This window comes from Diplotaxodon limnothrissa, linkage group LG10 (assembly GCF_057381915.1).
Source record: "Diplotaxodon limnothrissa isolate DT_005_m linkage group LG10, D_limnothrissa_male_GT1.1, whole genome shotgun sequence".
In the NCBI taxonomy this organism is placed as follows: Eukaryota; Metazoa; Chordata; class Actinopteri; order Cichliformes; family Cichlidae; genus Diplotaxodon; species Diplotaxodon limnothrissa.
This window is the reverse complement of record NC_140605.1, coordinates 14,851,014-14,911,753: the sequence shown is the minus strand read 5'-3', so window position 1 is coordinate 14,911,753 and position 60,740 is coordinate 14,851,014. Positions and strand designations below refer to the sequence as shown.

The window sequence follows — 60,740 nt, the reverse complement described above, 5'->3', positions numbered from 1 at the left end:
ACTACAACCTGACATTCTGCCTTCATATTAATTGGTTGGTGTAGTCAGTTACTTACCAAGCATGAATTAACTGCTTATAACAGCAAAGATTCAGCAACGGTTTAACAAACAAACATCTGACGGAGTCCCATAAAAGCAAACGAGCTGCAAGTAACTATTTGTGTTGCACTGATATTGAAAGTAGCTTATTAAAGCTGATTAGTGCTTGGATGGGTATACAGTTCCATAAAAGAGTGGTCAGTTCATAGGAATGCCGCAACAAGTCTGGGTTCAGTTAACAGCACGCGGTCCAGATTTATCAAACCTGCCTCGTCTCTTTAACTGTAAGAGTTTGCATTCCTGAGTGTATGGTGGAGCTCCCAGTTAGTTTCAGTCTGAACTACAATGTGGGATCCAGGTGAAAAAAGGTCATTGCATACATAAGCGAGCCAGTGGAGTTTGCAGACATTGTGCACAGTTTTGAATAAAGGAGTCCTTCCCCTTCCAGCGATAACCGCTCTGAACAGTTTCCATCAGATATTAGGCGATCCAAGTTCAAAGGTCACACAGTGTATTTTCTTATCAGCTCATTTGAATGTGAATGATTCAAACCAGTTTGGCCAAATTGGTCATGTGAAGCAAAAATATTTCTCATACTTGACATACTGTACACAAGCTCTCTCTCTCTCTCTTTCACACACTCACGTATTGAAACTGCCCTGTATATTTAATGCAGAGTGACCCTGGCAAACCAGTCTTGTGGAAACGTCCTTAGCTGGCTGTGATTTGATGTTGCAAATGGCATCCTTTTAAAATAACATTGTGCTACTGGTGAGCTTTGACCAGAACATGAGAAGTATGTGTTATTGATGTCAAAGAGTTACGTTTTGATTCTAAGAGTATTTGTAACGATGGAGTACTTAATGAAGCAGAAAACCAACTTGTTAAGTATTACACATGATTGAAAACAGACTGGTGACAATTTGAGCTTCCTTTTTTAGAAGAAGGCAGGATCTTTGCTGTCTAGTGGGAGCTTGCATTTTTTCATCCAGTGGTCTGTCTCGCAGCCTGTCCACCTACCTTCATTTCTTTTGACGAATGTCTGTTCCTTCCTCTGTAATTCAGAGCTGTTAATACCACTACTATTATTAATTGCTATTATTATCATTATTGCTACTGTTGTTCCTATTACTACTACTGTTACTAATGCAACTTATTGCAAAAAGTATAACTGCTGTCCATTTTCAGGTACGTGTCTGTGATATCGGACCTTTCCACACGATGTCAGTGTGCTGTGGAGCATTTTCATTACAAATTGAAGATAATGTTTGTTGACTTGTGTATCTACATCTAATATTAGGAATAATAAAACATGGTTTAATCAAGAACGTGATTCTGTTGAATCTTTTATGTTAAGAAAAAAAAGACATTCTTTTCTGTTAGCGCCTGTGAGTTGAATGTTTGATTGTTTTGTCACAACACACTCTGACTAAACTCACTTATGCCTTTTTTTTTGTCTTTATTGAACATGTAGGATTATCATTCACAGTTCTGCATGCATGACGTCTTTATTTAGCAACTCACAGATCTTGCTTTAGCAGCAAAAACCTCCACCAGACATGTCGTGCAGCTGCTTTTCCTCATTGTATCAATTGACCATCTCCAACGCTTCTGGCTATAGACTGCTTCATAACAAGCTTTGGGGGATTGCAGTGTCTTATTCAGTGTTATTTCTTTCAGTAGACACATGAACATCAAGTTGTCTGCAGCTGTTACCTTTGAGTTAGAGACTTGAATTTCATTCTTTTATAGGAAATGAGTTTTAATGTGAATAGATGAACACAGAGGCCATCAGAAATATTTTGTATCCTTTTTTCCAACTTTCTGCAAATATAATGCTTCACTGAAGATGCACGGAGTCCTGTGAAAACCTTCTTTTTCAATGACTGCAGGTTGTTTAGACAGATTGTGCTTGTAGGCTGAGTTTAAGGAATAAAAATTGTATATTCATACAGTACTTCATCTGCTACACTTTAAGTATGTTATTCACATTAGAATCATGCGTTAAACTGACTGTGGGACTGTGGGAGGAAGCCAGAGTACCCAGAGGAACTCCACGTAGGCACAGAAAGATCATGCAAATTCCCCGACCAGGGTTTAAATAAGGAACCTTGTTGCTGTGTGGTGATGGTGCTAACCACTCAGCCACCCTAGGTGTGGCTTTGTTTCCTGTAGACAAAATTATTTGATATAGTTCTGGTACTGAGCCATGAGCATGTTAAAGTGATTTCACCAGTATAATTATGGCAAAAGCACAATTGCTATCTGGTCTTTTGTGACCTTTTGCTTCTATGAAATATGAAAACTGACCGTCACTTTTATCACACAGCCTCCCCCCACATAACTGCTTTGAATAAATGTTAATGTTGGAGTGAAAGCAGACTGTACTCTGCTCTTCCAGCAGATCTTAAACCTCGCTGCTACACATGTCACGCCATTCACCTCCAAGGCTAATTCTTATTTCTCAGAGTTTTTGGTCCATGTTGACATATCATCACACAGCTGCTGCAGATTTGTCAGCTGAACATACATGTTGTAAATCTCCTATTCCTCCACATCCCAAAGGCTCTCTTGGATTTACATCTGGTGGGTGTGGAAGCCTTGTGAGTACAGTTTGAGATGACTTGAGCTTCATGACGTGGTGTTTTATCCTGCTGCAAGCAGCCGATAGAAGACTAGTACACATAAAGGGATGGACATGGTCAGCAACAATACTCAAATAGGTTGTGGTGTTTAGATGATGCTCAGTTTGCAGTTGACACAATCATGTTTCATGTTGTTTAGGCCAAGTTCTGACCCTATCATCTAAATGAAAACAGAAATCAAGACTCATACGACATTGACAAGTTTGTGCAAATTGTTAACCTCAGTTTCCTGTTCTTAGAAAAAAAACCTGTGTGATTTTCTGCTGCTGCAGCCAATCTGCTTCAAGATTTGACACTCGGAGATGCTCTTCTGCATAGCTAGTTTGCAGTGAGTGGTTAATTGAGTTGCTGTTGCTATCCTGTCAGTCTGGCTAGTCACCTCTGACCACTCACCAGGATCTACAAGGCATTTTTGCCTAGAGAACTGCCACTCATTGAATATTTTCTCCTTTTTGGACCACTCCCAGTAAACCTAGTTGCCTGCCAAATTCAGCATCACCTAAATCACTTTTCTTGCCCATTCTGATGTTCAGATTGAACTTCTGCTGGCTGTCTTGACCATTTCTAAATGCCTTAATGCATTGAGTTGCTGCCATGTGACTAGCTGTTTAGATATTTGAATGAAGGTGTACCTAATAAAGTGCCTGATGAGTGTATAAAGAACACTGAACTACATTTTGTGCACTGGAAGCTTTGTAAGTAATTTAAAACATTACTAACATGATTTGCAGCTTGGAATAATAAAACCCCTTGCAATGGCACGGGGCCAGCAGTAGGGGGCAATGTGTTTCACCTTACTCCACCATCTGCCTACAAGTCCTGACAGAGGGCACACATTACCCGGCAGCCACTTTCCCAGTGTATCGAAGCAAGATGGCAGCTGTTGTTGAGAATGTTGTCAAACTGTAAGTGTTGGACTTTTCTACTTACCTTACATGTGTGCAGGTGACACACACAGCCATCACATTGTAAAGCATGTACTATCGTACACCCGCTGTCGTTAGTTAGCTTAGCAGCATTCCAGCTGACTTAGTAAGGTTAGCCAGAGGCGTCGGAGCGTCGTGTCTGTTCACATCCTGGAATGGAAGTGTAAGTTAGCAGACACGCAGCTGACGTTTCTGAAACATGGATCACGAGTCAATGTAGACGAACTTGTGTTCATTTAATCCTTCGTGTATTTTTAGCGGTGTGGCGGCCACTTGTGTTTTTGTGACCAAACGGACGCTGTGGTGCTAACGTCAGTTGAGTATGGCAGCTAGGTGTCACGCTAACAAGCTAAAGATAGTGTAATTGTGCCTAACGTCGTTAGCGAAGGCTGGAGCGGCTGGAGCGACTAGTTTAAAATGAATGAAAATCCCTCGCTGAAGATTTGAACTCGAGAGCCCGGAGCCATAGCCGGTGTTTCCGATTCACATAAAAGAACTGCTTATAAAGTTTAACGTTTCAAAGACCAGAACACTGTATTGTGCTCTAACGTGCTTCCATTTCCGTCGTCTTACATCGTGTAGCCGTACAGCCCGATTCGGGGTTAATGTCACACGCCAGCGTACACACGCGTACGTCGTACCTCTACCTGCGATAACTGTGGCAGCACAAACATATAAAACTTACCCGACACACATCAAAATATTTTAATTTGCTTCCAAACTTAATTTCCTTGTGAAATAATACTGACAAAGAATGAAAGATGATGTAATCTTGAAACCAAGTCTGTGCTGTCAAAAACATATAAATGAACTGTTGTTTACATGCTAGATGTGCTGGTTTGAATGAGCTGGTATCCTTTATGTATGCACTATGCTATAGTTACATTGACAGAAATATATTCACCTGATTTCTTTTTTTTTTTTTTATTTCTGTCCCCTCATCCAACCCAAAGAGCCTCCTCCATCAGAAGTTTATTCCTGGTGAAGGGAGATTTAGTTCCCTTTCCATTGGCTTTCTCTTCATAATATATGAAGCTCTTTACCGTATCATGTGAAGAGCCTTTGAGATAACACTGGTGAAATGGGGCTATATGAATATATATTTTTTTGCAACTCAATCACTGTTTAATTTTTTCCCTTTGCAAGAATAATGCACATCAATCAGCATCACTCTACACATAATAAAACCAGAGCCACTCTGCCGCTCTGAGTATTGCTTCATTTCTGTGGTGTGTCTTTCATAAATCCATTTTCTTCTGCTTATTCTTATCATGGTCACAATTAGGGCTGGACCCTATCCCAGCTACCATAGGGGGAGATGCAGGGCCAACACAGAAAGACAGAAAACCGCACTCACATTCGTACCCATGTAAAATTTTGACTCTCCAATTAACCCAAACCCCCTCGGTACGTGTCTCTGGGCTGTGGGATGAAGCGTTTTTACATAAATAATCAGACAACATATACGCCACTACAAGAATATGTCAGTACTAGCCAACCCATGTGTGTATCTGGTGTGCTCTCACGCATTTGTGACGGCTTCTTTCTAGTTAATTCACCCTGCCTGAAATGATTTCTCTGGAAAGAAAAGCAAGTGTTCATTTTTGGCTGGACCCCACAGAGCACAGACAGCTTTTTGCAATGTTATTATGGCCTTACAGCAAGTTAAATAATGAAGTCTTTAACTGGAGATTGAAATCTATGAAAAGCTTCTTTAAGGTTTAACACAATTACATGGTTTATTATCTCATCAGGACTGAACTGCTGCCCTCTGGGGGTTCCTGACAGCCTCGAGAGGTGCAGTTGTTGCATCACGAGGTTCTTTGTGCCACCCCCCCCCCCCCCCCCCCCCTTTTTTTTCCTTTGACACTTGATAGCTTGAGGGAATTGTAAGATGTCTTCCTGTCTCAGTTTGAGTAGCTTCAGCCCTCAGCTTCTTTAAAAGGGATTAAGCAAGCAGCACTCTAACAGTATATTTATGCTATAAATACTGAACACTTGGCTTTGCCTGTGCTTCTACCAAAGCTCGTTGTTGTTGTTGTTGATGCACCAACAAAAGAGCACCTGCTGTTGCACTAAACATTTAGTCTGAAGCACAAAGACACTGCTTAGTAGGAGGCAGCAGAGCAAAAAAACACAAGCAGTTTTAAAATAAACTGAGACCACACTTGTTTTGGAGCGGCAACAGCTGCTGATTTCTGTCTTGGAACCATAATAGACCTAATGACCAGCATCTGCCTCTGGTTTTGTTTCATCAGGCTGGGAGAGCAGTACTACAGAGATGCCATGGAGCAGTGTCACAACTACAATGCCAGGCTGTGCGCCGAGAGGAGCGTTCGGATGCCGTTCCTCGACTCGCAGACCGGCGTGGCTCAGAGCAACTGTTATATCTGGATGGAGAAAAGACACAGGGGACCAGGTGAGACACCATACGTGAGCGTCGAACTGCTCACCTGCGCTAAAGGCGTTTAAAGTTGTAAGAGCTGGACAAAATGAGCAGCAGAGAAGTGATCCAGAGGAAGCTGCACAGATGCTGTGAAGCATTTGTTATTAAGATGAGTGATTAAGTGATTAAGATGAATCATCATTTCCGCTGTTTATCAGAATTTCTCGAAGGAGCTACAAATAACCTCAATGCCTTCAAAACAAAGGACTAAATACACCATGCATGCATGTTTAAAATCACAAACAGAGCTTGTGTACTTAATGCAACTCCCTGGCAGCCAGGTGGTGCCTGCTCGTGTTTAAATGCGAAAATAACCGATTCTGAAAAGGACAGTCTAAGAAAATTCAAACGGAGCCTGTGGATTTTTTTTTCCCCTGCCAGTGTGTCAGAACTGTTTGATAACTGTGAACGCCTTCCTGTTCTGCCTTCCCTCAGGCATGGCTCCAGGACAGCTGTACACTTACCCAGCCAGGAGGTGGAGAAAGAAACGAAGATCTCATCCTTCAGAAGACCCCCGGCTTATCTTCCCTCCGGTTAAATCAGGTATCACAGTAGCTCTGAGCAGCTTAGCTTATTCTCCTATTTTAGTGTGTCAGCATTTAAGGTGGATATCAAAGACTTTGCGGGGATGAACATGTGGTGCTATCTTGTAACAGATATCCATCAATAATTAAATCCGACTTGAATTGTACCTGTGCTTACAGTTGTATGTATCAGTGTTGGTGTTGTTCCTGCTGACTAAGCAGGAGAAAACATGATATGTCGACTAGTTTAAAAGTCAGAAAAGACTCAAAATTGATGCTAATCACGGGGCAAACAAGTATTTGAATGTCGTTGACATGTGTGGCTCTTTGTGCCACGCATAACATAGCTTACACCTTATATCTGATTGGTTTGCTGAGTGCGGCTGACATTAGCAGTGCTAGCACCAGCAGTTTTCTGTCCTTGTGGTTTAACATCCTCATGCTTGTGCAGAATGTGGTCACACGCTGTTCAGAGGGCTGGTTTTGAGGCAGTTTACTCTGACATTGCGTACACACAACGGCTCATTTTCTAGATCAGTGCAGAAACTTGTTTCATGCTGATAGCTCACCGTATCATCTTGTTTGCCACTACACAGAGCTGCAAAATAGGCTGGTTTTACCTCACTAGAATATCCCTAATTATTTTAACCAACTAAAATGTCTGGCACCAACATTTTCAGGTATATTATATTGTGTTTTGCCTTTCCTGATTTCATAGAGCTAGATTTAGGACTGAAGAAGGATGCTCTGTTGTCATCGGATGGCAGCAGCCTGGAGGCCCTGCTGAAGGGGGACTCCTTGGACAAAAGGACATCCGCAGACCTCCGAGGATCTGAGGAGGATTCCAACATGAGTGATTACACCGGAGGCCTGAACCCTGCCGCCCGGATCAGAAAGGTTCTTGTTTTGAGATTTGAAGTAAAGCTGCTATAGATGGAAAAGTGAAATATAATACACCCCATTGTCATGCCTTCCTCATCCCTGTCAACACAGAGAATCATCGAGCCTGACGACTTCCTGGACGACCTTGACGATGAAGACTATGAAGAAGACACGCCTAAAAGAAGAGGCAAAGGGAAAGGGAAGGTAAATAACGGCTGTCGATCGATGCGGTTTCTCGATCCCAAGCATGCGTTTAAGGGCCCGTCTGAGTCTAATAATGTGCGCAGGGCCGAGGAGTGGGCAGCAGCAGGAAGAAGCTGGACACGGCAGCACTGGAGGACCGAGACAAGCCGTACGCCTGTGACAGTGAGTCCTGTTGGCTGAGAGTAGAGCATGTGAATACAGCTCCGAGTAGAAGGTCACCGCAGGTGTTCATAGCTGTAATGTTTATATTAGCTCGAGTCCTCATTAACTATCACATTTTAATTCACCCTCTTCTTTTTCTTTTCATGTGTTCCATCTTTTCTCTGTTCTTCGTTAGACTTCTTATATCTGATATTTACAAAGCTAGTCGATCTGTATTTTTGCCACTATGATGTCATACTTTAATTTACAGGTATTTCCATGTGCAGGGAGAGAAAAAAAAGTCTTCCTCTTCTTTGGTGTTGTCAGACTGCTTGATGTGTTTTGTTTTTTCCTCTTTTGTGAAGCCTTTTCACTTTGAGCTGCAGTGCTCAGTAGGTCATTGCCGACTGACTTGACTGATCCTCTGTCGGTCTGAGTCTCTGTCTGTGCTTTCTCTTCTCCTTCTCTTCTCTTCTCTCTTTCAGACACTCTCAAACAAAAGCATATTTCAAAACCTTCTGAAAGAGGTATACTTCTCTTCATTCCTTTTCACTCCAGTCTGCCATGTCTTTTGTCTTTGCTGCCTGTTTTTATTTTCTGTCTGTTACCAAGTAGATTTGCTCTTTGTGTAGTTCAGTTCATAAATTAAATGTTCTGTTACACACATCGTCCTGAATTGTAATTAACTACATTTGGAGAGCGTAAATGCCCTGTTATTATATGCTTTACCTAAAGTGTAGTTTGTAATCATGTAATCAGCCACATATACGAGTCATCTCAGCTTACAGAAGATTAGCAGTGGCCTTTAAAAGTTACTTTTTCCACCCAATCTGGCCTTGAACCTCCTACAGATTTTGATAAGCTGGAAGCTAGATCCTGCTGCTGATGTTTTCTTCCCCTTTTGTGAGTGCGTGTGCTGTTTTTTCCCCCCTGTGTTATGTTAATTTTGACTGCATTTCTCCTCTTCACCACCTCTGCACCCTGTAAAATCTCATTCCATGTTCCATGTGTTCGCTTGATTTTTGAGTCACTTTAATGTCTGCTTGACTTTATGGGGAGTATTTTGTTTTCTCCCTCCCCCACCAACCCCACCCACACAAAAAATAGTTTCTGTTTGGTTGTTAGCCTCTTGGTTAGATGCTTCCCGAAAGTCGAAGACCTAGGATTGCTGGACTTTTGAGGAAATGAAAATTAGAGAAAGTGTGGAAGTGAAAGAAGAAGTACTGTGTTTGACTGCTATGACAAACATCACACCCTCCCTGTGACAACGGCTTCACACAGTGGCATCTTTGTTCTCCTTTAAGTCAGTAAATCCTCCTTGCACAATCCCACTGGCTTTCTCAACTGTTAAAAGAATACCAGTTCAAATCAGAAACATGATGTTTTGCAAAATGGTGACATGCGTTTCTTAGTTTTGTTTCAGTGCAGTGAGGTCTCGAGTCAAAACACTGTCAATGCTTCTAAGACCCTTAAACTGAAGAAGCTAAAGCCAAGATCAGAGCAGTTCCAGCATATTAGCTGCAGCAGGAGTGGTCGAGATGCTGTCTTATTATTGTGCTTTACTGTAGATTTCGAGCAAAGAGGAAGCTTGTCTCAAGTAAACAAATAAATACATAAATAAAGCATGTTGTTCATCTTTCCTATTATTTCACCGCCAGTTTATCATGTCATTGTGCCAATTTTGATACTCAACAGAAAGCAGGAGACATCAGGAACCTGGTGGGTTCTTAACTGATTTCTCTTCTCCTTCCCCCATCATCACTTTACCACATGAGAAGTTGTTGACATGTATTGAGAGAAACCACCATACGAGAGTCGTAGCTTTCTGTCTCGCTGTGTCACTAGTCTATGTTGTGTCTAATTTTTTCCTTTATTCACATAGTCAAAGGCATTGTGTCAGTTAAAAAAAAATAGAAATACTAATAGTTGTATCAATAATTGCAAAGTAACTGTTTTTCAGTTACAGCAGTTAAATATGTGCATGATATGAGGCTACATTGTAAGTAGGACACTGCTGCAAGAGTCCTTTGATCATCTTAAGATACTTTTAAAGATGCTAATTATGATAATGTGAACAGTAGGAAGGGTTTCACCATCCTCATCAGCTTTAAGATGTCCCATGATAGCACTGTAAAGAATAGTCCTTTTCTCCATGAGTCACCTTCACCTTCCTCCACTGACGTGGTAGAAACACCTGATTTGACTGGTCTGTTCTTTGTTTTCATATCATACATGTCGTATTTTGTGGTTTTGGTGGCAGTCTGTGGGAAGCGCTACAAGAACCGTCCTGGCCTGAGCTACCACTACACCCACTCCCACCTGGCCGAGGAGGAGGGTGAGGAGAAAGACGACATGGAAATGAACGAGCCCGCCCTGTCGCTGCCCGAGGAGCCAAAAAGTAAGCGACAGCGGCGCAATGTCGATTCGGAGGAGTCGTCAGTTGATTATCTGAGGTCACAGCGTCGGTGTAACTGATCACTGATATTGGCCTGCATGTTTTCATCTTCCCACGCAGCTCCAAAGAAAGGTCCAGATGGGCTCGCGTTGCCTAATAATTACTGTGATTTCTGTCTGGGAGACTCCAAAACTAATCACAAGACCGGCCAATCAGAGGAGCTGGTGTCCTGCTCTGACTGTGGACGTTCAGGTAAATAAGAGTAGCGATATGAGAAAAGCCACGCAGCAAGTATTCTTGGAAAGATGTAACGTGTTTAAACCCTTTTCTCGACGCAGGCCACCCCTCCTGCCTGCAGTTCACTCCTGTAATGATGGCCGCCGTCAAGACGTACCGCTGGCAGTGCATAGAGTGCAAATGCTGCAACATGTGCGGCACATCGGAGAATGATGTGAGTCGTCTTTAGAGATTGTTTGCTTGTCTCTGGGTTAAAGTGAGATCTAGGTTGTTCGTGCAGAGAACTGGAGTGTTTTTGTTTTCCAGGATCAGCTTCTGTTCTGCGATGACTGTGATAGAGGCTATCACATGTACTGTCTCAACCCCCCCATGTCTGAACCTCCAGAGGGTAAGTCCACCCCTTTTTTTTTTTTTTTTTTTTTTTTTTTACTACTTCCTAGAAAAGAATGAATCTGAAGCCCTTTTCACAGATGACCTGCAGCTGCATTTTCTAGACGTCACGCAAAGGTGGTGAATGTGAGATTACAAATGTCTGAGGCATTTATTCTGGACAGGAGCTCGTCTTTAACCTGTCAGCGGCGTTGTGCAAAATGACTCCGTGATGTCGGATTGTGTGAATAGAAGAGTGCATTTACCACACAGGGTATTTCCAGTAATGCGAACGTGGATTATTTCCTGCTGTGTGCTAAATGTAGACGGGACTGCTGTGGAAAATGTCACATCCTGATTCTCTCATTATCACACATGTCCAAAGTTCATGTGTGAATCTTACTGAAATGTAGAAGCCCAGTTCAATAATAGTTGACTGCTTCAGTTTCAGTTTCAGTTAAGTATACAGTTCATGTGATTTGAAAATCATTGCTTTCTATTTTTATTTACAATTTAGAACGTGTGTGTGTGTGTGTGTGTGTGTGTGTGTGTGTGTGTGTGTGTGTGTGTGTGTGTGTACAAGAACGAGCAGCACTCAGAGCATAAACCTCCGCCAAGGCAGCTCACTCTCTGGGCATTGTTTACTTTAGGGTAGCATGACAGATGTTTACTTTGATTACACAAACATTATGTAGGAGTAGGTAATGGATAATTGGTATTGATTTTTAAATAACTGAACATGGCAAAAATCCAACAAAGTTGATTTTTTTTTTTTTAAGGTTGAGCAAAAGGACATAAAATATCTGCAATCGCAGTCACGCACATAGAGAGCCAAGTTTACACAACCTGGACAAAAGCCTTCGGACAAAGCTGTAATAAATCTGCTTTTATATCAAGTTTTTGTCTCAGCAGCTTCTGAAAAGCTAGCTGTTGTGTCTCTGTGAGCTTTTCTTCATTGTTATTAAACAAAGAAAACAGCAAGTCTTTTGTAATTAAGGTACTATTTAATTTAAAAACAATACATTTTATTATTTTATTCAGTGCCAAAACATTTTAGAGAATCAGCGGTGCATGCTCTCTCATTAATCATGTAGAACAGCGGTCCCCAACCCCCGGGCCGGTCCACAGGTCGTTTGGTACCGGGCTGCGAGAGTTGAGGCTCGGGTTTGATATTTATGATTTTCAGGGTTTTTAAGGTTTTTTTTTTTAAAAAAATTTATCATTTTTATCATTAAGTTTCCCTGGGTCTTTTCACGTGTTATCAATAAATCTTCTTCTTTTTTTTCTTTTTTTTGGTATCGGTACTGGTTTTATTTTGTTGCATTTATCTGCGACACCTTAAAGGTCAGTGCGTGAAAATATTGTCTGACATAAACCGGTCCGTGGCACAAAAAAGGTTGGGGACCACTGATCTAGGGGCCTCTACTGTTCTCCTGTTTAAATGCAGTTTAACATCAGATTTTACTGCCTCTCTCTGTTATTTGGGTACTCAGGAAGCTGGAGCTGTCATCTATGTCTGGACCTTTTGAAAGACAAGGCATCTATATACCAAAACCAGAACGCCCCATCGTCGTGATGGCCGCTCTGGCCCGCACTCATCACCCAGCCGTCCTGCAGCAGCGTCGTTTACCCTTCAAGATAAGATGACAGACTTCCCCGACAAGCTGACCTCAGAGAGAGGGTGTGTTCTGGACATGGATAAAGGGAAGGATTGGGAGGTATACCTTTACCAGACTGGCTTCAGTTACCATCAGATACGACTGTTACACAGTTCCAACCTCAGATTCAGTCCCACAGATTTTTATTTTCACCACCTTGCCACATAAGCAATTTCAGCACCAATCATGTTCGCAGATAGAAGCATAAATAGCCAAATAATCCCTTCATGTTCAGCTTTTTTTTTTTTTTTTTTAATTTTGTTGTTTTGTTTTTTTTACACATGCAAAGTTGCTAAAACCTTGTCAGTGTACTGATTTTATGATTAGAGCATAAATAGAGTTCATTGATATCAAATAGCATGCCAATGCTCACTCATAGTGTAAAAAAAAGACATTTTATAATATTTATATATTTCTATAGTATAAATATATATATATATATATTAGTGTTGAGTGTGCACAAATTGGAGCCAGAATGGTTATGATATGTTTTAGAGCCCATTTCATCCAGCACCAGGTGTTGTTTTATTGAACTGTATTTGGCTGGTCATTCGATAGAGTCAAAGGGATTTGCTGAGACTGTAAATAATTTTTCCATGTCATCCGCTGCCTGCAGCCACATAAAGGTACGCAGAGAAACTGCTCGTCGAAGGTGGCTCCAAAGGCTGAAGGACTTTAGTTAGTTAGACTGAAGTCCAATGATGGACTCGTGTTTGTGCTGCACTCAGAGCTGCTGAAAGACCTACTAATGTGCTAGTTTCATTTGGCATTGGGGCCTTTTTGACACAACTTGTCGGCTCTTCTCCAAAGCAAACTTGATATTGAATCTCTCACCGGGCCACACATCTGGCCTGTGTTAGACAGATGTGATAAAGTCGAGTCGAATACAAATCCCGCTAGCATTATCAGCCCCATTAAAGGGATAATCGCTGTGTTCTAGCAGTTTGCTGATGATGCACCATATCCATCGTTCTGTTGTTGTGACACCACTAGATTTCTTCTTTTTTTTTTCCTTTTTCTTCTTTAACCTAAGGACAATGTGACCTCGATTATGGTCACTTGCTGACAATGTAAAAGCAATAGAAGAGCCCTTTTAAGGAGGCAGGGATGACAGGGACTCATGGCTGAGTCTGTTTAGGCTCTGTTGCGAGATAATGTGCGATACTGTAAATGTTCTTTATCAGAAAATGCTATTACAGATAGTGGACTGTGGCAAGAATTATGGATGGCTCCATACTGTAGAAAAGAGATTATAATATGTATATGTATAATGTGGGGAGATGGCTCTTTCTGTCACTGCTTTCATAGTTTGATTATGCAATGGTTTCCTTCTGTGTCAAGGTGAGAGGAAGTCTGGCTGAACTGCTAAAAGCAGTAACTTTACCTCACACAGAAACAGTATTTAAAGGGTTTAAACATGCTGTAGATAGATGGCACAAAGACTGAGGGATAAATAGTCATGACAGCTGCAGCATCTGCTTCAATAACTGCATAATCTTACAGTTAAACAAGTGCATGTTCAGTAATTGTCAGCACTCGTCTTCTCCGTAGTTGTCTCAGTTAGGCCGGCAAAGGTGTTGGGAAGTGGTGTAATATAAATTAACCATGCTGTCATGTTTCAATAGCCAACTAACAATTACTAAAGCATTACACAAGTATAACTTGGTTTATTTTCTCATCATGTTTTAAACTTACTGTTTTATCTAGAGAGATGGTGGCTACTAGGATATTTTGCTGGTCGTTTTTTTTTGTTTGTTTGTTGTTTTTTTGTTTTCTTTTTGTGTTTGTTTTTGTATTCATCAGTGATGTTTGCATATCTGATGCGTGGGACATTTCGGGACTCAAGCGGAAGTTGCTTTCTAGTTAATCCTGTGATCCAGGTCTGAACTGAGCTGCTCTCCTCCAAAGCTGCACAACAAGAAGCAAAGTCCATAATGTGATTAAGAGGATAATGGCGTTCAGCGGTTAAGCAGCCAACATCCAAACTAAACTGACATAAACAAGAAGCACGTGCTCGGCTTTTGTTGTCACAGTTGGCTCTTGTGTCATTTTAGTATCAGACTCGGGTTTTCTTGCTTCCAGCTTTGGGTGAGACGCGTTCAACTATAGTAATAACATATTTAACCCTTTCATGTATGCTGCCAGCGCTGGCTTTGTACCCATCTTTATTCCTGTGTTGCATGGTGTCCACATGTGTGGGCAGTGAGATTTTATTTTTTAAAAAAAGAGGAAAATATTTTAGCACAATTCCCATAATTTGTGCATGAAAGGGTTAAATCGAGGTCATAGGTTTACATAGTTGGGGAATTCTCATGGGGTGGATTTTGATTTGGATTGTGATGGAATGTTTTATTGTATGAAAATTTATCTTCAGGAAAATAAAAATACTAAGCACTATAGTCTGCTGTTATTTCTTCTCCTCTTACATCGTGACATTCACTGTGACGGATGGGGAAAAAGTAATAGAAGCTGGGAGAGTTGAAAAGGACATTAGTGTTTATTTCAGCTTAAACATTTCTCCAGAATTCACCTTCAGTTTAGTTCTCAGTTAAATAAGTGGCCAAAAAGTTTGGCCGTTGCCCAGTTTCCTTTCTGGTTTCCTCCATTAGACGCTGGTCACCACACTAAACCTTTTCCCTTCTAGACGTCCAGTGGGACTGACCACGTAAAGTGGCACCTTCATCATTTTGCAAATCACTGCTTCTTAAAAGAAATGTTAAGAAAATCAGTTGTTATTGCACTTTTTTTTTTATTGCACTCAAGATACAAGAACAGTCTTCTATGATCCAATACAATCTCTATAGCAGTAAATTTGTAGCCTAAAATATCTTCTATTTCCAACATCACAGCAGAATAACCAGAACATTGTTTTTAATTTTTTTTTTATTTTGCTTTTTTGTGGTGAAACCACAACAAGTACTGCAGCAAGTCGAGCTGTTCTGACGCTGCTTATTATGAGGTGTGTATCAGGAGCTTACAGCGGAGTGAAAAAAGACTCTGGTGTCACACACTGCTTTAAGTAAACTGCTGGCAAAACAACAAATTTTGATGGATGAAGGATGGAGATGATAGGAAAAAGTTGAATGCAATCATTACCTGATATTCTGTGCTCATATTGGCAATCAAACTTTAAGTATAGTGATACTCAGACTGTGGGGTTGGCCACTTTATGAGGCAAATTTTCACCCAACATTTTATCTCTGTTTGCCTGTAGTGGCTCTAAGATGAAGGCTTACCTATACCTTTTTCTATCTTAATAATAATAATAATAATAATGGATTAAGATATTGAGTTTGGAAAACATTACAAACAACAAATCATTGCCCTTATAAATATCACCTGTTTCTGAGTTTTAGTTACATATTTGTCCCTCCTGTGTGAAAAGAACAAAGATCTTCATCATGGCTCTTCACACACTAACTTTAAAAGTTTGAACTGCACAAAAATTCTAACGTTAATGTCGGCCAGTGACGTATTATTTACTGATATGCCAACAAAAGTGAACAACGCCAGTGTTGGCCAATGAATATGCAATAGCAGCTTAATATGTCAGCAATTATTATGATGATTCATTTCTATTTTTAAAAAAACAACACAAAGTTTCAGCATTGAGTAAACGTTTCCCTTTCATTGTGAGTGCTGCACAAAAACAGACCTCTGAACCTCGACTGCACTCCACCATCTTTGGAACCTGCTCATTAATTTGACAAAATATCAAAGCAAATCGATCTAAAACCGGACTTTGATAACATGCAAGACTGTTGCTGTGATCTGAAATATACAGTTAAGCCCATAAACATTTGGATAATTGACACTTTTTGTAATTTCACCTCTGATGTAAAATCCACTGTGGTGCTGTGAAAACGGTCTAGATGTGATTAAAACGCAGATTTTAGGCTTTGATTCAACAGGGTTTTCAACAGTTGTGTTTATAAATATTAAAAGGATTTGGACAGCAACATTTTAAATAGAAAGTTTGTTTTTAATACTTGGATGAAAACCCTTTGCAATCAATGGCTGGCTGAAGTCTACAGACGTGGTCGCGTACAGAGGCATAATTACAAAAACAATGTCATCATCCAAAATCATGCACACCTAACTAGTTAAAAGTCAAAGTAAAAAGTCTAATAGTCAATTAAAGTTAATTAAAAATAAGCTTCATTTGCCTCCACTGCAGACAACCAACTAAACAACTTGGCAGAGATAAAAGAAATTCACTGTTTTCTGCTCACAAATTTCAAAATTCTCACTGAATTTAAACCTGTAAATAGGAGCGTCGTCTTCTTTGCTCTCTTACGTGAAGTCCAGCCGTGTCAGTGAATCAGCCACGAAACAAAAGATTACCACCTTAGAAAGGTCACTGAACGCACCGGCAGAGCGCGCATTCGTTTCCATTACAATAACTCATAATTAACTTTACATCATGTATTTAAAAAATATATTTAAAAACACCACAAAACTAGTCTCTGTAGGACATTCATTATTGTAAAACTATGTAAATTATTTAACATTTAAAAACAGTAAAAAGTATTGTCCAATAGACAAAGATAATAATTGTACAGCCATTTGAAGGAAGAAAAAAAATCACCTGGATCCCTTTGCTGGAACATTTAAGATTTGAATTCACACAACAAGCTGAAAGAGGACAGTTTGTCCATCAGAAACCAACAATTACACTGTGTATCTGAGTATATATTGTTTAACACAAAGCGATTTTTGACACAATAAATACACAGCAGACGCGTCTCTGCGTGTGCGCGCTGTTTTGTGTCTATCCTGATCGGCTGCTTTGCTGCACAATGTTCCACCAAAGTGACACGATCGCATAAAACGTACAAGAAATACAAACATCGATAGTCGTACCTAAACGTGACGTTTCACTAGTAACCTGCACATAAAGTCATTAAAATCTGTGACACTGATATTTTTATATATATTAGATTTCATAGTAATAAGACCTCAAAACGAAAAAAAAAAACCCCAAAACAAAACGTAGTACTACTGCTACTCTTTTTACTTACAGTAAGCTGCAGCAACACGTGCTTAGAATCAGGCAAAATTTTCAAAATATTGTGAAACTGTGCATTTCATTTCGGCTGTACTAAAAACAGTCTGACGCATGTATGGTTTCCTGTGGTGCAGGACTAAAAAGTACCCACTTTCTCGTCTGACGTGCTCTGCTGTAACTCAGTGCCAGCTGCTACATTTGAATGCATGTAAATATTTTCACACAAACGTCAGCTACATTCAGAAAATACGAGGCTATTCGAAAATCTCTATTCGTAATCTCTTCGCAGCACGGACAAAATGACTTGAAATGACCAGCTTAAATTGTGCCAATATGATGCGAAACTCCTGTGATGTGATTGAAAAGTTATTTCTTGTTGGTAAGATTCAAAACTGCAGTGGTTTCCCTCTTTTTTATTTGCCTGCTTATGTTTGGACGCCTTCTCTACTTTTAACATTAGGCCTAAAAATTGCCTTTTTTGATAAAGCATATAGGATCACATGACCCTGAAGCCTCCCTTAGTTATGATTCAATACACCTAGACTGCTGGGGGGGCTTCCCATGATGCACCGAGTCTTTAATCCCGACTCACCTTTTTTCATTCTCTATGTGCTTACACACCACTCGGCATTTAATCAGTAGTTATTAATCTCTGCATCTCTTCCAGGGTGACTTTATTGTTCTGTGTCCCTCCCCCTTACCCCCTCACTGGTCAGATGGCCGCCCCTCCCTGAACCAGGTTCTGCTGGAAGTTCCTCCCTAATAAAAGGGAGTTTTTCCTTCCCACTATCGCCATGGCCTTGCTCATATGAGGGGGGTCACCTGATTATTGAGGTTTTCTCCCTATTATTGTGGGGAAAGAAACATATCTTATTCCGTATGATAAAGACATTTTTCTGTACTGTATGCAGAGTAGGATTTTTACTGTTGATGCATTATTTTTGCCCTCCATCCAAGCTGTGTAAACCTTTCTCAGCCGCTTTGATTTTTGTAGTCAGAAATAAAATAAAAATACTGAATTCCTGCGTGAAAATATGTGGATTCAGTATCAGACACAGGTCAGTAAAACGAACCCTCCCAGAAACCATTTGTCCTTGTTGCAATGGTGAAGTCAGCTAGGTAGTGATGTTGTCATGCATTAGCTTGGCTGAATTACCACTGAAAATCTAAATAAATGAAAAGGGTAGAACATGTAAATTTGCTGTATTACTATTGCTCTAAAATGAATGGAGAACAGTGCGATCTGAAATCTATCCAGTAGAAATGGGAAAGATTTGCAGATTTTTCTGCTCTTAGGGTTGCTAACATGTATCGCCAAATAAATCTTGGTTGGTGCTGGACTGGATCAGCTGGGGGGAGGTGATTGGTTGTTGGCCCTTTCAATGTGCCTGCAGGAGTCTCATTAAGAGTAGAGTTTTTGAAGAGATGCCCTCAGAGTGCGCCAACCAAAACTCCAGATCAATGGCAGTTTGTCAGCATTTCCACATTGACAAGTTGCACTTATACACCTCTATATTTCAGAGAAAAATATTTACGTGTTTTCTGCGTTTTCTTGACCGATTTAGTTCTGAGTTTATTTTCAGACTAAATACAGACATAAAAAACTGTACTAAGAGCTTAAGAGATTAATACTTTGCTATAAGTTATATTGGAGTTTATGGTTGTTTTTTTTTAAATTTTATTTCAAATTAGAGATGAACGGATATTTCATGACTCCGAGTCCTGGACTATAATCCAGGATTAAGGGCTTGAGTTTTTAGTTTTACAACGATAACTATCTTTGTAAAAGATAGTTACAAAGTTACACTTTGTAAAGAAGTTACACTTCTTAGCAGGAGTAACTTGTACAAATCTAAACCTTTTCATTGTTCTATACTTATTAATATAGCTATAGCTAACTTTTGTACTTAGTCCTTATGTAAAATTAGCAAGTCAGCAAAGCCTACTAACTGGACTGAATTATTTTCATACACTGCTTGAGAAAATAAAATGAGTGAACACTTAATCGCCCCAGTATGACACAGAGTCATAAACATAAACCACCGTGAATCTGCATTGGTGCAAATGAAAGTGACAAGTGCAGTGGAGATGAATGGCTACCCCCCATGACGGCTTTTTTAGATTTGCTTTTTCTAGTTTTTTCTAGTTTCGCTTTTCTGCTAGACTCCTTGTTAGTAGTGTTAGCATGTGATGGTACCCGAAGCCCATTCAGGCTATACATGGGGCTGGTCTGTGAGAACAGGTCCCACTAAAGGAGACCAGGGCCACCTGTTTCAGACAGCTTGGTCAGAAACATGCAAGAGTAACCCATTGGAGGTCATTTGCAGCGCTCTAGAAGTACTCTTCTTCCTCATTGTATACAGGAGAAGACAGCAGTCTTGCAGCAGGATTGATGAGTTTTGTAGTGCCCTCTCTCTCTCATATAACAGCCTACTTCCTTCCTTACAAAAGCATCAAACGATGTGTCATCCTGCTGAAGCTGGACAAACCCGTAAACCTTGAATGCAACTGCAACTACTGTGACAAGGAAGTTGGCAAAAGGCGAATCTAGAGAAAAATCAGTCACTTTCATTTGCACCAAAACAGGTGAAATGTATTCGCAGTGATTCCTAACTGGACAGAGCAACAGACCAGAAGTTTAAATGACTTTGTGTTACACTGAGATGAGCCAGTGTTGTTCTCAGACATGTAACAATGACTAGTTTGCAACTGAAGGACTTAAACTGTCTTAAACCCCAGAGGAACTTTCTTTTAGGCAACCAGCACCTTAAAGTAACGCAGAGTAATAGTAGACTCTTTCTACCTTCATGATCGAGCAGTGATTGAGTATCTTGCATTTAGCTATAAATGGCTTACACTCATGTAGCATTTTATGTTTTAATGAGCAAGGTTGTCTTTCTGTCACACGTACACTTCTTTAAATCTGACCTTATCTGATTTGATTGTTTTTTTTCTTTTAATATTCTTTTAATATTACAGTTTTGTAAATCATGTGGCAACAGTGTCAATACTCTTGTCCATGTTTACGACTGGTCATCTGCAAACACAGTCCCTCTCACATGAACTCAGTCATTGCTAATTTAAAAAAAAACAAACCCTGGGTTGACTTTTCTGAGTTAACCTTGTCAGATTTATTGGGTTTTCTGATGTTAGGATAACTGAAGCCAGATAAGAAAACATCCCTTTTAAGGTGGACTTGCTTCAGAACCCAGGCCTTTGGTGCACCTCATCTCCAAACCAATATAAAATGTTTTTTAAAGCAATTTAGCAAATTAGTCCACAGCTGACAAATTTAGCTGCCACGTGACCTAATCATGAGCTTCATCCATCACCTGAAAGCAGAACAGCCAATCATCAGTCTAGCACCGACCATAAAGCTTTTATAATTGCACGTTAGCAGGAAAGGAAAGCAGAGTGGCTGCTGTAATACTTACACAGAAAAACAAAAATTCAGCTCAGTTCTCTGTACAATTATCATCAAAATATTGGCCATTAAATAACCACACCACTGTGCAACAACAGCACTTCAACATCTTTTAAGTTACATAACTTGTTTGTGTTTTTTTAAATATCACTAAAGGCCCAACAGATCTGCTGCCTCCATCTGCCACATTCCTACATTTTCTGCTAGATCACCCAATTTAATACCGAAAGACTGCTTTTAAACACTCCACTGTACAAGAAGGACAAAAAAAAAAGCTAAAACGTTTTGTGTAGTTGCATGTGTACAGTATCACCCTAACAAGTCCCACTGAGTTGCAGAGGAATTAATAAGAGGAATACATCAATGCCGTCACTTTTTTTCACTTTTTTTGGCTTCAGGAAGGAGGACGTGTGGTAGAAAGGTAGATACTCAGCATGGCGTCTGAGTTGGGTTGGCCTTTGACCTGTAAGCCTCACATCTGCCCAAAGAGGATAGAGCAGAGCAGGAAGATGGCATAGAGAAACATGAGACCCAGACCCAGCCGACGGTCCAGTCTCCAGTGGTTCAGATGAACACTCAGCACCTGCAAGCAGATGCGGAGCATGCAGACATGCTGATCAGGGACAGAATTGCCAAGGGTCCATTTATTTGAAATAAAATTGTCTTTAATGTATCTACCTTTTTAGTTTAGTTTTCGTTTAGTAAAAAATACATAACTGGACAGCTTTCTATTTATATACGTTTCAACCCCAAGGGGGCAGTGCAACATGTTGCAAGCTTTGCTCTCCACCACATCCCGAGGGAAACATCTGGTTCATTAGCTGCAAGCTGCTCCACATGTTTGCCAACTTTGTTAGTGTGGCAACTGGTGCCGAGCACCCAATGCACAGCTGATTTAATAGTTATTTTGTAGCCTAACAAACACACACTGGTGAGTGTATATTAAGTTTGCAGCAATGTTGCAAACCAAAACACTCAAAGAGCCCCAAACCTGGCTGAATGATCTAATAGCATTATTGATTCGTATGACTTTAAATCTGTTTGATATAGAAATGTACTGGGTGGGATTTTTTTAAAAACCCAAATTTAGCAGAGCTCTCTGCTGTACACTTTATACTGGTTACACCTCTCTGAACATCACCTATATATCTGTGCAACCTTTGGTATTTAGCATTTACTTACTGTCAGAAACACAGACGCCAGCAGCAGGATGACAGAATATACAAGTCCTTTATTATTTATGGATATCTGTGGGAAAGAAAAACATCAGTGTTATGACCATCAAGCAGAAGTGAGAAGCTGCAAAGCTTCGCTCTGATAACTCGCACAGAAAAATTAGTAACCCGGGAAAGAAAGAAGTTTGAAGAGGTGTTACATAAAGATGAATGTAAGCATTACTATTGATCCGTGGTCCACCACAAGTGTACGCAAAGCCCAGGGGAAACCCAAACCCAGCAGGATGTCAAAGATATTGCTGCCTACAGAGTTGGACACTGCCATGTCCCCCATGCCTGAGTAAAGACAGGAAAAGTGACAGAGAAATGCTTAAGTACTTGCCTCACAAAGAGACATAAAAATGAAAGAGAGAGACATCACGCAGGACACATTTACCTTGTCGAGCTACAATCAGACTCGCCATGCAGTCAGGCACGCTAGTCCCTGCTGCCAGGAAGGTTATGCCCATGATGTAGTCTGGGATGTCTAGTGTGAAGCTGATGATGGTGACCTGATAGAAACATATAGAAAATATTAGGATAAAGTTATCTTACTGGTCTATAAAACCTTCAAACTGGCTTAGTTTTTGTTTTTGTTTTAATTTACAAACCAACATGCAGATGTACATCACATCAGTTTCAGCAGGTGTCTGAGAATACAAGAGATACTGTAGACAGAAGACCTGCTCTTACCATCCACACCATGAGGTAGGAGAAGACAGCGATCCATAAAGTGGAGGCCACAAAGGTGACCATGAACCAGCGGTGCCAGCGTGGCAGAATGCAGTTAGGCACAGTGCAGTAGAGCAATAGGCCCAGAGGCCATGTGATCACCCACTTTACCCGCGCACACCAGCCATCTGTGATGAGACAGCATTTGGACTGTATCAGCAATCAAGGGGTTAACATGATAGAGGAGTAAGATCAATTTAAGGCAACAATAAACTGACAAATTCTAGCTATATTTATTGAAGGCTGTTCAGAGGCCAGCGAAAGCACAAGTAATCCCTGTGACTACTCTTGGGGCTTCATGATATCCTTAATGTGATTATCTAAGGTGCACAGCTCTCTGTCCACCCTGCCTGGCGTTTAAACCTCCTGTTTTTAAGGGGCAGCCAATCAGAAGAAAGTTGATTTAGAGGCAGGGTGGCCTTAAACAGGCAGGAGGTAAATGGGTAAACTCGGGGGCTGCACAGAGATGAATAAGGATTATTTTTAACCTAGTAGAGCAAAAGACTATGGAGTAAGAAATGAGCATTATAGCACAATCATCAATCAGCTAATCAATCAAATCATTATATCGAACTTAGAAGCAACAAGTGTTATTACACATTAAAAAATGAACAGAAAACCAGCGAGAGCTTCATGTGGAAAACTCTTTTTTATTGCTGAGGTATATAGTTAAGGGCCTCCCTTAGTTATGCTGCAGTAGGCCTAGGCTGCTAGAGGCTTCCCATGGTGCACTGTGCATTTCTTTTTCACTCACTATGTGTTTATACACCACTCTGCATTTAATTATTAGTTATCATTAACCTCTGGCTCTCCTCCACAGCGTGTCCTTGTCCTGTCTTCTTTCCCTCACCCTCAACAGTCAGCTCAGATGGCCACCCCGACCTGAGCCTGGCTCTACTGGAGGTCTCTACCTGTTAAAAGGGAGTTTATCCTTCCCACTGTTGCCAAAGTGCTTGCTCATAGTGGATCGTCTGACTCTATATTATTGTTACTATGTTACTAATAATACCGAGTTATCATTGTAGCGTCTTTAGCTTACAATATAAAGTGAGGCAACTGTTGTCGTGATTTGGTGTTAACGGAATTGAACATTTGCTTTTTGAAAAGGAAGCAAATGTTTATGAAGTCCTAGCCCTATTCTAGCTCATCTTATGTATCTGTTTTGATTATACAGTCTAAAATATACATTCCTCACCTGGAATGCGCACTGGACTGAAAATCCCATCTTCATCGTCATCTTCATCTTCTTGCTGGCACACCTCGGCCCCTGGCTTGTCTCCTGACTCTGTGTCGACCATGCCGGGTCTCCCGCCTCCGTTCTCCAGACTGCAGGAGGCTGTCCTCTTCAGACTGTTGCTGGTGGACCCCCCTCTTGACCCGGGTCCGGCCTCAACGTCCCGTTGATTTTTTGAAATACGGAGCAGTCTCTGTCTCTGCGGTCGAAAAAGATCATTTAGAATTTTTTTTTTCTTGTGCGCGAGTGCGTCACAGTATGTGAGCATTAAATACCTCACTGATGAGCATGCGTCCGGCCATGGAGAGCCTGGTGCGGGGTGAGAAGTGGGGGGTGATCATAATCCGCAGGCCGGCCTCTGAGAATGACAGTTTGTGAGGGTTGAGGATGAGAAGCTCATCTACCATGACGACTGGAGAAGCCTCCTGACCATGGGCTTGGCCTGTGTATGAGATGTTGCCAATGAAAAGCACAACATATAAAACTACTTCATTCACACTCGACATACAAATCATTTAAAAAAACAAAACAAAAACAAACCTTTGTTGAGAAGCACCATAGATGTGTTACACGCCGAGGTGTCTTCTCCCAACTTGTTGTCTCGCCGTTCTTCTGATCGGAGGCAGCACGGCCTGATGCTCCTCAACCGACGTGTCACAAACACAAAAATCTGGGAGTTGAACCTGTGACAGAGCAAACCACCATCTTACACCATCCAAGTATTCTTACAACTCACACATATGGAGCTTTACTGACTGATGAGGAGGTTTTGTCTTCAGGAAACTTACTTCATGATGATAATGTAGATTCCATACATCGTCATTAGCAGTAAGGACTCCCACCTGCACAGTGAGCAGAACGTTTATGTGAGTCTGACCTTCACAGAATCAGTGTGCATTGGGAACAACTTGGGGTTCAGTATCCTGCCCAAAGACTGGAGCAGTCAGGGATTGAACCATCAGCCTTCCAATTAGCAGAGGACCTAAGGCTAAGATTGAGCTCGTAATGCTGCACACTGCATTTTTCTGGGGGGTTATTCCATCTGTATTTCAAATGTGAACAATAACGTGACTATTTTTTTTATTCATATTGGGAAAATGATGGAGAAAACACCTTTACAAATACTTCATATAATACTTATGGAAACTTTGAAAAAGAGAGATTTCGTACCCGAGGAGGACTATCACACTATTTTCAGATGAACATGTTGTGTGTGTTTTATTCCACCTTTAATATCCCTGAAATCCTTCACTTGCTTTAACTCTTTAAAAAAAATCTCAAGCTGTAATAAAACTCTGTGGTTTCTACAGACCTCAAAACCTGCTGCCAGAGATGCCACATACAGATTTCAAACTTTCTATGTTAACTACACTCCAGGGAGTCCATATTATCAGAGCCACAGTCTTAGTATTAAGTGATATTAAAAACCGAGGACCAAATTCAAGCAGTCGAGCCATTTTTTATGATGGAATTTAAATATCCCTGCTGAATAAAATGCTATGAAAGCATCTATAATCACTCCTACTTTCATCCCCATCCCCAAGTTCTTCTTCTTCTTCTTCTTTTTTTTTTTTTTTTTAGAAAACTAATGACAGTATTGACCTCAAACTCTCCAGAATTCCTAATAAGAATTCCCTGAATTTTTGTTTTCCTCAGCGTGAAAAGTCTCTTGATAAATTGAGAATGACCCTGGATCGCTTTGTTTAGTTAGGATAATTTAATTAAACAGAAACAGCTTAAGTCTATCCAGCTCTCTTGACCACACTTCCTCCTCTTCACTGATTGGTTTGTGTTCTTCTTTGGTCACCTTTTATTCACAGTTTCACTCTGTCACAGTGTAGCAGTTCAGTCTTGAAATGTATTTATTTATTTAATCTTTTTTTAAAGATAGAAATGTGGGACACATTTATCTTTTATGTTTCCCCTTTTGTTTGAATATTTATAACTATAATTTATGTATTTATTTAGAATGGATGGATGGAATTTTGCAAATTTAAGCTTTTAACTGTAAATTCAGGCTTTTATTCATTTCCAACACTTTGATCAGATGCCCATAATGAAAGTCACCTTTGTATTCTGAACCTCTGAATTACCAGAAACCACCAAAAACATGGCTTTAAAAGTCCATTATCATCCAGATTTTACCTACAGACTGTCATTTGAACTCAGTAACATAGGAGCGCCCTAAACCAACTTCTTATAGTCTCTTATAGTTTGTAGTTGAGTAGTCAGTTTTGCTCAGAGAGATTCCAAACTCAGTGAGGTATCCCAGAAGCATCTGGACAGTGGCCATGACAGTAGCAGATCTTCTAAATACTAAGAAGGGGTACTTCAGTGCTTCCTGTAATGCCTCCTTTAGCAGAGGAGACACTTGGGCATCATTTATTAAATTGCAATCCAAAGTGATGGAGTGTGCAAACAAACATCCAACCTATTTTCCATTTCCATTGCCATACTCTGCTGATATGTCTCAAGCATGCTCACTCATCCAGGGAAAGATACCCTGATAAAGTTAATTCTGTTCACCTGACTGCAGCTTCTGCTTCTTCGTTGAGCGATGAAAAGTTTCTCCCACTGAAAACATTAAATCTGGATAAAGTGAATCAACTTTCTCGAAACTAATAAAAATGTTTTCAATCTGAACCTTCAACAGGTTCTTAAACCCACACATGAGCTATGAACATTACAACATGAAGGTGGAGAAGATCGTAACTTGGATAAAAAAAAAATGCATACAAAATAAAGTACAAGAACATATGAGTAGAGAAGACCAGCAACTAATCTCAATTAGTCATCCTAACACTGCATTTCTCTTTTGCTAAGTCCTTATGAATTCCCCTTCATATCTTTCCTTGACCTCATGGCTTTTCCCATAAAGGTCAAAGAGAAGTGAAGTGTTTTGTGAATGATTTTCTTATATAGGGATATAAATGTAGTTGAAATATATATAAAAACATCAACACAAAACAAGGCAGTTCAGAAACACTGTCACAGATTGAGTCATACAAAGCAATTTTTAAAATAAGCATCTAAACGTCTAGTACACACTGTCCAGTTCACTTCAGGTTATGCATGTTTTCTCTTTGTCTTTGAATATGAATTGACTGAAACTGTCCCATTGCTCCTTGGCCATCTCTATTTTTTACAGCTAAGCCTTCACAACATAACTTCTCCACATCGCTGCCACATTTTCACTGTCACAGTTTGAGATTCTTTCCAAAACCTGAGAATTAGTCAGGCACGAATCCCTAACCCGACCCTCAATAGGCCCGCTGCATACTTATTCAGCTGTGGCATGACACCACTGTCTCCAAGGAGACACAGTGTTGGTGATCTAGGCAAATCACACTTCAACAATCGTAAAGATGTCTTCAAAACAGAAAAACCTTTGCACACTCGCGTGCATGCACATAAGTGCCTCTTTTTGTCTTACATTCCCAGCATATAGCATCCTTAATTAAACCCATTTTGTTTAATTGAGAAGGATAACAGTAAATTATTTTATATTGGATAAAGTTACTTCTACTTTCCCTGATTTGTGAATAAATAAAGCTATGACTGACAACAGTGAAATGGACACAGAAAGCACAATAAGTTCAGTGTGCTGCAGTCTGCTCTGTCCTTTCTGAACTACTTTGAGCACTAGGATGCCAGTGAACAAGTTCAAATACAATCCGTACCAACAAACAGGACTGACAGTAAAAGACGCAGCTGCAAACAGCGGTGAGGTGAAATACACCAAGATGGCCTCGGTTTGGGACTCAATAAACAGCCTGCTATATATCACGAAGGAATTCAGCACCACAGTGGACATTAGATCCTTGAATAAATCTACCCTTTCAATAAAATCCCAACACAGTGAACAATGGAAAGCTCTTTTACTCTAAAGGTCTCGGGAAGAGAAGTAGGCATCCAGAGCGGGAAAAAAACCAGCTGTAAAGGAAGAGTTACACAAAAGAAATCAATCTAACAACCAGTATCAAATCAATCTTACAAATAAGCTGCAAATGACTGAAATGAGTGCCACTGATGGCATAAACCTCCAAAGGAAATCAATCAAAATTAATTTACTAACATTTTCCTTTCCTGCCTCTGATTAGAAATATTTGTTCAGATGTTACTATTTTTCAAGAATAAATCAGAAACATATTGATTTACCACAGTCCGTTATCACAGCTATAACGCTGCCATTACTAATAATAAAAAGTAATACAAATCACTTGAGGAATGAGGTTGTGACATCATTTAGAGCATGAAAGAATGCGCTTTAAATTCATTTTTTGTGACATTTACAATTCTCGTCATCAGTAAACCGCAAACGAGGAATAAAATCATGTCAACAGGAACGTCAGCTCCTGTTGCAATCCAACCCATTTAATCCGATTCCTGACAGACTTTTTAAACACGCCGAGTCTCAAACTGAGCTCATTTATACAAGCAGTGAAAACAGTGTAAAGTACTGGCTCACACAAAAAAAACAGGGAGTTAAAAATTTCTTAAAACAACCTTTAAAAATGAAAAAGCTGTGTGGACTCACCAGACAACTGTGGCATCATAGATGACCTAAGGAGAAAGAAAAGACAGTTTAAAAGCAAAAAGGATGACACGGAGCTCAGAGGAACTACTCTTTATTGTTTAAATGTGTATCTCACCATGATGAGAGTCAGTACTGACAGGATGTAGTAGGAGGAATCTCTAAAGAGAGACCACCATGTCAGAACCACTGTCTGTGGAGAACAGATACTCGTGTTACAATATTTTATTATTCATTATTCAGAGCTGCGCATGAACAGGTTTCTTCTATTGCAATGTCTTCTATTACATTTTATTAATTTCAAAGCCAGATTAAATGAAGGTTCTTTACACCAGTTTGATAAGTTGCTTTGTCCTGAGATGACCGCGCTCAGACTAAACCCCTCTGTTTGGCAGTGGAGTGGAAAAAACTGTGGAAGACTGAGCCTTTAAAGCAGTCTGAGCTCATTTGAAACTTTAATAATGTTTAACAAACACATCACCACTGTAGCAATATCTAAAAGCACAACAGTTTCCCTTTAAACAAGCATGGAAAAAGAAAAGTTACACCACATGTGACAAACATCTGGCTGTAAGATGTGAGTAAGAGTCACAAGTTTAATCTACCTGGCCTGCAAAGATTCCACTCAAACCAATTATGACCAGGATGTTGAAGACAGCTGAGCCCACGATTGTGCCGACGCCAACGTCACCTTTAGTGATGAAGACACCTGAAAAAGTGCAGAGGATTTGTCTGACGTCAGATAAAATCTGTCTGTCATTCCGTGTTTTTAGGGGCTGTTTATCCTTGTAAACCCCAGATGAGAATCCACAAGCTAAAATATGAACTACTAAGAAAAATCTTTGTGTTGCTTTAAACTGGACTCTGCTGACATCTCCTGGATATGTCCGGTACCTACTTAGATCAGGACCTTTGAAACAACGAGAGCATTGAAGAGAGCCAATCCTCTCCCAAAAGCTTTGCTTTATTTTGAAAGTTAAGCCATTCTTTACCCATGCTCCACTTCACCAGGTTTTGGCACGGTCTGCTGACAAACATCACTTTTTCTCATTTAATCTGATGACAAGCAGTGAAAACAAATGTTGTCATGCTCTCTCTGAATGGAAAGAGCTGCTACTTGGTTAAGACTAGCTGGGTTACTAACCAATGAGAGAGGTGAAAAGCTCTGGAGCTGAGCTTCCAGCAGCCATAAATGTGGCCCCGGCTACATCTTCACTGAGCTGAAGGTTCTGGAAAATTAAATTAAAAAACAGTTTGAATAGTCCGATAATAATATTTTAAAACAATAAATTTATATCTGAAGGCCAGCTGGGGCTGGTTTTCCTCACCTCAGATATTTTCTCCAGGGAAGGAACAAAGTAGTCATCACAGACAATTGCCAGAGCGTAGAACATGTAGATGGCCTGGAAGAGAGGGACCCATACACACTTTGCCTTTACATAACATAAACCAGCTATATATGTCGTCCTGTTGTGTGCGTTTATTCTGTATTGATGTCAAGTGTCAGCATCATGACTCAGGGTTATAAATGGAGAGGAAAATGTGCAGATTTGAGGCAACATTGCAAGAAATACTCACACAGAGTGCATGGAGACACACGGCCCCATTCTTCCTCTGCTCCTTGGTGAAGATGTCCTCTGGAAACTCATGGATGGCTGCAAGGTACACACGTTTTATTAAATAAATGCCAACTAAAAACTGAAACCTGCAAACAAAACAAAAAACAGAAAGAAAAAAACCCAGAAGACTATTTTTATTAATCATCATTTGTAAACACGTTTTAAATGAATATATAATTTTATCATCATCATCACCAATTTCAGGTAAGATCTCTGACAGACAAGCTACAAACTGCAGCATCACAGAGACCCAGTGTTCGTTTTGCAGTGACAAATGAGACAGGAAGTGAGGTGGAAGTGAAACTGGCAGCTGCTTCCTGTCCTCCCTTGAGTTTAAAGAAAAAAAAAGGGGAAAAAAAGAACTGTTAATGACAGCTTAGCTCCCCTCTGTTCCCTCGACACTGCGAAAGAAAGCCTTGAGTGTGTGGTACAGCTCCAATTTACAACTCTGAGCCGAGCTGGATGAATGTAAACTACTGGGGAGCATGAAGCTATTAATAGCCCTTCTGCTCTGTGAGACAACAGCGGGTCGACAAGCACACAATAAGCACAGCGTAGCCGCCACGATACACGCTGCACCTCGGCTGCATGGAAACCGAACAACAGATTGCATGGATTAAAAGAGGGTCCCCTGTGATCAGGGATATGAGATTTGATCTTTGACTCTGCGGCGGCAGAGATCGAGAGGAGGAGGAGGCCATATGGTCCCGAAGAAGGGGACAGAAATTTGTTCAGTTTGAAAAGATAAATGTTTGTGCAGTGACGTTTCCGCATTTTTGCTGTTGTGCCACGAACTGCTTCTTGTGCATGGTTTTTAAGAGGCGAGATGAGTTTGTGGACGGGCTGAGGTAAAAAAGCTCCTTTGTGGTCCAGCTGTTACTGCGGGGCACAGCTCGTCCAATAAACTGTCAAGGTTTAGCACGTAAACTTTCTGTCACCCAATCTGACGAATGAAAGAGGCTGGATTTGAAGCAGTTCCTCATGCACCTTCTCAAGCGGCCTGTCAGCTGTCGGACATGTGTGCTAACACACAAACTCTCAGATTAGGATGGAAACGAAGGGGCTTCAACATGTAGCTCAGATGGACCCTTTGAGGGGTTGCTCTGGTGAAGGTAGTTACTATGGCGACCTGCTCCCCGGGGGCAGCTTTTTTCTGATGGGTGGCAGTAGGAAGCCATAGGCAAGGCAACTGAGAGAGCAGTGAGAAAAGGGGAGGTGAATATGTGTTTCCCATGGTTAGGGTTTATGAAAAAAGGAAAGAAAAAAAAAGTGACAGCAGCTCTGGACTGTAATGTCTAAAAATATTTATTTTTCCTAACAAACCCTCAGGAGAGGTCTGAGAGAGCGGGGGAGGAGGGGGCACGGCACACAGATACAAAGAGACACAAACAGTCTACTGGCTTCCTCAAGGTTGCTGAATGTGCTTTTGCCAAGAATCTTACGCTGTGGTCTCACAGTGCAAGGCCACAAACGGAAACACCAGAGGGTCGAAGATGATCGCACATCTACAACTTTCCCAATCAGGGGATTTGAGCCAGCTGCGCCGTCAGAGCAGTAAAGTCACAAGTTTACTAATCACTCGGGAACATGTGGACAGCAGTGCTGGTGTGCGGTTACTCTGAGAATATATATAGTCTATATATCATTTCTCTGGGCTCAGTGTTTTTTATTGCCAGCATCACAAGAAGCTCCCACAGCTCATTCACCTCTGATCCAGTTCTGTCGGTCACAGTGTTCACAGCAGCTCACTTATCTTTGTTGCACTCCTCCACAAGCAGCACTGCTAAAGAACAGACTCTCTTCAGATCTGTTCAGTTCGCTGTATGGTTGCTGGTAAAGTGACAGACTGTCAGAAACACGAGTATGCATTGTACTGCTGACAGGAAGGACTTCTTCACAGCCTGAACTAGCACAACCAAACAGCTTTTGTAATACTTTACAGCTAAGTAGGGTATAAAATTAACTTATTGCTTTTTGCTAAACAGAAATGTAGTGGGTTGGTAGTTTGTTACATTTTGTTGGCATATTAGATTCAAAGGGTTTATTAAACACCGTAAATAAGTTAAACCTGAAAATGCTGTCAATAGCCATGTCTTTAGGGATAAAATTGCTCTATAAATCAAACTGACTGATATATAGACAAACTCTTTTAGCTAAACCTTTCAGAAGACAAACATGAATGAAACTGTAAAGTCTGGTACATAAACATAGTGTAAAAAGTAAGGAGATTTGTGTTTGGCTGATTATTTCTTTGTTGTAAAAATGCATCTTGGTAATAAATCTTTTACGGTTGGGAAGTTTATTTCCTGTTAAACAGAGCCACATTTGTGGGTTAAGCAGCAGAGTTGAGCATGTGGGTTTTGCCCATAAAAAAACCCAAATCTTCAGCTTATTCTGCTATTGACACTTCTTTTGAGCTTCTGGTACCACAGGTGCTGACAATCAGGCTCCAATCAAGGCTGATTGTCAGCACCTGTGAGCATGGACCCTGTGGTTAGTTGGTGTCTACTCCAAGCATATCATGTCTGACTGTTTTTAAAAAGGGCCCGTGCCACAGGGGAACTTCAAGCTGGTGAAGATTCTTCAATAAACATGACACCAATTAAGAGTCAATATCAGAATAAGCAGTTTGGCATTGACAGAGAAGATTTGCCAAGTTTTTAATGGGCGTAACCCTCACGCTCAACTCTGCTGCTCAACCCTGCTGCTCAACCCTTAAACGCATTTTTCTTTTTCTAAAAGTGGCTCAATTTAAAGGAAAATGAACAGGTGTTCCAATGGTATAATATTTATTGCCAAGGAGCATTGCTACAACAAAGAAATAACCCTGCAACAAGTTTCCTTACTATTTGTGCTACACCAAGATGTTTCTGAAGTAAACAAATATATAAATTTTTACCGGAAAAAAGTCATTACCATATTACTAACATTAATAAATGACTGTTTGATTAAGGATGTTTCAATAAAGTGAGGTATCTCCTTGAGTATGCATCTATTTCTATAAAATCCAAGTGATAAATTGTAAACTAAAAAAATTACATGTGTATTTTGGACATTCTTTCTCCTCTAGTCCAAAGGACAACGCATCAGAGAAACAAATCATTCCAAAATATTAACAGGGGCCAATACATTATAGAAATAATAAATATATGTTGTACTGGATACAATTTAATGACAAAAATATGTTTAATCACCAAACGTGTTTCAAGATCTGTGCCAATTGGAAATATCAGATGACGAGTATCATTAGATTATGTGCAAATTAGAAACTGCTCATATCAACAAAACATTTCTCTACTTTCAGATGCACAAATGCAAATGATATGCTATGGGTGGACAATTCAAATTTCAGTATAAATACAAATACATAAATTGTTCACATTAACAAACAAAAAAACACAACTGAGGATTTAGATGAGCTATGTATGCTGACTAACAATAACTTGATGATATGCTGGTCATTCAAGACCTGGAACCTTTTTTTGCAAAGGATTTTTCCCCCTGTTATATACACCACATATGAGCAGCAACTTCAGACTTTGGGTTTGGGCATTTATCTGGATCTTAGTTTAACTAAAAACCAAAACACCCAAATTGTGCTCCCTGATGGCAGCAGCCTTGTCTCATAGGACAATGTACCCTATCACACTACAAACTGCTGACAGAGCAGGGCGGCACCAGCAGAGTCAGATCATTTTTTAGGGTGTCTAACCTCCTGGCCACACATGGCCGGCCACTCTACAAAACACAGAACCTAAAAGAACTGGTAGATCTGGTCCACCATCCACCCCACCCCCAGAGGTTCCCGTAGCCAATCTGTCTGAACACTATAAAACTGATGGTTTTAATCTTGTGGCTGACAGGTGTACGCTCTGATTGTGTGCCATGAATCTACTCATCACTCTTTGTGTGCTCTAGACTATCCAGTGAGATTTATGCTGACCTTAAAGCAACAGTTGCTGTTGTATTTTTTGCTTTGTTGAAGTTTGTCAGTGTGAGACTGGCATAGAAGGAAAACGCAATCATTTATAGCTGAAAATAAGTCGCTAAAGAAAAAGGTCAGCACATAAATTTTAAAGATTAACTCTAAAGCACAATAAAAACCAGGAGGTATGGTTTAGCATGTTTGTAAAGAAACAAGTGCAAGTTGACCCTAATGTGTCTGCTTCCATTCTCAACGCACTGAAAATCTACAGCATAAAACTTTATTAGCTTTTAGTTGAGTCCTCCACAAGACTTATAGCCATTATAAAATAATGTTTCCATTTCAAACTGAATGGACGAATCAACCAGTTGCTACTTTACAGCATAACGATATCAGATGACAACCTTAGTCTATTTTTAAATCTGCAGTGTGAGAGGACAGATTGTTTCTTGAATGTGTATTTTATCTCGCTCCAGATCAAAAACAGGCCATGCTGCAGATTAGATCTTGAAGCATAAGGTCAGTGCCGAGCAAATTCTGCAGGTTTTAGAAATCAAACCTCCATGGAGCTTCAGCAGATTCGATGGATGGACAGTGGGCGGTATAGGATAATGTTATCGATCTGTAAGTCTGCAGGGCGTCCTGGAGTCAAGCTACGGTATTGACAAGCATATTGAGTAAAGTCATATCATGCACCAACCAGACTGGCGCTGGCGTATAGTCTCTTGCCCTCTCTTTCACTCTCTCTCTCTCTCTCTCTCTCTCTCACACACACACACACACAAACAAAGAGAGCGCGAGAAAGAGAACTCTGCAAAACAGCTGCATTTTTCATGAGAAATCAGAAAAATAAATATTTTATCCAGGTGTGTAGTGTAAATTCAATTATGCATTTGTTCTTTGATTCCCTTTCCTTTGAGGCAGATTGAATGCAAAACTGATGAAACAGCAGCAGGCTTCAAGCTCCAACAACCACCTTTCGCATCAATAAACACTGAACATCATTTTACGCTGTTCTGATAACAGAGAACAAAAGAAAACTGTGGGGTGTACGTTCGCTCAATAAAACTACAACACGATGCATCATTAGCAAGACAATAAACTCAAAGGAGAAACACAAAACTCATTAATCAGTCATTTTAAAAGAACACCGGTCAACCCCCACAGTAAAATGTGGTCTTAGTACATTTTATCCATTGCATAGAGATGGTGGCTTTTGCTTCTCTACAGTAAAAGTAAATGGTATTCACATTGTTGTGCTCAAACCATCAAAAAGTGTTTGAGAAACTGCAGCAGTGACTTTCCAGAAATCATGACCTAGTTACTAAACTCGAAAGAAGACCTAAAATGTAAAACCATTACGTGAGCAGTTTCATATATGAGCCATTTTCTTTCCCCACTACTATACCAGCCAACCACATCACTGTGAAGAACTCAGCATCTATCTATGGGAGGCATGTGTTTGTGACAGGATGCAAAGAGGGCTCTAGTGCACTCTAGAGCCCTCTTTGGCTGCATATGCGACCTAATTTCTCAATGATGCGACTAAAAAAGTCCTAGATTGCACCTTGTCTTCGCAACTCGGAAAGTCTCCGTGTGGTCAACAACAAACACACATTATACCCATATCGTGGTCTAAACAAATCAGAGATAAAAGGCGTGGGACCTCTCTGATTGGCCGCGGTCAATATATTCCTGTAGTTCTACATTAGTGTTCGTTTGAAAGTGCAGGTGGATAGAGAGAGGTGAGTAGCTTGAATAAAGCGATATCGAATCATAAAATCCTGAATCCACTTTTAATTATATATGTATTTTGCCAGAAACGCCAGAATCTCAGGTTAAAGCTCACAAAACTATTTCAACAACCACCAAACAGCTAAAACATCAAATGAGAGCGGGTAAACGGATTCTGCACAAAGACATAAAATCAAAGCGCGGACCCGACGCATCAGAATCAGTGAGATGGCGGCTTTCTCACCCAACGGCACGTACACGGACACACCATCGGTGCTGAAGGCCGAGAACTCACAGTTTCTGATGCCTTGGGTCCTCGTTTTGTGTTTATGTAGCCTAGGCCCGACAGAAGTGGATGTAGCTGTGGGTAATGAGAAAAGATGACTTTTTCGTTAAGTTAAGCCCTGATCCGTCTGAAATTCATAGCCAGTGCTCTGACACGGAGCATCAACCTCTGAACGCTGAAAAAGCACAGTGTGTCCAGAAAACACATTAAATGCCATGATAAATGCAAGAGTCCCCTCTCCCCGCTGCCTTTCAGCGCTGGTGAGAAGAGGTCGTCAGAGGAGGCCGATGTGAGTTTAACATTGTCTACAATATTGCCAAAGAGTGCCAACACACTTTAAGCACAAGCACTTTTTGAGTAACTTATCTTTCTTTTAGAACTGTGCTCCAAATAAAGAACTTTGTGTTGACAAGATTGTTAGTTAATCATTTATAAATCAATCTTGTCTGTATGGACAGCGAATAGTGAACATGTAAAACAGTGGGGTTAAGCAATGCAGTTAATAAAGTTGGGCGCACCAATGCAACTGTGGCAGAAGGTTAGTCTAGAGCCCTGTGAGTTCCTCTGAGCTGAGCAGCACTGTTAGCTCACTGCACACTTCCTATGGTTGGTGATTGTAGCTCAGCACAAAGACACAAAGCTGCTAACAAGGACTGAGTGTTTGTTTTTTTAGGTACTAGGTAGGTACTGCTTTTATGAAAGGAAATATGATAACTTTTCTTGACATTAATGAAGCAAGTAAACAAGCAAATAAGTAAGTATGTCACTATATGTAATATTCAAGTACGAAAATAACCCTTTTAAAGCCAAGTACACCATATTTGATACATGGGTTTTTGTTTCTGAGACTTCATGACACTTCTATCATCAATGTAATTTTTTTTCTCCCCCAAAAACCGACATGGTTCCTTGTTCCTTGTTCCTACAACGTGCAGTGTACATGTACACTGCATGTTTTACAATGCGTCAGAAAATGCTTGATGTAGCAAATATACTACAAATGAAAACTCATTCATATATATTTTTTAAACTAGAATTAAAAAAATTAGAATTATTATTTCGTGTTTCAGGCTTCAAAGGGTTAAGTATGTATTTCAGCAAGTATGCAAGCATCCATGTATATATGTAAGTAGGCATCTAACTATGTATGTATCTGTGTAAGTAAGCATGTAAGTAAGCTATTAATCCATTATATATGCCAGTAAGTATGTAAGTAATTAAGCATGTATATAAGTAAGCAGTTATGGTGTACAATCGAATATACTTACACAGTATTCATGTGAGAATGTAAATATGCCTGTAAGTATCTACCAAGTTTCAAATAATGTAAGGAGACAACTTTCTTGCAGTCAACATCTCCAAAACTGAGCAACTTCAAGAGCACTCCAGATGGATAAATGGCTCTGCAGACTTGAAGGGATACATGCAAATTTGATTTGAAACATAAACAGCTCCTTTTAAAGGAGAATGTGATAAACATACTTTCAGCCCTAAAACGCTGAGTATTTAATGGACAGAATATGAACTGGAACAAGGACCCATATCTGCTGTTTTGCAAAGCTTCTTCTCCAGTTTCATTAGCGACTGTATAATGTAAGCGCCCTGATAACAGTCCAGGACCATTCGAAGACAATTTGAGTTGGATTATCAGCCAGTTTTTCTTTCTCAACACTTCCTCCCTCTTGAAAAAAAAACTCTCCAAAAATGGCTGTGGAAAAATACTATTCTAAGCCGACTGTTGCTTGCCAAAACAAACATAACAAACCTCGACAACAACGCACCCTGAGCCATTTACTTCATTTACATCGTTTGGATTCTTTGAACCCTAAACCCCCACCCGAGGCCAGCTGTCTATTTTTAGCTCTTTGCACTTTTAATGCTTGAAAGACTGAATTGTCTGGGTTTCAAAATTTAGCATTCAGTTGCCTAGCAACCACAGTCTCCTCGAGGCTTGTCAGCTGAAGCCGGATCACACCGTCTCCATCTTGCTAAGAAGCAGAGGGATGAAAAGAGAGCCGGAGGGCTGAACGTTACTGTGCAATCCCCGAGATAATATCCCCCGAGGTCCAGGGCAGGGTTTTTAATCACACTCCAGATTATGCAATCGCTGTCAAGCGGCCGGCTGAGAAGGAGGACTGCAACCTGAGGCTCGGGCCGTGCTCACTGCTGTGCCTTATACTACCTGTCCAGCCTTTTTACATCTTCATGTCTCCAGTCTATTAGCACAGCTTCCCCATGTGCACTTGTGCCTTTGTAAGAGATAATGAGGGAAATCTGTTTGCAGCCTGGGATGAAGGCATGGTTAACTATCAATCTGGAGGCTATAAATACCGACGGGTTATTTAAGATGAGATTTTGCACTTATTGTGGATTTGCAGAGACATTCTAAAATAAATAGACGATGATTGGTGGTATATTGTTTTTATCTTAAATTACTGCTTCAAAATAATTTCCCGAATTGCTGCTTAGAGGTGTTTCAACATGGCTTCAGAGGAGCAGTCTTGCCCCTGGTCGGCACAGGTTTTGTGCAGATGTCATTACCCGAGGAGCGCTTGAACTCCTCGGGCAAGGAGAGAAGAAATTTCACAAACTCACTTGTTGTAACTGTGGCATCCTATTACAGCAACACGCTCAAATTCAGTGAGCTCTTTAACAACAACTCGTTCTTCTGCAAACGTTTGTGAAGGCAGACTGCATGACCAGGTGCTTGACCCTATACACCTGTGGCAATGACGCCTGAATTCAAAGATGAAGAGGTGTGGCCCAATACTCATGTCCCTGTACTGTGTTTCTGTATTTTTAAGCTGCACATCCAGATTAGGCAGAACAGGTTTTGGGTGGCATTTAGTGAGGAGTGTGGTCTTGGCAGGCCATTTGCATGGAATATTATTAGCATAACTTGCCCAAAGACCAAGCTTGAAATTTTGTCCTCAGCTTCCAACAATAACTGTTCAGTTTGCATACAATACAGAATTGTGACTGACAGCCTAATATTAGAACAGCCATAGAGGGAATGCAAATGATACAGAGATACTCAATTGTATTCTATCAGAAGGGCAACAGATTTTTCATTGAGCAGCCGTGTTATTTTATCTACTCTGTGCTATTCTCCCCGCACAACAATGAAGAGATTTCCTCTCCGATCTGAATTTTTAATAATAAAAGTGTCAGCTGTGATGAATGCAGCTCATGTCAGCCAGCCAGCTAATCAGCCTGAGAACCAGAGAAGCAGAAGTCCCATTACGGCTGCTCAGCGGCTGCATGCCTCAGTAATAATTTCATGAAGGGCAGTTAGAATCCATCCGAAGCGTTCAGGGCCGACCAAAGCTAAGGAAGCAAAGAAAGTAACTGGGCATTTGTTAGAGACAGACTACCTCAGAAAATCTAATCGGATCTTCACTCTGCCGGTCTTCTTATGGGCTTCATCCATCTCCTCTTTTCAGTGCACGAGCTTGACACACAAACTACACACTCATGACAGCAAACACAATGCCTACTCTGTGTGACCTTTCAGTTCACCTGCAGGGGAGAAGCACATCTCTAGTAGACTTCTTTTTTTTACCTGCGTACACACACACACACACACACACACACACACACACACACACACACACACACACACACACACATACATAAGAACTCCCATCAGGCAATAACTGCTGAACCACACTATAAATCAGATCAGAGACTGTGCCTGTAAATAACCAAACAAAATCCGTAACCCCAAATAAATTTGGCTTTTGCAGTAACACACAGCCACCACTGTGGGTTGCTTCCTTGAAGTCCTCTTCTGACCTCCTGTGACTTCAACACAGGGTTCAAACTTGCACCTGAAAGATCAGGGAGTGTCCACACCAAAAGAGGGGGTCACACTTTCAACACAGAGCACAACTGTAACATCCCAAGAAGTCTGGGAGAACATTTGTCTCAGATGACTTGAACTGTGGTGCGTAAAATCATGTGCTGGCACACAGCTCATTGAAAAGCCATGTTTTTGTTTGAACAAATTACAATAAATGCCAACAACCTGTACTTCCTACAAGTCTTGGCTCTCTGCTACTTCATCTTAGGAGATCCAGTTGCCAATACAAATATGCACCTGCAGGTGGAAAAGTGGGAATTCCAGGGAGCAGGAGAATCAGAGGTGGTGGTGGTCACTGTTCAGGTGGGGCGGGCGCCCTCATACACAATCAGACAGCATAGCTTGCTCTCTATATTCCTAACTAATGACTGCCTCAGTGTATAAAACTGTTTTATTTCAGTTTTAAGAAAATGTAAAAATTCACTGTTACAGAGCATATAGGGTTTTTTTTAAGGCATTATCTACGTGGAATAAGTGGAAGGAAGTACAGACAGTGTTGTGGAGCTTGCTGGTGTGTCCTGGAGAAACAAGCGGCATCTATTTAGGAAAAGAATGGTGACTCACCTGCTCGGGGCTGATCCAGATCCAGGCTCTGGTTGTCTGAGTTCTCCTGCATTAACCTTCGTGTCCATTGTAGCGTCTCACCATTCACGCCTGGCTGAAACCCCAAAGACTCTGTCTCTGTTGCAAAACAACACGAGCCATTTTAGTGCAAAAGCAGCCAAATGAACAGGCCTCACAGGACTCCAGATTCAGAAGGTGCTTTGATTTAGAGTCAATACCAAAAACTATTCTCACTAATGTTTTGCACTGCATGTTGATGGATTGTTTCTTTAATTAGCCGACGACAGGACAAACTGCTTATTGATCTTTTCAAGCAAAAATGTCAAACACTTGCTGGTTTACATCTCTCACCTGTAACAATTACTGGATTTTTAAAAACCAAAATTAAAACTAAATAATCAGAGGTCATAACGAAAATAATTAGCTGAATTAAAATACCTGTCGCAATTTCTCAGAGCTGTGTGTGTGCTGCCTAAAAACTGTTTTTACCAACACCATCATTTTTTTTCTGTATTGACGAATTCGAACGCTGGACAAGCAATCTTACTGTAATTTCCAATGTGAGGGTTTTTTGGGGGGTCTAGCAAAAAACAAATAAATAAATAATCACACTGTAGCGTTGTGTTTCTGTCTGTGGGAGATAACAGCATGTTCACTATTTCTCAGCCATCAGTGCTGAAATCTTTACAGTGTCTATTTCTGTTGTGTATTTTATTCCTCAACAGTTGAAATGTGTGGGTTTCCTTTTATAGCTTTGGCAGAGCGACAGCTGAATAAGTCCCATCAGATAAATCTGCCTCTACAATCTATATATATGGAAAAAAAAAAATATAAATATATATATATACAGATCTCCTTCTCCACCACCACCCACTGAGAGCTTTCCACTACAGGCTGAGAAGATAGCGAGGGAGTTATTACGCTCTCTACTACACGCCGTCCTTTTATTATGAGGCCTCTCGGCGTCTGCCTCTGATGCATTTCGTGATTGCCGGGTGCTGTCGTGTCCCTTTGTACCTTACAGCTCAATGAGCCCATTTCACGAGGGCAGCGGTCGAGGCTGAGAAGAGACGTGAAGGCTTTCATGTTGAGGTATCAAGAGGAGCTCGCCTCGTGTGAAATTCAAATAGGTTTCTGCCACAGATGGCTCTGTACCGCGTTTCACATGTCTCACTGGGACACATCTATAAATGCCTAAACCAACATTTTAGCTCATTGAAAAAAGGAGACATAAATACGTGATGTTTATTCCTGTAATCTAAACATGCTATGATCTGCACACATCATGGCTGTTTGACTAACTGTATCATATATCTGGGTTTTGAAGAGTAGATATTTTAAAAGCCGAACTAATTAATTTGTCTGTTGATTAATCGAAACACTGTCACACCTCCTTACCAGAAAGCAAATATCAGTTTTATCTTTAACACTGAATAAGCAATAGCTTCCAGTGTGGGGAAAAATACACTCACTCGCCACTTTATTAGAAACACCTCGCTGGTATTGGGTTGGATTCCCTTTTGTCTTCATAAATAGATTCAACAAGGTGTTGGAAACATTCCTCTGAGATTTTAGCCACACAGCTGCTTATTCATTGCTTGCTCCTCCACATCCCAAAGGTGCTATATTGGATTAATATCTGGTGACTGTGGAGGCCATTTGAGTACACTGAACTCATTGTCATGTTCAGGAAACCACTTTGAGATTATCTGAGCTTAGTGACACAGCGCATTATTTTGCTGGAAGAATACAGGATGATACACAAGGTTGATTAGCCAGGTTAGATAAACCTTGAAGAAAAACCTATGAATTTTACATAGGTTTATATTATAGGAAAAAAGATGTACATGGTCAATAATTCTTTATAAAAGTATGCTTTTAAAATCATCAAATCAATAATAATTAAGCAAGCTTCAAAATCTACCCTGCTAAGTAGTTTACTAGGGCATCAAATCAAACGCACATCATAAAACAATCAGGTCTAACAAAAGTGTCACGAGTTATGGAGTGTAGGAGTGCTGAGGTACCAAATGCAAACAAATGAACTAAAAATAGACCTTTTATTAGGCTGGTGTAATGTCCAGTAACTACAGAAATCTTATATACACTGTACGTGATGGTACACAGGAGGGTACACTGTGGTCATAAAGGGATGGACGTGTGCAGCAACAGTACTCTGTGGTGTTTAAACAATAAGAAGCGGGCCCAGAGTGTGATAGGAAAATATTCCCCACTACATTACACCACAACCAGCAGCACGATCTGTTGATACAAGGCAGGATAGATCCATGTTTTCATGTTTATCCTACCATCTGAATGTGGCAGCAGAAAATTGAGACTCATCAGACCATGCAACACTTTTCTAATCTTCTGCTGTCCAATTCTGGTGAGCCTGTGTGTGAGTTGTAGCCTTAGTGTTTTTGTTTGTAGCTGACATGAGTGGCATGTGCTGTGGTCTTCTACCGTAGCCTAGCTGCTTCAAGGTTTAATGTGTTGCGTGTTCAGAGATGCTCTTCTGCATACCTTGGTTGTAACAAGCAGTTATTTGAGTTAATCTGGTCATTCTCCTCTGACCTCTGAGATCAACAGGGTATTTTAGCCCAGAGACCTGCAGCTCGCTGGATACTTTCTCTTTTTCAAAGCATTCTAAGTACACTGAGTTGGTGTCATGTGATTGGCCGACAAGCAGTTGAATGGGTGAACCTAACAAAGCAGCCAATGAGCGCATATAACTTTAAATATAAGCATTCATATAACTAAAAGCAATTTTTTTTCTAACTTTAAATCAAACAAACACTGATTAAAAAATGATTTAGCCTCTGAATTTATCACTTTAGATTTTCACATTCCAACTACATGGACAGAGTTTTCAATGCACTATATTGTAAAGTTTTCTAAGGTGCTAAACCTCAATATTCCAGTGTTTCATTTTTTTTAAACGTTTTTTTAAAGACATCCTTGAAGTTACAAGTTTTGTAACAGAAATTACACATGCACACACTTTCCACGCATTAAGAACGCAGTGTGAAGGTGCTTTTTACCTTAATGATCAATGGTGTCAAATTTGGACAACTTTACTGTTACAGTATTATCTACTGTAACAGTAAAGTTGTTAGTAACATTTACATGTAAACAAAGGAATAAGGAACCAGACTGATCAGTGATGAAAGCTGATGGAACAAGAAATGAGGTGTTTGAATGGAAATACCTTAATCCTGCTGAGAAATGGCCCAGTATAAACACATAACCTTTAAATACATAATTTTGGTCATAACTCACTGTATGGCAGTGCAGACTGTGGGAAGGTCCAAGCAAGTTATGTCGGCATAATTTATGATTTCTTTTGTTTACTTTTGTTTTTAGTCTTAATGTGATGAAGAAATCAAATATGCGGAATCTTTTTGTAACTTGTGCTAAACTGGGATTAATGGTCTAACTACCATACAAACCTTTAAAGCTTCTTTTTTCCTCCCTTTGTCTGACTTGAAACAACAATGTGTTATTTAAGATACAGATGAACAAGGCCCTACGCCATCTTCTTTTCCTCTCTGAAAACCTAGTAGTATCGCCATCTTTGGCGGAAACAAGACATTTGATGCCATCAATCACACAATGACTGACAGGCTGGCTTCTTGAGATCGAACCCCAAACACCTTCACTGCCTCCACAAGGCCAGACAGACAGCAGTCTGCAGTATTAAATGTGCCTGACAGTGAAGTCCTCAAAAGGTAGCAATACAGGTAAAACGTCTGTGTGTGTCCACAGTCCAATCTTCTCATGGAAACACTGTTATCTACACAGAAACACTGCCATGTTTCCACATAGATAACGCTGTAGTCCTCTGGGTCTCTTTGACATTCACACTGCACATTTAGTAAGTGTCCTGTGTCGCTAAACAAAGAGCTGATAAACATTAAATTTGACCTGAATTATACCTCAGCCACATTTTGATTAACATCTGAGTGCAGACAATACCAAATCAAACATTTAAAACAAGTGTGGAGACATTTTAGAGTCGGACAGTTAGGAACAAATCATGGATGATGAGTATTTTTTATAACAGAAGAACACGTGCCAAACCTTTCTATGTACCTCAACGACAGGCATCTGGACGTGTGCACAATGTTCCTATCCTAAAATGTCACCGTTATTTTGTGTGAGCAGCAACATTACTATCTGTGTTTACACTGTAGTACTGCTACCTTTACTTACGTAAAAGATCCAAATACTTGAGCTGTTCAATCTTTCGAGATCTACATACGTGGATGTGTCACTGTAATCTTCATGCAGATGTTTAAAGAAAAGCATGAAGATTTCATGTGGAGGGACTCGGGAGCATTTTGTCAGGTTTATGCAGCTTTAAAAAAATTGATTGGTTGATTCTCAGTGCTCTTATCAGCCGTGGGTTCATCTGCGAACGTGCGGTAGATGCCCAGCAACATGGGCAAAATGTGTGTTTCACTTTACAGAAACTTGGTACTATTAAAAGTTCACATATACGCTGAATTTTATCAGGTAGACGCAAACACAGCTCCAAATGATCCCAAAGTTGCCTCATATCTGCTGGTTATATAAATTAGCAGTATTGGTACAGCCATGTGTGTACTTTGCTTTCATATTATGTTTACTTCTGCAAAGTTGACAGAAAAATGTGAAAAAGATTAACGTTCACTAAACCTGCTAAGCTTTTTTACATCTTCCCAGAAACTGAGATGAGCTCCCATGTTGGAAGTGTCTTGCTCATGTGGTAATATTGGTGTCCGAAGGGTGTTTCTTGTGTTTTGCATTGCTTAAAAACAATGAATATTTTACCATTAATCTTTTTCTTTGGCAAAAATGACAGTAAACATGATTTTGCACAGAAATACTTGACAACAGTTTGCTTTGGATTGTAATGCATTCTCCCAATCCTTAATGTAAAGCTTCTCTTTTCCCCACCCCAGTATCAGACTGATAGTAACAGAGCTACACATCCATAAATGGTTAACGGAGCAGTGGTATTCAGGATGCTACAGTATGTGTAATATTTTCCAACTATTGTGAGAGTAACCTGCCTGTCATCATTACAAACAGCAGGACACATGCTTTGCCCAGCGCTTTGTGCTTTTATATGGTTTTAAGTTGAGCAGCCTTGGTCTCAGTTCGGAAACCCTCTTCAGAGCTGATGGGCACACTCATAATTTAAAGGTGAAGTATAAATATTAATGACACGGCTCATTCAGAAGGACACTCTTCCACCAAGGATGTCCTGTGCTACTGGGATGAAGCCCAAAGGTAAAAAAAAAACAAAACACTAGTGATGGAACAAAAAGTTCACCTATTCAAATATTTATCTGAACAAAGGGTGGCAGAGGGGTGCAACGCAGTTGGTGATGCTGGTGCTGATGAGTGTGCGTGACAGCGAGGGATCACATCAGCAAAGGCGATGAGGGGATGATGATGAGCTGGAGGAGGACAAGGGTGAGGGGGTGGGGTGATGCCTTTAGGTGCAATGCTGTTAGATGAGAATAACGCATCTAACTTAGCGGCTACTGATACAACTGGAAGTGTCGCATAATCTTAGAGGGGTTGTGTTTTAAGGAGACGGAAGCACATAAAGATGGAGGTGTGTGTGTGTGTGTGTGTGTGTGTGTGTGTGTGTGTGTGTGTGTGTGTATACACAAATTATAAAGCCGGTTACTTATGTGACATTTCCTTCACTACATGTCCTTTTATAGATGTAAGTTTATTTTACCCTGGAGGCTGCAGGCATCAGTCCTAGGGGATATGAGTTATGTCACATGTTGCCAAAAGAAACGAACCGAGACAAATTTGATTAATTTAACTATTAATTAACAACACTCCACTGAAAACCATGTTCGCCGCTTTCGGGAACAGGAGGACACTAACAGGGCAGGCGGTCTATTTGGGGATAAGGCAAATATGCCCCAAAAAATTAAACATGCCCTGTTGTATACAGTAATTCTTCAGAGATGAAGATGTAATATAAATTGAACGCCCAACCCATAAGTGACCTTATCCGCAGTGATTGGATTTAAACATGCCACAGTTTGTCACTGCTTTATGTAATCATCAAACTGTCACCTTCCCTCAGGGTGACTTGACAATCAATCCAGTGCGCACCTGCCTGCTCTCCTACTTATTCATCACCGTTAAGTGTTGGAATAATGTACATGTATTTCTACACACGTGCATCTGCAGCTGTACCACAGGTATACATATGTAATACATACATCTTTATTTTTTCTCGAAGACAAACACATGAATTATGCAGCGTTTCTACTAGTTTCATGTGGCTTTAGTTGAGAGAAGCACTACCTTAATACACATCTAAGTGCGTGTGTGCGCGTTTTTAAACAATTTCCTTCTGGTTTCTCCTCCTCACTGCCAGGATGCAGAGAATTAATCATCATAAATCTTTATATAAGAACGAGATAATATTAATTTAGCATCTAAGTGGGCACAGCAGCGGCATTTCTCATTCTTGAGAGCAAACACACATGCGTGGAAAGTCAGATTCATTATACTGCGAATGTGAAGAGAAAGAATGTGTTTTACATTTTATTTCAATCTTACGAGATATCCTACAGCTGATATTTGTACGGATTTATAGAGTAGACGCACGCAGGCGCGCTCAGCCTCTGTGTCTATATTAAGGTCTCACCTGGTGCCTGGATGACCTGCGCGAGCCAAATGACGGCGACCAGCCCGACTCCACAGCAGCAGAACCGCTGGAAGGGCCGCCGGTGCCTCGCTGCTGCTTTCATTCCTCAGCCGGCCGCATATCCACCACAAACATCTGTTGCTCTCTCACACTTTTACACCGCAAGAAGCTCCGAACAAACCGCCAGCAGTAGCAGGAGCAGAAAACGACTTCTCTGACAAGTTGTGTCAAAAAAAGAAAATCCCCGCAAACGACAAACCCGTTTTTTTTTATTTTCCCCCCTCCAGGCTCAGAGGAGACGTTTTGCTGGTAAACTCATCCAAAGGTCCGGGTCGCACATAGCGAGGAGAGGCGCAAAAAAGCTTTCCGCCTTCATGTGTACAGTGTGAAAGGTCGACAGCAGATCCCACAGTGAGCTGCAGCAACAGGAGGCGACATGCTCTGAGCCCTGTGTGCCTTCACTCTGCCTGTCTGCTCACGCTGTGGGCTTCCCCCGTGCGGCCACCAGGCGACGACAAACGCAGCCGATGTCGAGCAGATGACATGTGGTTGATATTTCCACTTTTCCGAGCTGCAAGCTGTGGCTTATTAAAGAAAAACACTGCAAGGTGTGACGGACACCTCTCCAGAAGAACTGTATGATTTAACTTCCCCTGGGGCAATGCTCTGTCTACACCTGATTGGCTGAGCGCACCTGGTTCACCTAATTACAGGGGTGCAAAGCGGGGAATGATGGAAACTGGAGCCGAATGCGTTACAGTATTTTAAATAATCGCTTTCACATCCAGGGAACCTTGAAGCGGCTCTAAATATTTTCTTTCTTGTACTTGTTTATAATTTGAAATGTGCAAAAAAACCAACAACCTTAAAACAGAAGATAACCTGACCTTAGTGCATCTCTTTTTAAAGAGAGACCTGGCAAAGAGAGCAGCAGAAGTTACAACAAATTTAACACATTCTAATAATAACAAGTGAAGAAACAAACACATCGTATATTCAGTACATTCAATTATTTTTCTTTAAAGGTACAGTGTGGAAAATTTCACCACTAGATGTCAGTAGATTGCAGATTGCAGTCAACTGAATTCTGTTTTCCTCTCAGTTCAGTTACATAATCTTATCTACTGTAGTCGCTCTAGAAAAAACAAATCTCGTGAATGTAGGCTTTAGGTCTGCTGTTTATTCAGCCAGTGTCCATGTCTATTTACGCTAGGAGGATGTAAATCTTTGTGAAAGGAGTCCGATACAACTCAATTAGTCAAATAAGTTCCCTTCTGATCAGTGGCAGCAATACTGAGGTCAGTTGTTGAGGACATCTTTTTCTGTTAGTAAGCGCTGCAGTTTTTGCTGCTGTTAGCTGCTGTTAGCCTTCTTTGAAGTGGATATAACATTTTCAGACGTGAATAAACTCTCTTAAGATGTGAGAATATAATCAAACTGTTTATTAGAGGGAAAGTGTCCTTTTTTATGACACTCAAGCCTAACATTAGTTGTTAGGCTAACTTATATAAGTTAACATTTAGTGCTAACTTATAACCAGCTGTTGTCGTTGTCTAGCCAGCTCATTGTCAGCTGTCCAGATACATCAAGGTTGCAAGCAACTGCAACAATATTGGGAATGAATAAACATGTTTATGCACATTTTTGTGTATTAGAGCTCTGTCTTCAGCTCAGGAGATGAGGCTTGAAGTGAGGAGGAAAAGGATAAAGTGGAAGTGAAGGAGGAGAGAGAGGAGTGGTGGAGGAGGAGAAAAACATAATGAGAAAGAGAAAACATACAGTATGAACATATATACTTTGAAGGAGCTATTTGTGAAATTTAAATTAAACATTTAATTCAATTCAGTTTTCTTTATATTACACCAAATCACAACAACAATTGCCTTAAAAAACCCTCTACTGCATGACTTTTTAATTTTGGGGGAAAAAAATATTTCTCCCTATTTTGGGGGAGCTTTAGGGTCCCTAATAATATATCAATCATAAAATTTGACACCCTGCCCCCCCCCCCCCCCCCAACAGATATTGGTTTGTTGCTTCAAGGCAACACTGTGCAACAAGGGTAGTAAAATGCCAAGTTATTCTATAATAAGTTGTATTAGTACAACAAGAAACACACTCACAATTTGAGTGTGTAAACAAATTTGTGTCCCCACAACAATAAGTAATAAATGACCACACACACTGACACCCACACAGCAATATTGGTATGGCAGGGATCAGGCCCACACAATGTGCTTACACATGGCCCACATACCGCAAAGAATGATGGCCCTTTGGTGGCCCAGACCTGGTTTGCCAGAGGTGGCCCACACATGGGCCAGCACAAGGCCAGTTTCAGACACCCTGGTCGTCCTGTGCTGGCCCATGTGTGGATTACCTCTGGCAAACCTGATCTGGGCCACCAAAGGGCCGTTATTCATTGCGGTATGTGGGCCATCTGTAGGTGGTGTGCAGCCACGGGCCAGTTGTAGACACACTGCTGGCCCTGTGCTGGCCCAGAACGGTTTCAGCTCTGGCCCCAGATGTCAGCATAATGTGTACCTTAATCAAGCCATGCAATAACAACATGTGCCAGAACATGCAAAACAGTGCAAAAGTAACATGCCGAAACTCTGTTCAGACGGTGAATGGACTGATTTTTATGTAGCGCTTTTCTACTCTCCCAGATTACTCAAAGTGCCAGCTTGATACCAGATCCTGGCCAGACCTGCTTGCTATGTGGGCACTAACACACACACAGACACAGTTACTTTACCAACTGACCCCTGACCCCTGAGCTCCTAAGTGTCCCTCAAACCTCATTCAGGGATCCACTCCTCTACTTCACTGTCACTCCCTGAAAGCTCACTGTCCTCACTTTCTGAGGACAGAAAGTGCACATTCCCTTGGTTTCCTTGCATAAAAAGCTTTTACATTCGTGTCCTGTAATTATGAGTAGATTGTAAAGTAAAAAACATTGACTATGATCATATAAATGCACACAAACACATCTCTACACACATATCCAAATGCATTATATTGCCTGAAAAAATTGGGCTAACTGCGCAGTGTTGCCTTGAGGCAACGAATGAAAATGAGCAGTTTTACAGTATAAATAAATTTTAAAAAGTAAAACAAACTATCAAATAATGCTTCTTAACATATTCATGCACACACAAGTATTTTTTAATATACATTTATTTCACTATAAACATGTAAAATAGTGATCTTTATCTTGCCTCCTAATGGAGATGTCTCTCATGTAGTGCAGCTTGCAGAAAGGGGCCCTGCCCCCCCCCCCCTCCCCCAAATCAAAGTCACACCAACTTCAACTCATCATTTTATTGGAAAGAGATGTGCCTACCACCAAATATGAATTCTGCCAATATTAGTCTCCTGCTAAAACCAGGCAAAGACCCTTTATTTCCCTCAAGCTATCGTCCAATTTCTCTTTTAAATGTAGACCTTAAAATAATCTGCAAAGCTCTCTCAAAGAGATTAGAGAAAATGACCCCCCTCTTAATTCATCCTGACCAAACTGGTTTCATAAAAGGTCGGCACTCCTCAACAAACACTCGTAGATTACTTAATTTAATAGACTACTCATACGATAAAAACATCGAAACCATAATATTATCTCTAGATGCAGAAAAAGCATTTGACAGAGTTAATTGGAAATTTTTATTCGCAACTTTACACAAATTTGGTTTTGGAAACTCTTTCATAAACTGGATAAGAATATTATACAATTCCCCAACGGCTCGTATCAGAACAAATGACCAGACATCCTCCAGCTTCTGTCTCCTGAGGGGCACCAGACAGGGATGCCCACTCTCCCCTTCACTTTTTGCAATTTTTATCGAACCTCTAGCAGCAGCATTTAGACAGGCTACAACAATTAAGGGCATAAAATGTAAGAACATAGAACATAAAATCAGTCTCTATGCGGATGATGTGTTGCTTTTTCTGCAAAACACACAAACCAACCTCTCTGAGGTAATTACTTTAATAAACTGGTTTTCAAGAGTTTCAGATTATTCAATTAACTGGCCAAAATCTACAGTTCTCCCCATTAACTGCTCCTTCCATAATTCTTCCTCTGCCCCACTGCAATCCGGAAATATTAAATATTTAGGTATTAATGTCTCTCCTAAGCTTTCAGACTTAACTAAACTAAACCACATCCCACTTCTAAAGAAAGTAGAAGGCGATCTGACTAGATGGAAATCTTTACCCATATCACTCATGGGAAGGGTCGCCACTATAAAAATGATGATCTTGCCAAAAATAAATTACTTATTTTTGATGATCCCTAACAAACCATCACAAGATTGGTTCAGATCTCTGGATTCATATATTTCCAAATTCCTTTGGAAAGATAAACCCCCGCGTATTAGCTTAAAAACGCTACAAAGAACCAAGGATAGAGGAGGATTAGATCTGCCTAATTTTCACCAATACTTCTTAGCCAACAGGCTTCAGTTCATCTCAGAATGGTTAAAACATACCTTCTTAGTTGAGCCCTGGCTAGATGTTGAACAGGCACTATGCAAGGATCTAGAGATTTCAGACCTACCATTTATTAGCTCAAACATCAAAAGACATGAATGCTTTAAAAGTATCAACATCAGCTTTTCTCTAACAGCATGGTGGGAGTTTCTAAAAATAACGGAGTCTTCATTAATCCCATGCAAACGTACACCTATCTGGAATAACCCTGACATATTACAAAACAATAATATGATTAATTTCCCAGAATGGAGTTGTAAAGGAATTAAATACTTAGAACATATATTAGAGGGAACAGAATTTATTCCATTTGACAGACTAGTTGAACAATATGGGATCAACAAGACAAGGTTTTTAGAATATCAACAAATTAAATCCATAGTAAAAAAGAAATTTAACCTCAGTCAAGTTGAATTACAAACACCACTAAGTGCGGCACATTTTCTTACTCTTAAATCCCCCAAATTATTATCTAAAATATACAGAACACTTTCTAAATTAGATGAATCAATATCCCTTCCTACTGCAAAGTGGGAAGCAGATTTATCAGTCAACCTAGACCAAAACTTCTGGTCTCAGATTTGCTTAAAAACTTTTAAATTAATTAAAAATCCCAGTCTGCAATTAATACAATACAAAATACTTCATAGAGTGCACTATACAGGTCATCGGATGTTCAAGATGGGCTTTACATCTTCCAACAACTGCTCACACTGTCAAGGCAATACACCAGACAATTACATCCACGCTCTTTGGTTCTGTCCACCAGTGCAAAAGTTTTGGCGCGAGATATGTGAAGACTTATCAAAGTGTCTGAAATGTAACATTCCAACTTCCCCCTTAGTGTGTCTACTGGGCAGCTTAGATAATGTCACTTCAGAAAAGAATATAGCCCATATGATCTTCACTGCCCTATGCATAGCCAAGAAAACAGTCCTCATGAACTGGAAAAATAAAAATAATCTTAATTCTAACCAATATAGAAATTATCTATTAGATTACATTAGTCTTGACACAGCCTCTGCCACCACATTAGATCAATTGCTCTGGGCCCCTTTTATCAGCTCCATCACCTAGTGGGGGTGGGGGGTCATAGTTTGGTCCCGCCTTCACTGTTGTGATTGGTGAGGGGGTAGGGACAGGCTTAGGGCGTCGGGGGGTTCCCCGGAGGCATCTTCCTTGGGGGGCTCAACCCGGGGTAGCGGTCACGTCCGGTTGGGGGCTCTGTTGGCTCTCAGGTGACTGTTTCCTCGCGGCTGCGTGCAGCGGGGCTAGGGGAGGGTCTGTGCTGACGGACGTGGGTTACTGACCTGGCAACCTGGCTGCCCCTGGGTGGGTCCGGGATGGGCGTGAGGTTCTGGGGGCGCTCCGTCTCTGGGCTGGGGCCCGGGCCGGGCCTCGGGGGCTTGGGTCCTGGTTGGTGTGTTGCCGGGGTTGTGGGCGGGTGGGTGCATGGGGGCCCGGCCCTGGAGCAGGGTGCCGCCGGTGCGTCGAGCCGCCTGGGGGGCTCTTCAACTGGTGGGGGGGATGGTCACATCTTGCAGGAGCTTTCTTCTCTTCAGGAACTCTCTGCAGGAGGGGGAGATACAGGAGAGGTGGAGGAAGATCTCAGCCTGGGCGTTTACCGTCTTATGTAGTCTGGAAGATGTGTGGATGGTGGGGTGGGTGCAGTTTTCTCTGTGGTGGGGTTGGGTGGACTGTCCAGGGCTCTGTGGAGCCGGAGGGCGCTACTGCACTGGGCCCCGGTCTGATGGGCCTGGGCCCCCCTTCCCTGGCGGGTCGCGAAGGGTGGGAGTGCCTACTGGGGCCAGCTCCCCCGCTGGCCCCAGGGAGGGGTTACCTGCCCCTCCCTTCCTTCCCTCCCCATCTCCAGCTGCCTCCCTCTTCCCGCTCCTCCACAACCACCCACACATGCAGGGCCTTGGAGTGGGGGTATGTCACCAGGGTGCAGAGGAGGCTACCCCCCTCCCCTGTCCCCTTCTGGCTGCCTCTGCCTCAATTTTATCCCACAACTTAGACATTCACATTATTCACACTCTCATTACACATACATATAGGATCTTGGGGGTGGGCACAATCACGGAGTCCAAATTACCATCAGGGTGTACACCTCACACCTGACGTCGTTGCCCACCTCTCAATTTTAAATACACTTAGTCATTGAGGGCTAGCAGGAGGGACTATGCGCTTACCTGCTGCTCCTTGGCAGGTAGCTCCATGCCCTCCTGGGTTTTAATTGCACCTTAGAACACATATGCATCAACACTACAATGAGCGGGTGGAGGGAGGTTTGGAGTCTTCTCCCACCCCCATTCTCTGCGGCCTGCTGGAGCGGGAGGGCTAGTAGGAGGAGTTGGCCGTCCGACTGCGGTCTGGGGTGTGGGGCCTCCCTGCTGCTGCGGAGTCGGGGTGGTCTGCCTCTCCCCACCGCAGGGAAAAGGGTAATACCACCTGGGTCTGGGTGCAATTCCCCCCTCCAGGGGCAAGGGTACCTAGACCCGGTTTGTAGAGTACGCTTGGAGAGTGTGATTGTGTGTACAGCGTCTCTTTATGTCTGTCTCCACGTTGGTTGAGTGTGGAGTGAGTGCATATGAGAGTATGAGGGTGGGAATGGATGTTTGTGTCTGTGTGTGCCTGTATGTCTGTGTCTATATGTCAGGTTGGGTATCAGACGCCACCTCTCTGGGGACACCTCAGGCCCTCCAAGGTTTGGAGGCCTATCTCCACCCACCACCACTTCCCCTGCCGGTGGCGGACTCCCTCAGGTGTCGGTGTGTTGGTGGTTCTTTGTGTCTGGGGGTGGGCGTCCGGGTACACACCGGCTCACTCCTTGGCGGCCGCTTGTCGGGGCCTGGGGCCTGGGGCTCGCTCGGGCCCCTTTGGAGGTGGGGTGCCCCCGGCCTCTCGGCCTGGGGCTCGGTCACTCAGGCACAGCTGGGGGCCGGCGGAGCTCACGGGCGCGTCACTGCAACTCCCCCTGACTTCTGCTCCGCGGCTGCTGAGTGAGCCCTCATCTGGGACTCTCCTCAGCTCTTACTGGAACAGTGGCGCGGCTGCCCCTCTGTTGGTCTTCCATGGTCTCTTGTGTTCTGGGGGCCTCTGGATGTCTGGAGTTTTGATCTCCTCCATACCCGCTTCACACCCTGGAGGACGGGGCTGTGGCCCCCCCACACTCCCTAGCAGATCATTACATGGAGAAACCTTTGGAATGCAAGCATGCTGATCCACACAGGTATGCACACATGGGTATTCACAGACGCGGACTAAAGCTTTCTTGGCTGCTGCCTCAAAGCACACTGTGCGCTGTCTATCTTGCGTGCTGCACAATATCGTTTATTATTTAGTAAATATTGATATCTATGACTAGCTAGTTTATTGTGATGGTGCTTTGTTTTCTCTATTATTATGTTGCTCTTTGTTGTTTGCTGTCTCCTCTGTTTGTTTTTTTTGTTTGTTTGTTTTTTTTCTCCATACAGGTGACCCAGGAGTTCTTTTTTTTTTTCTCTCTCTCTTCCCCCCCCTTCTCACCGTCTCTTCTCCCCTTTGGTTTTCTTTCTTTCTCTCCCCCTCTTTCTCTCATTCATTCCCCCTGTCCTATTTATTAAAAAAAAAAAAAAAAAAAAAAAATGACAAAGGATGAACTGAAGCTCTGCCATCACGTAATGTCGCATACTGCTGTTTCTGATGTCATTTAGAAAAAAAAAAAAAGAAAAAAAAAAAAAAAAAAAAAAAAAAAGGAAAGAGATGTGCCTGGTAGCATTGTTTGAAAAAAAAAAGTTTGTTTTTTTTTAAGGGCCACCGTAAGGCATGAAAATGTGGGGGTAGATGAGGGGAGGTAGACAGAACACAGACACAAAATGCAATAAATATATAGTGTAATGGTTCTATTGTGGCCAAAAAGGACTGGAGTAATTACAGTGCGGAACACAGAGCAGTTGCAAGACTCAGACAAACAAGAACACTTATAAAATAGGTCATTTATTTTCTATAGTACCCCATTCATTATTTTCGTTGACCACAGCCTTTTAACCCCTTACCCACAAGGATCAGCAGTCTGGCACAACTAGTGCAGAAACAGCCAGCAGGGAGCAACTCTGTCTTTGCACAAAGGAGGTCATGTTGTATTTAAGTCTATAGGAAAGTTCACCTTATATATGACCTCAGCAAATGCTTATCTTATGACCTTGTGCTCTCAATCCCTTTCATTGGCTATGGTCAAAATGCCAAACTCAAGTCCAGATGACCAGTGGTTAACATCATATCCATCATTTATATAATCAGGTTTGAACCTCATGAGTTTTCTCTGATTACTCCAGCTTCCTCCTGGCCAGATAAATGCAATTTTAGGTTAACTCATGGCTTGAAATTGATGAAGTGACGTGGTTGTTTCAAGGTACCCTCTGTCAAGTGGGATAGCCCTTCCCCCCACGGGATAAGATATTAAAAAATGGATGGATAGAAAACTTTTTAAAGACAGAAGTGGTGTTTTTTTTTCCACTGCCAAGTTTTCTTTAATTAAAACATCAGAATGTTTCCTATGAGAACACAACGTGTTTATATCCAAGGCTAGCAAATGGTTTCATTTCCCTCCTTGTAAAACATTTAGGTATGCCAAAAGCCCAAACAAACAATGACAGGAGCAGACCAGAGACCATGTTGTGAGTTGACCACACTAGCCAGAACAACACCCATCATGGAAAATATTACGTTTATATCCTAGGTGAACATTGCACAAGAATAAACATTTCAAATAACAGAACAAGATGGTAACAATCCCATGAACTCTGACGGTCCTCCACACATGATCAGCTCTCCACGAGTTGCCAGCAGATGTAAAATGGTAAAGATCATTAGTTGTGTCCCTCAGCAGCATTGGGTGTTTTGTTCTTCTCTTTTTTGGCCTTTCGGTAAAATTGTAAAACGCATAAAGACATAAAACTAAAAGCAAAGATTTGAGTTTGCAAAACAAAGCAAGGTGAGAATGGTTTCATTAAGAAGTGTATTGGCGTGTGTGCGGGGGTTCTCACTGTATCATCTTATGCTGTTTTCATATCCATATCAGTGCCATGTAGTGATGCATCTGGCCAGCTCACTAACAACAGCATCCAGATAAAGGTAGTGAGGTAGTGGAGACATCACTGAATGAAGTATAATTAGCTGCAATCATTTATTCTATTTGCTAATCTGCCCATAAAGTTGTTCTTAATTAATTAAGCTGCATAGTGCTGTGCAGATGTTGCTTTCCTTGTGTCCACTTCCTCCCCACTGCAAGCGGCAGGAGGAGATTTCGAAGCTTCATTTCTCCAGCGAGCTCGCTCTCACAGGAAATGTCCACCCTGACAAGTCACATAATATACTTTTGTTATTATTAGCACAAGTCAGCCAAAAGAGTCACGTGGCTCGTTTGCAACACCAAAAAACTCGAGACAAGTGATAAATTTTATTTCAGGACACTCAACTTCAGATTCAGATTTTCTGCTTTGACGAAGATTAAAGAGAAAGAATGAAAAAGAAAACATATTTAACTTCTCTCTTTTCTTCCCTATTTTCTCATTCCCAGTTCTTGAAGTAATGCAAAATAAAAATGACAGAAGTGTGCATGGATCATCTGTATGCAGAAACAAAGGCTACTTGTCACATGGAGACCTTCCAGAAACAGGGTGAAGATGAAGAAACACTCCTGCAGTCCGGTCTGCTAGTAATCCACCCTGCCAGGTTTCCAGAAAGCACACAAACCCTTTTGTGTAAAATGTGGATGGACTGTACGATAGAAGCGGTCTGGCTAATGTCTTCTTTTAAAAAAATTAAGACCTTAAAAAAAGACACATTTTCACTTCAGGAGAATGGAAAAAAAGGTGAAGCAGCCTCATTCAACACCAGAGAGCCTGCAGCGCCCTGGTGTTTTTCATTTTTAATGTTTAACTCCAGAGTTTTTGGCAGGCTGGCAGGACTCGGATTAGTTTATCACTGACTTGTAGGTGTTGTTTTATGAAGTATATCATTTATTAACAGACTGCTTGCTTTACAAAACTACTGCATTTGTCCGTATGTTTGCATTAGATCAAAAGAAGAATGCAGTGCACAACCTGAGTAAATCTAGTATTTTAAATTGTTAAGATTTAGATTTTATTTGAGATATATCCGTAAAATACGTGTTTTAGCTTTTCACTTGAGTGAAATCCAACTGAGTAAGAGTATTTTTCCAAAACACAAATCTTCCGTTTAACCTTAGACTGGCCCGCATTAACCTGCCTACATAAACTGTTGGGTATATTTTTAAATACATTTTAAATACATTTTAGGAAAACCATTTATTTTTTTTGTTTTTATAGATGGGTATCAAATCAAATCAAATCTAATGAATGTGACTCATCTATTGTGAGTTTAGTTTAACTAATGGCAGGAAGTCTACACGGGCATTGCAAACTTACAGCAGGTTTCATGTACTTGTTGTGGCCTGGCCATTTAAAATCCAATATGCAGCATACACACACATTCACTCTCCCTCCCTCTCTCTCTCTCTCTCTCTCTCTCTCACACACACACACACACACGCCGCCTCTGTATTTACAGAACACGGATGAGTCAAACTGGCTCTAAGCCCTTGAGCTGTTTGTGACACGTAGCCCCTAGTGAAGACTCCTGCTCTCCAACCCCAAATAAAGACATAGACCAGGGCATTGTTGTCATCAGTTCTCCTCCTGGTGTCAGGGCAGGGAAGATTAAGTGTTTTGCTCAGGCTGGTGTTTAGGAAAGCCTTCCAGAGGACAAAGTCCTGGGAAATGTTTGTATCATGTTGTCGTGCTGTATTATGATTGTGGAGCAAGCTGTGGAAAATGTATGTCTTAGCTCACGCTGCATCAGTTCTGGGAGACGGGAATGTGCAGCAAATCAGGATTAAAGCTGCAATGTGTCACCTAAATGCATGATAGTTACATCCTGAATTAAATAAATAAAGATACAAGGTTTTATGGGGAATGTTTTTGGTGTTGTGTAAGGAACTGGTAACATGTTGAGCAGCTGATTATGAGAAGCGCTGTGAAGAGTGCAGCAGGGAGTCCAGGCATGATCATTTCAGCTCATTAATCAGCTCGGCACTTTGATCACAACAGAAGTATTAAAAATGTTCCTTGGATTGAATTGAAATGTGGAAAACACACTCGTGGTTGCCAGACGATCTCCTGTCTGTTCCTCTAATGCTGTGTGATTTCTGGTTTTTGGTGATGTGTCAGAAATTATTGAATGGACTGCCATAAAACCGATCAAAGGAATAAAAATGCAAAGATGGGGTGATCATCAGCCTCATCTGCACTTGAGTGTTCATTACGAGGTGCTGCCTTGCTAAACTAACATGGTGAACTTGGGAAACATTACATCTCCTTAGCAATAACATGCTCGTCTGCTTGGATGTGCTGTTTCTCCTTCGCAAGGAAGGAAAGTTATGGGAAAGTGCGAATGTGGTCTCGTTATTTCAAAACATGAGCCAGATTAAACTCAATGTGCGATGTAGTTTACACTGTCAGCATTTTCAGTTCCCCTGTGGGATGTTTGATGACAGAGAGCATCTCGACAAACAAAACTGCGCCCAACTTGCCAGCTGATATTGTTATGGTGGAGTTTTGAACTGTCAGGGCCAGAGCCTGTCACCGCACGGTGCTTGCTCAGCTGATCCAAATGACAACCAGGAAGTTAAGCTGTCTGTTTCTTGGATGCATTTTCAAGTTGGTCAAGTGTCACGGTCACAGATCTTCCACATGCTAAAATACTTCAATACCAACGTGTCTATGGTTTTCCACAGCTCTCAGGAGGATATAGGATAAACAATAAGTAAAAAAATGTACATATTGAGGGAAACAAATGCCTAAAAACGAGGCACGTGTTTAACTCATTGATTTCGCTAACCGACTGTTTATTCTATTTAAGATCTCAATCCTAATAAACGTTATTGGTCATGTGACCTTTCACAGGCGATTTAAGATGGTGCTGCTTGGTTTTTTATTATCTGATGAATAGCAGAAGTGCTTCAAATGTCACCAGATACAACAATTAAGGAATCTGGAGTTCTGCAATGTGCAAACCATTCGTTCATTTTCTTTGTCCTATTTTTTCAGCTCTGCACCCACAGGATGAAGAGGGTATATGAGGATTCTTTTTCATTCTCAGTAATAAATAATAAACAATAAATAAACACTGGCATGTGTCCTTTCACTAAATATCCAACCTGTGCAGTCTATAAGCACATATGCTATATACATGTATATATCTATTTATTTATATTCTTTAGTACAATTTGATGCTATATTTATTAGAAACTGTTTTTTGTTATTGTGAATAGAATAAAAGTTTGATAAAACTGGTTATTGCCTATGGATGTGAGACATTTTATTCTGATTTAAATGGTTTTAGTGTTCAATGCAAAGCGATAGTGTTTTAAATCATGCTTTTCAAGAACAAGGATGGATTCACACCTCAACTATTACCTGTAGACAGCAGATATAGAAGAACCCAACATTATTATGGATGCAAAAGTACTGCTTCTGAATACACAGATGGCCAAAGTGCACCAATAAAATATCCCCCACACAATTACATCATCCTCATGAACCAATGATACGAGGCAGGATGGATCAATGCTTTCATGTTGTTCACACTAAATTCTGACCCGACCCTCTGAATGTCACAGCAGAACATGAGACTCATTAGACCAGCCGAGTTTTTTCCATTCTTCAATTGTCCAATTTTGGTGAGCTGTTCTTAGTTGACAGGAGTAGCACAGGGTGCAGTCTCCTGCTGCTGGAGCCATCTGCTTCAAGGTTTAATGCCTTGTGTATTCACAAATGCTCTTCTGCATACGTTCAATGTAACAAGTGGTCATTTTAACCAATGTTGCTTGTCTACCTGCTTCCTTATGTGATTTCTAGCATCCCCACAAGGCCCAGAAAACTGCAGCTTACTGGATATTTTCTCTTTTTGGATCTGGTGT

The 60,740-nt window shown here is 41.1% G+C and overlaps 2 protein-coding genes across 4 annotated transcripts; one reads left to right on the top strand and one right to left on the bottom strand.

Annotated features, from left to right (window-relative positions):
- The first annotated feature begins 3,544 nt into the window (after window positions 1-3,544).
- On the top strand, window positions 3,545-12,696 carry dpf2 (double PHD fingers 2). 3 transcript variants are annotated; one of them, XM_085363662.1, is made up of 12 exons: window positions 3,545-3,589; window positions 5,869-6,029; window positions 6,492-6,599; window positions 7,299-7,477; window positions 7,574-7,666; window positions 7,750-7,828; window positions 8,293-8,334; window positions 10,068-10,205; window positions 10,323-10,454; window positions 10,541-10,653; window positions 10,752-10,827; window positions 12,302-12,696. In XM_085363662.1, exons 1-12 carry the CDS (start codon window positions 3,558-3,560, stop codon window positions 12,382-12,384), a joined length of 1,236 nt encoding a protein of 411 aa, XP_085219788.1. In that variant the 5' UTR covers window positions 3,545-3,557; the 3' UTR covers window positions 12,385-12,696. The 3 variants fall into 3 exon arrangements, with proteins under 3 accessions (XP_085219788.1, XP_085219786.1, XP_085219789.1); XM_085363660.1 differs by having other exon boundaries at window positions 10,746-10,827; XM_085363663.1 differs by lacking the exon at window positions 8,293-8,334 and having other exon boundaries at window positions 10,746-10,827.
- An 8,124-nt stretch (window positions 12,697-20,820) lies between these two features.
- On the bottom strand, window positions 20,821-47,711 carry LOC146624073 (sodium/potassium/calcium exchanger 3). The gene is made up of 17 exons (XM_085363659.1): window positions 47,267-47,711; window positions 40,603-40,719; window positions 30,191-30,267; window positions 29,941-30,015; window positions 29,757-29,841; window positions 29,218-29,321; window positions 28,731-28,805; window positions 28,616-28,641; window positions 24,867-24,920; window positions 24,619-24,761; window positions 24,354-24,520; window positions 24,040-24,277; window positions 22,806-22,972; window positions 22,510-22,624; window positions 22,297-22,409; window positions 22,081-22,146; window positions 20,821-21,481 (listed from the first exon to the last, which is right to left on the bottom strand). Exons 1-17 carry the CDS (start codon window positions 47,367-47,369, stop codon window positions 21,371-21,373), a joined length of 1,836 nt encoding a protein of 611 aa, XP_085219785.1. The 5' UTR covers window positions 47,370-47,711; the 3' UTR covers window positions 20,821-21,370.
- Between the last annotated feature and the right edge of the window lie 13,029 nt (window positions 47,712-60,740).

What these genes read in the sequence shown, in the direction of transcription:
- dpf2 (XM_085363660.1), top strand. Translation starts at nt 3,558, where the DNA reads ATGGCAGCTGTTGTTGAGAATGTTGTCAAACT. An exon ending in TTCAAAACCTTCTGAAAGAG is followed by an intron (nt 8,335 to 10,067) that starts GTATACTTCTCT and finishes TTTTGGTGGCAG; the next exon opens with TCTGTGGGAAGCGCTACAAG. An exon ending in GCTGCCCGAGGAGCCAAAAA is followed by an intron (nt 10,206 to 10,322) that starts GTAAGCGACAGC and finishes CTTCCCACGCAG; the next exon opens with CTCCAAAGAAAGGTCCAGAT.
- LOC146624073 (XM_085363659.1), bottom strand. Translation starts at nt 47,369, where the DNA reads ATGAAAGCAGCAGCGAGGCACCGGCGGCCCTTCCAGCGGTTCTGCTGC. An exon ending in CAGTACTGACTCTCATCATG is followed by an intron (nt 28,642 to 28,730) that starts GTGAGATACACA and finishes CTTTCTCCTTAG; the next exon opens with GTCATCTATGATGCCACAGT. An exon ending in TGGTGGACCACGGATCAATA is followed by an intron (nt 22,147 to 22,296) that starts GTAATGCTTACA and finishes TCTTTCCCACAG; the next exon opens with ATATCCATAAATAATAAAGG.